The 72,089-nt window shown below is 36.7% G+C and overlaps 1 protein-coding gene across 2 annotated transcripts; it reads right to left on the bottom strand.

The window, feature by feature from the left end:
• Nucleotides 1–37,418: 37,418 nt before the first annotated feature.
• LOC149921092 (carbonic anhydrase 7-like) lies at nucleotides 37,419–65,310 on the bottom strand. Of its 2 annotated transcripts, none has more exons than XM_090162838.1 (8): nucleotides 65,186–65,310; nucleotides 57,469–57,534; nucleotides 51,522–51,596; nucleotides 50,981–51,148; nucleotides 43,025–43,167; nucleotides 40,612–40,704; nucleotides 39,002–39,244; nucleotides 37,419–37,550 (listed from the first exon to the last, which is right to left on the bottom strand). In XM_090162838.1, the coding sequence occupies exons 2-8, from the start codon at nucleotides 57,530–57,532 to the stop codon at nucleotides 37,446–37,448; spliced, it is 891 nt and encodes a 296-aa protein (XP_090018964.1). In that variant the 5' UTR covers nucleotides 57,533–57,534; nucleotides 65,186–65,310; the 3' UTR covers nucleotides 37,419–37,445. The 2 variants fall into 2 exon arrangements, with proteins under 2 accessions (XP_090018964.1, XP_090018965.1); XM_090162839.1 differs by having other exon boundaries at nucleotides 65,204–65,307.
• Between the last annotated feature and the right edge of the window lie 6,779 nt (nucleotides 65,311–72,089).

Below are 72,089 nucleotides of genomic sequence, written 5' to 3'. Positions count from 1 at the left end.
TTCTCTTGACTATTTTTACTCCTGCTTCTATAAACCCATTGCTTTAAGGGAACCTAGGACTTGAAGTCTTGTGGATGAAGTCCCACTCTAATGCAAATTTCGTGAACTCCGACGTTAATAGTGGACCAAAATGTGTCCCGTTATCACTGTAGACAAACTCCGGGGTCCCGTGTCGTGAAAATATGGACTTCAAATGAGTGATCACTTCAGTTTCTTTTAAACTTTTGAGTAACGCTATTTCTGGATATCTCGAGTAGTAATCTGTGACGAGGAGATACCAGCGATTTTCTAGATAGAACAAATCCATCGCTATCTTCTGCCATGGCCTTGTGGGGAATTCGGATGGCAGTAATGGCTCGTGATAGTTCTTTGTTTCCATTACGCATTTCTGACAAGATTTTATTAGATTTTCAATGTCCACTGACAATCCTGGCCACCATACAGCGTCGCGCGCTCGGGCTCTGCATTTAGTTATCCCTAGGTGTCCTTCGTGGATCTTGTTTACTATATCTTTGGTCATCGATGCGGGTATAACAATTCTTAGGCCAAACATAAGCAGTCCTTCACTGAGTGAAATATCGTTTCTATGTTGCCAGTAGTCCTTAAGATCATTAGGTAATTCTGCCATAGTAGGCCATTAATGACTGCTGAAGTAAATTAGCTTCGAGCAAACCCTGTCTACGGCATGCGCTTGAATTATTTCGCTTAGCCTTCGATTAGTCGCCGGTAAGTATTTTGTGACCATTTGAACGTATGACATGATGTTATCTTCCAAGTCATCATCCGTTTCCGAATCTTTCAACGGTCTACGAGATAACACGTCAGCCACTCCAAGTTCTTTCCCTGGTACATGCTTGATATCGTAGACGTATCTGGCTAGCCTCAGTCTCATACGTTGTAGCTTCGGTGTCAAGTCATCTAAATTCTTTGTTTTGAAAATTGACACCAACGTTTTATGGTCGGTTTCGAGTTGTACTTTAATTCCTGTTATGAAGTTTTTGAAACGCTCGCAGGCCCATACTAAAGCGTAACCTTCTTTTTCAATTTGCGCCCAGATTTTCTGGTACGACGTTAGCGTTTTAGAAGCATACGCAACCGGTAAATATGTCCCATCTTCTTGTTTCTGTTTTAGCGTGGACCCAACTCCGTATGACGATGAATCGGCTGTGATTACCGTTTCTTTATTCGGATCAAACCAAGCCAGTACGGGTCCTTTGACTAGTTCCTCTTTGAGACGATCAAACGCTTCTATTTGGGGCGACCCCCACGTAAACTCGTTTTTCTCGCTGAGCAGATCGTTAAGAGGGCGCGCTTTCGTTGCTAAATGCGGTATAAACCGTCCAAGGTAGTTGATCGTTCCCATTCGACTTCTCAACTCCGGTACGGCTTCTGGTTTATCCATTTCTTTAATTGCTCGGATTCGGTCCTCATCGATATGAACGCCTTGATGATCAATGACGTGTCCCAAATATTTTACTTTGGTGACTCCGAATTCTCATTTGGAATAATTCAGCGTAACTCCCGCGTCTTGTAAACGTTTGAAAACCTTACGCAATCGCGCGTCGTGTTCCTCTATGGTGTCCGCGTAGACGAGGAAATCATCCAAATTAATTTGAACTCCGTCGAGGCCTTCCAGTATTTGCGACATTCTCTTTTGGAAAAATTCTGGCGCGGCGTTTATCCCAAACGGAAGGCGTTTATCCCAAACGGAAGACGTTTGTATTTGTACCGTCCAAATGGAGTTATAAACGTTGTCAAAAGTTGCGACTCTTCGTCGAGTTCACACTGCCAAAATCCGTGGTTCGGGTCCATTTTTAAGAAATCTTTAGCTTTTCCAAGTCGTCCTAAAATGTTTTCTGTCGCCGGCATTGGATGAAACTCTCTAAGTATATAACCGTTTAAAATTACGTAATCAACACACATCCTAATCGTGCCGTTAGGTTTTGGGGCCGGTACAAGGCCCGCACTGCATTCCGTCGGTTCTTCCACGGGTTCGGTTACGCCCATTAAGACCATATTGTCTAAGTTAGCTTTAATTTCTTTAAGCATCGGTATGGGAATTCGTCGTGGAGCGTTTAGGGCAAATGGGATAGCGTCAGCTTTTAGTCGAATTTTATATGGAATTTTTACACGTCCCAAGCCTTCAAATAATTTTGGGTACGCTTCTTTCGGATCGAAAGACATTTTCTTCTCCGTTTCCTCCACAGCTTCAACATCCGTACGTTTTATGATTCCTAATGCTTCACTGGTGTTACCGTCGAGTAGCGAATGCCCAAGACCTTGAATTACGTAAACCTCCGTCATTTTAGATTTCCCTCGATAGTAGAATTTCTCCCAAAAATAACCAATCGCGTTCATTTCACTTTTGTTCGCGTTGATCAACTTTCGTTCTGGTTCTCGTAAACGTATTTCAGACAAATATTGTTTGTATGTATCTTCGGAAATGCACGATACATCGGCTCCAGTGTCAACCTTGAAGTTAAGTGTAGTTTTGTGAATACCGACTGCCGCTGACCAACACCCAGTGAATATAGGTGCAACGTTTGTGCGTATAGTCCCGATGTACGCATCGCCCGTTTCGTAAACTTCTCTAACCGTGGAGCTCTGATGTTCGCAACATTTAGCGTAATGTCCCATTTTGTTACAATGGTGACATTTACATTTCGCTGCCGGACAATCTTTAAACGCGTGAACTGTGCCACCGCATCGCCTACATTTCGCCTTGGTGTCATTGTTTCCATATTTTGGAAGTTGTCCTCTACCTGTACATTTTTGTTTCCAGAAGTCATTTTTCTTTTGCTTTCGTGTCTGAATACGGTCGATTTCTACCTTTGTGGGAGTTGCGACCTCCCGTAGTTGAGGATTTTGTCGTTTAACTTGGTCAGATTGTATAGCCATAGTCACCGCACGTTCCATGGTCAAATCGCTTTGAAGTTGAATGCGCTCGGATAATTTCCCATCGCGAATGCCAACCACTAGTCTATCTCTGATGAAGTCACTTTTTAACTGTCCAAAGTCGCAGTGCGTGTAAGGAAGTTATAAATTCCTCCATTGATTCGCCTTCTGTTTGGGTGCGCCGATTAAACATTGCTGGTTCATAAATAACATTACGCGGTACAATGAAGTGGTCTTCAAACGCCTGTAGCACCGCGTCATAATCGGTTAATTGTTCCGTAGTCAGTGTAAAAGAACGAAAAATATCTTCAGCTTGGTCTCCCATAGCGTAGATTAATGCGTCAATTTGCTTATCTTCGTCTACTTCAGCGACTGACCTGTATCTTTCAAACCTTCGCTTCCAACGAGGCCAATCCTCCGCTTTGCCAAAATCAAATTGCCCAGGAGGTGGAAAATTACTTTCAGCCATGATAACTATTATATTCTTTAGCTGGACGTTGTCTCAATTCTCCGTAAGGTGTCGTAGCCCCCGTTCGCGGAACCTCGCTTTTAGCGTTGTTTTCCTGAATTTAGTCGTTTGACCTTGAAGCGGCTTTGTTTACAAGTCCGGTATCATGCCTCGGCGGATGGAAAACTCGAACTTCATTTTAAAGAAGAATCCTGGTTCAAACCCTTGTAAATTGCTTCTAAAATGGTCTTCGAATGTTTATGAGTAATTCCGCTGCCACCATGTGTTATTATCTAACTGTTATTTATTTATTTTAATATTATAAATTACGAGGCATTGTAAACATGAAACGTTCTATTTAATGTCCAAAAAACGTCTGCCTTACTTCGGCAAGTGGCGCCGCTATTGAGCGCGTCATACATTGAAGCGCGCCAAATTCAAACTGATTATGAGAACCCATCAGTATATTACATAAATCAAATGCTGGTGACCGACGAGTGTTCCTTTGGGAGAGATGGGCCTTTCAACCATCAAAACGACCTCATGAAGTGTTATGAAAATCCTTACTAGGGTTTTCCTCACCATCATCAACAACAACTCCATCTGAATGTTTAGGCGGGTTTGCTCGGGGATCGAGTTATTGGCCCATTTTTCCTCCCAGCTCGTCTTAATGGGCAACGCTACTTGGCGCATTTGCAGAACGAAATAGCAGACACTTTAGAAGACATTCCTCTGGAAGCTTACAGACAGATGTGGTACCAACATGACGGCGCACCACGCCACGTACCTAGCTGTGTAGTGGAGCAGCTTAACAACGAGTTTCCTCGTCATTTAGTTGGCAGGAATGGTCACGTTCGATGGCCTGCGAGGTCTCTTGACCTAACTCCGATGGAATTATATGATCAGACGCTCGTTTCAAAACATGCTTCATCATGCCTAAACATGTATCGCGGCAAACGAAGGAATCGTAGAACCTCACTTGTAAAATTCTTATGTTTATTCGAATTAAATGTTCAATTAAATCTTTCAGACATTTCGTTCATTTACGTACAAAATGCGAAGGCTATTGGCCCCTATGGATAGCTGTTTTTTTTTCGTGAAAGTGTTCTTTTTGAATGAAACCAAGTTCTTTGAACATTTTCGACAGCACTCTACAACTTTCTCATTGAAACGTTTTTCCTAGCATCTACCGGTGAAAAAATATTTTATACAAAAACTTGAAATTATTTCCGTTTTTTCTGAAATTTAGGTATTAAAGCGATCCTACCCTGAAAATTTCGCAACTCTACCTCTTGCAGTTTCTGAAAAAAAATGCCCAGTCAGAGCAATTTAAAAACACCATGTATATAAGCCGTTTTAATTCTTACTTATTCTAAGTTTCTACGTAAAATATGTTGGAAGAATATAATTTGAAACCCTTAGTTATAGTTATTCTCCATACCGAAAATTCAAACACGTGCAACCAATTTTATTCTGTTTAAATACATAGCCAGTGAGTGCTGCCCTGAGTTACATTTTCATAGCTAGGGTGCATCTACGAATCAAACTTCCGGGCGGTTTTCGCTCTTCGGGAAAGTTGGGGTGGTGGTGGAAGCATAGCTTTCAAAGTGCTAAGTCCCCAAAACCCTCCTTAAATACGCCATGGTTTATTAATACTTAGTAAACAAAAGTCTTCGCAAAAAGAGTCACAAAAGGGGGCCCCAAAAAGAGTTTCGCGGGGGGCGAGGACCTTAGTTACGCCACTGTGGACAACAATAATATGACTTAACACAGAACTCAAATACCACTTGTAAAGATTAAATCGAACCCAGATAAAGTCCAATGTCGCTGCTTTGTGATTTAGTCATTTCTAGAAAAATATATTGAGAAACACAAGTACAAGTCAATTATTCAGGAAAAATAAACATTAAAGTCTACCTGCACTGTTTCCTATCTTCTCAGTACATCTCCTTATGGCACCTTTTATAGAAATTAATTCGCTTTTCAATAGTGCGCCTTACTTAATTTATAGCATAACTGAGGTCACAGATGCTAGTTAATTTAGCGGGATCGAATGTAAATAAGATTTAATGCGTGTCGCTCATTTACTCATTTAGACAACAGCAGCGCCAACCGTGAAATAATTATTCCCTGGTAGAAATGTTTCTTTCATACAGATGGGGTAAAGATAGTTTCATCCACTGGTATTTAAAATCATGATACAACGTGACATAACTTGTCCTGGAAATTTGTCTTTTTAATTTCTAAGGTATAGCCAAACGTTGCCATACGTAATCATGCTCTAGGCAATTTGGCGGTTTTAATAAAATATATTTGGTTTGGCTTCTTCTACGTCATACATTCAACTTATAAAATATTTAATTTTTATTATTAAATTTTGTTAGTGTTGACAACTATACATAATCTAATAAAATATTGAATTTTAATTTTTGGATGCAAGTAGACTTTAAAGGTTTCACCAACACACTCATTCTAACCCGTCCACTGGCAATTGACCCCACAAGTTGATTCTTTATGATAATTGCTTAGTTCTTTATTTGTTTATTTTTAATTTATTTATTATATGCTGGATTTTTCTAGGCTCCGACATTCGTTCTAAACGTCTAACTTTAAGATTAACTTTCTGTGGCTGGCTGATAGCTACTTCGATTCTGATGAAAGCTTATTCCGGAAATTTAAAAGGAACTCTTATCGTTGAAAAGGGGTCTTTCATAAACACAGTGGAAGACTTGGTCGCCAGAGAAGACTTGATTTTTCATCTAGTTAAAAATTTAGTAATAACTTATTATATTCAGGTAATACATTTTTGCAAATTCATGTTTAAATAACCTTATCCAATAAATACCATTATTGGGTCCATTAAGAAATGGCAAGTTTACCTAGAAAGGTTATTTAAAAAAATTTAATAACAGTGCATATCTGACCCCCTTGAGATAAATCCGAAATTTACCACCATTTTCCAGAAATCGTTTTTTTTTTTAAATATACAATACGAATAGCCAATTGATCTAATAAATTTTAATCCAATTTTCAATAAATTATCATCTTCAATAGTAATTACGGTGCGTCACTGTAAAAGTTAAGTTAAAGATGACCAACACCAAATGAAATTAATGTGGCTACGAGGAGAAATCCACCTTTCGCTGAGACTCATTCTGGCTTAGGATGATTAAGATCACACCCGAAGAGAGTTAGGATCCTTCCTCAAAAGAAGTACACCGAAATTTGAGTCTCTAGACATAAATATATGACTTAATACTACATTCTACTATAAGTCCGTGTTGCATTTAGTATTGTAAGTTTGGATATCAACAAGAACTGTTCATTCTTCATTAATTGGGAGCAGAAAAGTGGAGCAAAAGTGTGGGTCGAGCATTACGCTGACGCCAATAAAATCATTCGGAGTTGAAACACCCATATATTATTGTTTCTTTCCTAAATCTTCATATTTAATTTAGAATCTGGTATCGGCTGCTAGCGTTTAACCTAGGAAGTATTTTTTTTAAATGACCGTGATAGGTTGGCGTTATGATCATAAAGCTTGAAACGTAAGTAAAAAATCGCATATTTCGTGGTAGGGGTTGTATCTTAATAGAAATTGTTTTAATAAACTCTAGGGATGCAACGGTTCCACTTTTTTGGACTATCTTGGTTCCGGATCCGGTTCCGGTTCCTAAATTTTTGCTTTATCGGTTCCGGTTACGGTTACGGTTCTTAAAATTTTAATTTATCGGTTCCGGTTTCGGTTTCGGTTCCGGTTCTCAAAATTTAGAACCGATTGGTTCCGGTTCCTAAACGGTTCCTATACGGTTCCAGTGTGTTTAGTATTAATTAAAGTTAAATACGCAAGCAATTCAAATGAAGTTAAAGAGAATTAAAATCCACCACATTTATTTATTTAGAATATAAAATTTGTTTTTGATAAATTATATTTAAAAAAATAGTAGCTTTCTCAGTGACGTAGCTATGGGTTCGGGGTCCTCCCGAGAAACTGTTTTTGGGGTCCCTTATAATCATTAAGGCCGAGTCGCGATTATCGCCATCTAGAGTTAGGGCTAACATGTATCGCCTTCTACAATTAGATTTAACAAGTACTTGCATGTTAAATACATAACACGGTTAAAAATGGCTTTAAGCCCGAAGCGAAACGATTAAGATAAATTACGGCAATCAGCGTCTGGAGTATTAACAAGGGGGTCACGTGACCCAAATAATAGTCTTATACGAGCTTACTGTATCGAGTTTGTGAGTTAAACTAAGCCAAAAATAAATAAGCACGGCGATTTATTTGAGTGTACATATATTTATTAAACTACTATTCCCCAGCGCCAGTCTAAACGTAGTGACGATTCCCGCGTCCTCTCCCCAGCCATTTCGCGGTACAGCTCTACCCCAGCGCCAGTCTAGACGTAGTGACGATTCCCGCGTCCTCTCCCCAGCCATTTCGCAGTACAGCTCAACCCCAGCGCCAGTCTAGACGTAGTGACGATTCCCGCATCCTCTCCCCAGCCATTTCGCGGTACAGCTCTACCCCAGCGCCAGTCTAGACGTAGTGACGATTCCCGCGTCCTCTCCCCAGCCATTTCGCGGTACAGCTCAACCCCAGCGCCAGTCTAGACGTAGTGACGATTCCCGCATCCTCTCCCCAGCCATTTCGCGGTACAGCTCTACCCCAGCGCCAGTCTAGACGTAGTGACGATTCCCGCGTCCTCTCCCCAGCCATTTCGCGGTACAGCTCTACCCCATCGCCAGTCTAGACGTAGTGACGATTCCCACGTCCTCTCCCCAGCCATTTCGCGGTACAGCTCTACCCCAGCGCCAGTCTAGACGTAGTGACGATTCCCGCGTCCTCTCTTGTGTGTCACGTGACTCTCCCGTGTCTCTTTCTCTAAGAGTTGTAAGAAGATTCTTCTAGCTTTTGATTGTTACGTCTAGAGGCTGATTTCCTCGCGTGGCTGTTATTCGCAATCGCCTGCGAGGATTCTTCTAAGTTTAGTATGATTTCTACCGTGCCGTGTCATGCCTACGGCAGCTATGGCGGCGGCGGCGGACGCCGGACAACGGAGCGAGACCAGGAGTCTTACTAAGAGCCTATACGGCTCGTGTAAGACTAAATACAAATGTCCGACCCGAATCACGATCTAGATGACTAATGTAAAATAATAAAAAAAATATTATTTTACTATTCTCTTTGCAGGGAACTCATGTAAGCGCGTTATTTGTTTATTCAATAAAGTAGGGTAAAAACGAAATCTTCTGTTTGAAAATTCGCACGGTTTCTTCGTTTCAAGATGGACGATTGGGGGCGGAATGATGTACTTTCAAGTTATGGGGAGATATTGCCTTCCCTTCCGCTCCTCATTTCAGGGGTGTAGGAACGTTTCAGAAGTTGGAGGGGGCAAAGAGAAACGAAACGGGGGTCTAGGAGCTTAGCCCCCGATGAAGAGTGAGTAATCGGTCGCGAATGTCATTAAGGCATTAGCAGTAACAACAGTCTTTAGATTCGTTTATGAATTTAAGATACACAAATCCACAATAATAAAATGAGAATGGTTGTGTAGCTTCACCGAATGCATGTGTTACTATTTGACTACTATGTAAATTGGTGGAAAAGACACAGTTGAGTTTTTATAAGCTTTATATGCTTTTAAATTGAGAATTTGAGCTTTTGAAGATTTCAACTGACCAAAAGTTGAAGGGGCAATAACATTAGTTGCCCCTCCCAGCAAAACTCTAGGGAGGGACATTGCCCCCCTGGTTCCTACGCCCCTGCCTCATTTCGTTGAAAAATATAAAGACGGGATTTCTATTACTCGTTTTGATTTCAGTTGATTATATCGTTCTAAATGGAGTCCATATTTTTTCGTTCAATAAGCATTGTCATTTGTGAAATGTTAGCAAATGCATAAGTTGAAATTTTAGATTTTCTAGACAAAAACTACCCAGGCCAGCGATTATATTATGCAAACGAATTAGCCTTACCTTAAAAACTTTAAATTTAGAAACACAACTTAGTTATTAATTATCAAGGTTTAACGATCTGCTATAAAACACGTGTCTCGATACTTTTCAAAATCAGTATGTTAAGAGGCCTCGCGAGGTTGGACTGTACACAGTCCCATAGGCAATTTGGGGGCCCCTCGATGGAAGCCCCCCCCCCCCCACATTTCGGAGTCTGTCGGGGCGTTATTTACGCTACTGGCTTTTCTGCTGTTTCTCCTCTAAGTCGGTTGCGAAGGGGATCAAAAATTATGCTTGCCCATTGCCCCACTAAATAATTGCTCGGAAGGCATACTAGTAGCAGTAGATGACAAATATTTTTTGTGACTTTGGCGACATTTGTGAAATTGTGTCGAGTTTTCCGACTGAAGAAAATATAACTAAAACTATTGCGGATTTCCGGATTATGCCAGTTTTTAAAGCAAACATTTGGAGGACGAGCCCATTTTCAATTGAGAATACGTAAGGGTGTGTCAGTTGACAGTGACGTAGAAACCCACATAGAGTTATCTGAAATAGGATAATGATAAGCTTATATGAAAAACTAACTAATAGTAAATTAGGAAGTTTAATTGCAAAATTTTAACATGCGCTTAATGTTGGTAAATAAAGATATACAACCGTTTAAAAACCGTTTTAAGCATTGAAAAACTCGGTTCCGGTTCCGGTTTCGGTTGTCATTTTTTTTACAAATATCGGTTCCGGTTCCAGTTACGGTTATCAAATTTTTATATTATCGGTTCCGGTTTCGGTTCTGGTTCCGGTTACCCGTTGCATCCCTAATAAACTCCAATAGTTACATGCATAAGTGGATCATTATCTCTAAGTAGACAATTCGCTATGCTACCTATGGCTAGAGTCTTTGTCGGGGTCGGTCTGGCAGCCCTTTACAACCGCCCTTTACTGTGTATAACCTCAACTTCACTCTGAATTTATACTGCCGAATCTAACGTCTCTTATGGTACGTTTCACGTCTGAAACGTGTCTCGAGCACCCGAGAGAGGAATATTTTGGGGGTTGGCTAGTCGAATTCCCCCCCCAAAACCTATACCATATTTGTTCAAGGTCAGATTCAGATCCAAGGGTACAGTTTTGTTCAATAAACCCCCCTTTAGTTGCTGTCTTGACCACTCGGTGGCGCCTCCGCCGAAATATTTTCAAAAGTTTGATCTCTGGAGTTTGCTCTCTACACAAGCTTTGACGTCACGAAACCCAGATTAAGATACCCGACCGAGACCCGGAATTTGTCTACTTAGAGAGAATGATCCACTTATGTTACATGCTATATAAAAAGGCGCGCGCTGGTTCGATAGGAAAAATCTTATTGATTTTAAATGCAGATAGATAAAGTCCTTAACTTACGTGGCTAGATTATTTTATCAGAATGTAGAGTTGTAAGTCGGAAAACATTCCGGAAAAATACCGAGCTTTTTTATATCCGAAGTTTTATTTTCGTTTCAATCTCGTCTGGAAAAACCTGGATTAAGTTATGGTTTTCAAAATGGCCCATTATGGCTCAGTCTCAAATGAAGTTCAAGCTCTCAGTATGAGCCATAGAACGTTAAGCAGATTTGTTTACTTGTGACTTTATGTCGTTACTGCCCTTTTAAATGATAAAACTTTACTTAATTCGTATTATGGCCAAAATTGAACCTAAAGGGTTTATTCACCCAAACGCTCGGCAACTAAAGAAAGTTAAATAGGTTTTCACAGAAATTATTTCACTGCATTACGAATTTAAGCAGTATTTCACGTAAATCTGCATAGTAAACCTAACAATAAGCAAATCAATCAATGTTATAAATTTTAACTTATGGACGATTCAAGTGTTGGTTTTCGCGTCACGAAAACCATACACAGTAGAGAAGCAAACACGCAAACCAAACATAGAGTCCATAAATAACAATCGGTGGACGAAAAATTCAAGTTAAACGAATCTTTAATTAAACTTAAAGATTTTTCTTCGTAAGCTGTGAAATTTGAAGGAACTGTTAATCTACCTTTAAATAAAGTAGGTTAACTTAAGATCTAACTTTTTTGCTAAGTGTAATTGTTTGAAAAAATTGGAACGCAAATAAGTTCTGTCTTGATATACGTACACTGCTGTTGTAAGTAAAGCAAACATTCATTTAAGTAATAAAACTTTATCAAAATATTTTATTAGAAAAATACGGCGTATTGATGCGAAAATATCCTTAAACAGCCTAATTGCATATTCGATAAAAGTAGATAGCTGTGATTCGGCTATTATTTTGAATTTATTGAAAACATCCTCTTGCTTTAGAAAGTACATGTTTCGTTTGTAGGGTGTTTATTGCTGATGCTTTATAGATATCTTTAAAACATTAATTTAGACCAGCGAAGGATATTCCTATCGATTGGTTCGGAAAATTGGTAAAAATAGAATGGTCAGTCACTTTCATGAACATGATAAAGCAATGTTTAATTCCATCACGAGTGGTCGAGGAGCCCTCTTTCAATATTTACCGTACACGAATGGTTTTGCCGTCGATCTTGAAAAGTATTTGAAACAATACGGCACTTTGCTATACATTGGAAACACGGAGTACGCGTTGAGCTACAATTTTATGGGTTTCAACAAACGAATAGGAGATGAACTCTTGGAACGAGTTAATTACTTGTAAGTAAACCATTTTTTAACAGATTTATTTATTTTAATTCATTAAATGAATTTTCTTTTGACTTGGTGAAGGGTCGATTTCGGTTGAAATTCTCATTTAACGGGAATCGTTTCATTTAATTTGACAAAGTACATATGCATAATCACAGTGCATTGAGCACTATTTAATTGAAGAATTAATTTTTTAATAGCTTTTCTTATTTTAAAATAATAGAACTTAATGTTCCAAATCTTTTTGCAGAACCTCTCGTTTCTTTGAAACAGCTTACTATCAGCCCCAAAGGAACATCAACGATTGGAGAGCGCGGAACTTAGTGTTTTCGTCCAAAGAAGAAATCAGCTGTTTTGCTCCGATGACCTTCTTGTTTCTTCTCCCTGTTTTCAAAATCTGGTTATTTGGAATTGCTCTCTCAGTCTTTATTGCGTTCTTTGAGATTTGTTTCAATTGTTTTTTATGTTAGAAGAAGGACACACCGGATATCGTAATTAAAAAACTAATATACATGGTTTGGTGTGCGATTTCAACCATTTAATAAAGTTATTTCACATTAAACTAATCATCTTCAAACTCAACCGCGGTGGCTGGGCGATAAAAATGATCCCTATACCCCGAATCCCAGATTGAAATTGGGAAGACAATCTAGCTCACGTCTCACAGTGTTTCAAATAGCCTTATTTTACCAAAAATAAAAATGGTCGATAACAAATAATATACATAAATTTGTAAAAAGGAAATTATGAAGAGTGATGCATGTTCAATTTAATAGCGTGAAATAGCTTTGGGAGAGTTGATGTTATCTAGACTGAAACACTAAAATTAACTTTAGCACGTAAAAGTTCCGGGACCTAGCACGTAAGAGCTCGCTTATAGAAAAATAAACTGGAACGCACTTGATTTAAAATTTAACAATTAAAGTTTTATTATTATTGGCCACCACGTTATACATTTGGTCGGCGCACATTGCCTGACCGCACGATTTCAACAGTAAAACATTTCTGCCCTTTTTGGGCTCTATATGCGCGAGGAAGCCTCCGATGGGACTCGGTTTAATCCCTCCCGGAATGCTGGGAAATTTCCAAAGAGCGTGCAACGAAAAAGGACCAGCATTCTCGATGGAAAAAACCCAAACGTTTCACGGGCGAGCCCCGAAATGGCTCCGTACGGCCTCCACCACTAATGCTGATTGACAGCGAAAAGATACAATTATACAAAAAGGATTCTAAAAAGGAGTTTCACAATAATCATACACTTTGGAAATTTACATCAATAATACAAGCAAAGAAAAAATACATATATACAAAATTAAAATAAACGTGAAAGTCTTAAGTCAATTAACTATACAGTTACACAATTAATAAAAACAGATTTCGATTTTTAACAATGCAGCCTCAAAAGTGATAAACTGGGACCTCTATCGGTGAAGTTTTTTTCCGTGAAAGAATACCGGGTTTTCGTTTGCGTCATTCGAAAGACCGTTACTAATTTAGAACGCGGAAAAACAGTCATAAAGGAAATCAAGCAATAGTTACAACTAGTTTAAGGGTTGGAAAAAGCCATTTTTTAGCATATTAACACGTAATTTATTCCTAGAGGCGCATGTAGATAACTTAAAAATTTTCGAAGTTCATTAGTAAACGTTACAATTAGTCCACTGTAGAGTATTATAATTAGACAACTTTTACTTTATTAAGTGTCATTATCATAAATTATATATCCCGTGCAAAATCGAATGTTTAATAGTACCTATATTTATGTTATCGACCAATTTAAAAACCATCCAATAAATGCGAGGGGTACCTATAAGTTCCGCCTTTTGATTTAGATGTCAGCGACATCAATTAAAAAAAGAGTTACTTAACGTCAAGCCGTCACTGGCTTTAAAACCTTTCGAACGAAAACCAATATTTATCGACCATGATAAATTTATTACACTTAAGATAATGGAATTAAATGACAACATTGTATCTTCGCTCTCTTGAATAGGAAAAGTCTATCTTTAAAAAGATAAAATATGTTTGTTTAAAAATATTGGAACATTTCTTTTCGAGAATATTCTCCAAATTTAAAAACCCAATTATCTCCATAGGTTGAGACGGGAATCTTTAAAAAACAATATTGATTGGACTAACTGTAAAGTTTACTTATAAACGTTGGAAAAATTACAGTTATCCACATGCGTCTCTCGGATTAAGTCGCGAGTTTATATGTTCAAAAATAGCATTTTCCAACCTTTTAACTAGTTGTATTATTTTTAAAATAACGTACAACTGTGATTTTTTTACACATTCTAAATTCGCTTACATCTATCGAATTACACCAACGAAAACCCTGTTCTCCTCCAGGGAAAGAAATTTCGATAGGGGTCGAAGCTAATACCTTTTGTTGCTGTGTCAATCTTTATTATTTCCCTATTATGAAAATGTACATATTATTTGTAAATGACCATTTTTAATTGGTACCAAAATTGGGGCCTTTGAAACACTGTGCGTCTGATGAAGCTAAAATCACCACCTTTATCAAGATACGATACGTTCTTAAGATAATCTAAAATAAATCAAATAATAAAAATAATGTGAGCCACTTTTTTTAAACCCAAGCAAAAATGTAACTTTTTTAATACAGCAACTACAGCATAACAATAAATTTGAAATTGATGAAAGGTTGAAACATAATTTTATTAAGATTTAGAATTTAGCACAAATTGAGCACAAAACTACTTAAGTGAAGCTGACTGACTAAATTGACATTAATTTATCAATGAAAAAGCGTTCACCCATACCTTTTACAAAAACCGTTTTAATATAGTATTTAAAATCAAAAAATTAAATTGTAGGAATTATTAAATTGAAATGATATTTAAGAAACCCGAGTGTAAAAACAAACATTCCAGCTTCGATATCGATCTGACTGAGATGCTAAGGCTAGCTTTTAAGAAACATTTAAATAATAGAAATTTCGGTAACTGTTGCATAGATTGTTGTAACTGATAATAAATACCATCGTTAGGTCTATTGAACTCATATATTTTCCCTTGTTTTTTAATATAGTCAAACAAATGTTTTTAATTATATATATATAAAGGTACGTAATTTGTTGTCCACCACCTCTTTATCGACTTGCTCTGAATAAACTCATTTCGTTTATATTAATCTGGTGTGCTCCATCCACATATCGGCAGGTTCTGGGCCATAGCACGCTTCCACTGCACCTAGATTAGTAGCTTAAGTATTTGCATAGGGTTAGTTTTTGTCAGGAAAGAAGTGCGCGTCAAGAAGATCAATACAGAAGAACACAAGCTCCTGTTAAGTATCCAGCCATGGCAACGAGTCACAATGTAAGGATCGAGACGCTAAAGTAAAGACAATTACAACACCTGGAAAATGCAACTTGAAGCACTACTTGTTAAGAATGACGTATGGACCTACGTGGATGGGAGTAATCCAAGACCAATACTAGTGAACGGAACGAATGGAAATGCGGCGATCGTTGCAGAGTGGGACCGGATGATGTAGAAAGGCCAAATTTGATCTAGTTCTCACAATCAGCTTATCAGAACTGAAGCAGACAAAAACTGCACCATATCCCGAGACGTATGGTTAAAACTCGACTCGATTTACTAGTCACGAGGACCTGCCCGGAAAGCGACATTGCTGAAGAGACTCACGCTCAACAAAATGATGGAAGGCGATACGGACGACCGGCTGGAGGAATTGGAACTGAAAATCAACGATGACCCGCTGGTCATCATGCTTTTACACAGCCTGCAGATGCGCTAACGAGTCAGGGAACACTCTAGCTGAACCAGACGCAAAAAAATATTATTGAGAAAGCGGACGCAAGGAAGTCCAAAGAGAAGGACACGATTCAGAACACCATGATCGCCTACAAGAGAAAACCATGCAAGAAACCATACAAGCTTCACATTGACTTTTCGAAACCCAACAGTCAAACTGAGAAAGCCGTTTTCAAGTACAGGTGTCACCGATGAGGGAAACCTGGTCATGAAGCTGCGGATTGTAAGAGTAATCTTCTAGACAAAGCTGGAAAAGCTGAAGAAAAAGCTAACGTAGTAACCGAATGCGGAAGAAATCCTGAAGAGTTCGCCTTCTACACCGACCGAAATTAACAAGACGTCTGGTATTTGGACAGCAGAGCAACATCTCATATGACGTCGAAGGAAGAAAAGTTCGAAAGTATCAAAGAGGTCGACAAAACGCTTAATTTAGCCAACAATGACTCGACGAAGATCAAAGGAATCGGCACTGTCAAAATCGAAGCGTCAAACGGCGAAACGGGAAGAATCCGGAAATTAAAGAAACCCTTCTTGTTCCGGACCTGAGAACGAACCTGATGTCTATATCCAAGGTCGCAGATAGAGGTTACAAAATAATCTTTAAGACGTCGAAGGCCATCATCCTTAAACGGCAGGTCTGTGCTGTGTGGCTATTTCAAATTAAGGTAATCATCATTATTTCAATTTTAAAATACATATTTTATATTATAATATATTAATTTAACTTAAATTTAGGAAGGCTATACAACTAATAAAGTGTTCTCAGGACACTGGTAACTGATAGAACAGATATCGTGGACTCCAGTGGACTCGTGGTTCGTGGTAAGTAATTTTATCTAAGGGACTTGGCAGTGCTACGTCACAGTTTTTTTTAATAGTTTTTACAATTGAGTTGGGAATAAATAGAGGTACAACTAAATTTGGCTGGCGCGGGACCAATTTCGTTCCATAAGGAGACTATATCAACTTTATCGTTCTACCGTGGCGGCATCTGTCTCTAGTGGTGGCAACTATATTGCAATTGAATTTTTTCGCGAATCTGATGCGAAATGGACGCTTCAATAAAAGATACTCGGTTTTTACTCCCCTCTCCAAATTTATCTGGGAAGGAACTATTTCCGGTCGGTCGCTTAAATGGTTAGAATGGCTAGCCAAAAAGTCATATTTAAGCCAATTGGAGACGCGTTTTTGCCCTCATGAGAATTTTATGTCAGATAAGAAATGCGTCGACTAATGTTAATTTTCGATAATATATTTTAAGGTAAAATATACTAGGACGTCTCAAAACCCGGAGCCGGCATTCTCGACAAAGACTTGAGCGGAGCGTGGGCGCTACGATAATCGTGAATTACGGAGTTGTCGAAGAGTTGTATAACTTAAGTTATGTCGTATTTATGTTAATTGAACATTAATACCAAAAGAAAACTAAACGAATTGTATTAAGCTACAAACAGTTGATTAGTACAAATAGTACAATTACAACATTAGTAATTTAAGTCTTTCTAGTTATTTTTTTTGGCGGAAAAACAAAGCAGTTTATTAGTCCAATCTTTTTTATAATTTATAATAAGTCCACTCTTTATTTTTCGCTCCCCCCTCTCTTTTTCAGTCCCCCCCCCTCTCTCGCGGTGAAGGTCTCCCTATCCTAAATAATATTTTATTAGTCCAATCTTTTTTATAACTTGTAATAAGTCCACTTTTTTCGCTTAAATTATATCCTGAACGGCAGTGCCTTGTCCCCCCTCTCTTTTCTTGCCCCCCCCCTCTCTCGCGGTGAAGGTCTCCCTATCCTAAATAATATTTTATTAGTCCAATCTTTTTTATAACTTGTAATAAGTCCACTTTTTTCGCTTAAATTATATCCTGAACGGCACTGCCTTGTCCCCCCTCTCTTTTCTTGCCCCCCCCCTCTCTCGCGGTGAAGGTCTCCCTCTCTTCCGGACATTACCGCGAATTTCCCTCTCTCTTCTCCGTCTCGTTCAGAGTCCCTTTCTCTTCTCCCCAAGTGCGACCATAGAAACTACAAGAGGAATAGAAAGAGTCGATGAAAAAAGTTACGGGCTCGGTACGGGCAAAAGGTTATCCCTTCATTTCCGCTTGAATCTAATTGGCCGTCATTTCCAAAGCTTTTTTTTTATTGGACCAGACATAACCGGAAATGAAGGGAGAACCTTTTGCCCGTGTCATCTTAGTAAAGCACGCACAATGGCAGGGCCTTCTATTCCTGTGGTAGTTTCTATGGTGCGACACACACACATACCCACACACAGCCAACTATCCCATTGAAGTAACCAAAGTGAGAGCTCCACTTACTCGCTTCGCTCAATAATGTTACTAAAACTAAATATAAGAAGATAATATTATTATTATTATCATCCTCTTATGGTATAAATAATTAAAATTATACGGAATATTTTTATATTACAGGGCAAATTTTAAGGCTTCTCATTGAGGCAGAGTTAATTAATTTCGTATAAAATTATCTTTCGGAAAAATATGAAAACTAATTCCTTTAGAACTAAACGTATTACTTTTGCAGTACGCTATGCAACAAGTGTTTCCTTTTAATCAGGTAACTTTTTTGGCATGTTAAGACTTAGAAAAAACCGATGTTATGTTCGAGAAAGGTTTCCAGCTTTCTAATATTTCAACAAGCACTATATAAAAGTTACTTAGGAGTCCTGGCTGTCGGAAATATTACTTCTGGGCCATTTCTGGGAAGATGTTTTATTTAAGCGCCTATTGAAATGTATGATTTATCGTAAAAAACAAACTTTTGAAATTGTTTAAAAATAATTTTATTTTGTCAACACGATCCTTTTTAACTCAAGTTACGGTGAGTTAGCTAATAATTATTTATTTTTAGCCATATAACTTTACAAAATATAGATGGCGCTACCACCTAATTATAAAGATTAATTTTGTACAGTCATATCAGAACAGGTCCATCGCAACCGAAATCGTAATTGTAATTCTAGCAGTATTATTCCCAATTCAATGGTTTTTATCGTGGGGAGAAAAATATGACCACAATGGCAGCCATATGCCGGGAGTAGTGGCTCACTCCTGTAATCCCAGGCGTCCGGGAGGCAGAGTTTGTGGATGGCCGTGTGAGGACGACCACCAATTCCCCAACGAGTGGTCGGAATATTTCCGCCACGGGTGTCCCCACCCCTGTCCCCACGTGTCCACCCGTTGGCGTGGCCGTTATAGATATCTCGCCCTGATTAATCAGTTATTGTGTGCTGGTTTCTAAGGCCTTGGGTCGACACCGATGTGTGGATGTCAAAAAAAACAAAAAAAAACCAATAAACGAGCATGCGCAGCGTTTATTTTCGATTTTTGCTGGCGCCTAGCACCTTTTTTACGAACATACTATTAACCCAACGTATGTATGTGTGTGTAGAATTGTTTCTCTTTTGCTCGTCCTAATTATTCTTTCGAGCGCCAACTAATCATCTATCAGTGGCGTACCCGGGAGGGCGGATCTATATTGTTTTTAGCACGCATCTTTCAAGTTTGAACGCCCAAATTGAAGCGGGAAATTATGTTTGTAAGGAATCGGGTTGTACGATTTTAATTAATTATATTTTTTCCTTTTTCGCGCCTGGGGTAATGAAAGACTTTCCCCCATAAATTATAAAAAAAGTTATACTCCCTTTTTGGGGGGAACCCTTTGAATGTTTAGTACCGAATAAAAGCACTAGATGGCAACAGCGTTTCAATTTTGAAATTAATTCCCTTAGCTTCACGTTGTATTGACTGATACTGCACTGACGAAATGTTTTGTAAGCTTAAGTGAAATATTCTTTTTTCACTCCAAACATAAATTAAGTAAATGGTTGCCTTAGAAGAGCTGAAAGCCTAACACGCGATACGAAAGGGAATTTTAAAGCGATTCTAGTATGCGAAACATTAACCAAATTCCTCAATTATGATTCTCATTAACTTAAAAATATTAAAGGAATAAATTAAAAAAATAATTACTTTGAAACTTGGTCTCAAACCTATTTATCAATAAAACACACACCGCAGTCTTCTATCTTATTCCGTTTTTTTCCAAAAGTTGAGCGTAAAATTGGCAAAAATATCGTTTTTGAACGCTGCGTTTTTGAGTTTTTTTTTTAATTACTATTAGTCCAGTCAACGAATGCTCAAAAAATGGTATAGAGGGAAATGTTGGGAACACAATTTTTGACTTGGTAACTTAGTTAAGACTAGTTAGGAGGTGAACATATCAAAAGTCCCCGCCCGTAGCCCTTGAGCCGGGGGGGAGGAGAGGTTTGAATGTCCCATTTTTCGGTTTTTCGCTTAAATCTCGGAAACTATGCGTCCTAGCGACATAGTCAATCTATACACAATGACAGCTGATTAAATTGTCTACAGGTTTTATTCAGTCACGTGTTTTGATATCTTGCATAGGTTTCGAGATATCCGCTCTTGAAAGTCTGTAATTTTGGAAAAAACATTTTTGCCTCACATTTTTTGCTCTTTTTGACCGGATAACCCTTCAACGATGCACCCAAAAAATAAATGCCGGCCATAGGGTTGTAGAGCATTAAATTCACTTCATAACATATATTACTTTACTTTTTTATCTATTTTGCTTCCAATGTTAAAGCAATTTCAGTGTTGAGCGTGAAATCTGAAGTTTTGCGACAACTGTCGACTAATGGATCTTTCAATTTCTCACCATTCCCAGTCAACGTATTGGCCGAAATATGCACCATTATGTACACATAGTGAGTACTGGACGTCTAAATAGCACAGATACTCATTTTAGAATATATACTTGTGGGCCCGCTGACCAGGTTCCTCACACTTAATTAAAGAAGACCTAGACCATTTTAATGGGAAAATATGTTGCTATGACCATGTTTGTGCATATATGAGTGTCTATAAGGCATTGGGATAGTGACGAGAAGTGAAGTCACATTGGCTAGTTGGCTGATTTTTCCGTCACCCCTCTCTTTACTGGCATTTTAAAGGGAAACTATCCCTTTTTCACCCACTTTAGAAACATCAGGACTCGATGCAGTCCCTTCCTCATCACATACAACACACTTGCTGGTCATTTTGACGTCACAACACTCACGACATCGTATAATGCGACACCAAAAGTCAAAACATCCCACTGAAACAAACAAAACCAACTATGACAAAAACAAACAAATGAGTGCCCAATTAGGTTATAACTAGCAGTAAAGCACAAAAACTATTTATTTTTGTGTAAAAATAACATAACCATGTCACAAAATGCTAGCCGAAACGCTAAAACTATGAGACGCATTATCGTAGCGATCGCCGTCTATTATTTATGTTAGATACCATAAATCTTCAATAAAACAGATAAAAATAACTTAAATTAATTAAAAATTAGATTATTTAGCTTCCAATGATGTATTATTTTATTATTTACTAGCTTTAATACCCGGCCTCGCCCGGGGTCTTAGTTTTATTGAATTAGATCTGATTTGTACGTAAGAAAGGTAAATGCTGTCTTGAGATTGCTAACCTTCGTAGTTTGTGACCGCAAGACATAAACCCCTGACCTTGCGCTGTCCAGAGACGCGGGTATTAAGAGACACGGGAGTCTATCTCTCTGGCTCTAATTGACTCACTTAGCTGCTGCATGGCACGACCTTCGACCATGGACACTATACTGTGTTAATGCTTCGACCCTTTTTGCTGGCGTTAGTTCTCTTCTCACAGCCCCCTCCCCCCTCCCTCTCTATCTGTGTCACGCAGGCACCTTTGCCCGGGCCGTATTCATTCCACGCATACCCATAATACCAAACGATATGCCATTTGATTTTAAACGCCTGCAATTTCTAATCAATCTTAGCTTCGCAATAACAATTAATAAAGCTCAAGGTGCGGGAATTAATTTAGAAAACCCATGCTTTTCCCATAGTCAGCTTTATGTGGCGTGCTCCAGAGTTGAAACTAAACTGCACATACTTACTCCGTACGGAGAAACTACAAATATTGTGTACAAAAACGCTTTATCATAATTACATCTTATACAAATCAAAGAAATATATGTTAATAATACAAGATATGAAATTTTGCACAATTAACCGTTTGCAATTTAAAAAAATTACTATTTAATATTTTTAAAGAATTTAAAGTGCGTGTTGTTTCGGTTTTCTAAACCCCAATTTTTGAACTAGGTGAAAGCCCGGTCGGAGGCCGGGCTTCTCAGCCAGTAAATAAATAAATAAATAAAAGGACAAACTTTAAGACTTATAGTTATAGATTATATGGCGTCGAAACAACAAAAAAAGATTGTGATTTTCCAGTCCTACCAATGGTGAGAAATTGAAAGATCCATTAGTTGACAGTTGTCGCAAAACTTCAGATTTCACGCTCAACACTGAAATTGCTTTAACATTGGAAGCAAAATAGATAAAATAGTAAAGTAATATATATTATGGAGTTAATTTAATGCTCTACAACCCTATGGCCGGCATTTATTTTTTGGGTGCATCGTTGAAGGGTTATCCGGTCAAAAAGAGCAAAAAATGTGAGGCAAAAATGTTTTGTTTCCAAAATTACAGACTTTCAAGAGCGGATATCTCGAAACCTATGCAAGATATCAAAAAACGTGACTGAATAAAACCTGTCGACAATTCAATCAGTGACTATGTCGCTAGGACGCATTGTTTCCGAGATATAAGCAAAAAACCGAAAAATGGGACCTTCAAACCCCCTCCTCCTCCCGGCTCAAGGGCTACGGGCGGGGACTTTTGATATGTTCACCTCGTAACTAGTCCAAACCAGTGGCGTAGCTGATGGTCCGCAGGGCGCGCGGTGCGGGGGGCCTCGAGCTTCGGGGAGGGCCTCGAGCTTCGGAGGGGGGCCCCGCTAACCATAAAAAACTTAAAAAAGGGGGCCTGATAGATATTTTGGCGGGGTACCTCTGAGTTCTCAGCTACGCCACTGGTCCAAACAAAGTTACCAAGTAAAAAATTGTGTTCCCAACATTTCCCTCTATACCTTTTCGTTGCCTGGAATATATAGGGTTAATCAAAAATCAGTTAAGGCCCATATTTTAGTTCGTGTTTCAGAAAACAAAACTACTCAACTCTATTTCAAACGCCTAAAAATTGTATTATAAATTGACAAAATAAACCGTTTTCGGAGCTGGTTTCTGATTAAGAGAAAACCCCGCCCAGAATTTTGGCTTTTAGGACCATAGTCATAAGATTAATTTCTCCACCTAGCTAGTAATGTCAGATTTACATACAGGGTGTTCTAGGTAAGAGTGTCAAAAATTAAGGGCGTATCCTATGGGTCCTAATGAATAGAAAATACCAAATGAGGTTTTTCAATGTCAACTTGACTATATAGTGGAAAATTTGTGTATTATTATTCGATTTTTCTTCGCCTAGAAGCATACGTGCCGAAGTACCGCGCTATTTCTGATTAAAAACGGTCTTCCTTTACCTAATTACCTTTTGTTTGTTTAGTTTTAATTTTTCATTTTAATTTTATTTTCTACGGATTTATTTCCTTAAGCAAATAAGTTTAGCAAAGTTTTAGACCTGTAATTAAATTATTTTAATATATTTTTCAATTTTAGGTTATTTTCGATTTTAAACTTTTAAAATCGTTTCTGTCGATTATTAAGGTGTCTAATAAAATTATGACAAAGAAAATTTACGTTTCATGTATACAACTTGTGCTGAATACAAATATGACGGCCAAATTGTGCTAGCAAAAAATCAAAATAAAACAATTAACTACTTCGGGCCGCAAAGACTCCCAAATTTCGACCTTCAAACTTTTTGAAAATGTCATATTTTTGTCCGAACACGTTAGCTATTCTAAATTATAAATGGGATCAATGATAAATTATTTTAAAGCCCCCTTCCTCTACAGGTGCGCCACTGATTAAATAGCGCGAATCGCTTACTTACGGGCATGAGACAAACGTAGAAAAATTTAGAGTTAATTTTTAAATTTAATAACGGTAAAATTCCATATAACCATTTTTGTTTAATTTAAATGTAAAATTGTTGCATTAAAGGTGATTTACAGTAGATATGCAGTTTGATTTGTTTAATACCAAATAGAATATGGATCATATTTTGCAATCAGTCGAGAAAACGTTAAAAATAAATTACGAAGTAATGACGACCCAGTTAAAAATCAGACCAACATAAGTGTAAGCGCACGATGTATACAACTCGATAAAAATATACGACTAAAAAACGAAATAAAATACAAATAAAACGAAAGATATTTAAAATTAAAAAAACTAATCCTAATAAAACGTGAAAATACCCTCCACGTCACGCACATTCGAAATACGCAGAAGTTACGTTATACTATATCCAGTTTAAAATATTGGAGTATCAAAAAATAAAAATAACGAATAGAAAAATACACAATAACAACCCAATCAATCAGACTTCAGAAACAAAACTCATAGAAAAATATTATAACGCAGTCAAGCAATAAATTAGCTCAAATACTTAGAAATCAAGCAATAGACAATATAATATCAATAAGCGCAACACCTTACCATTCACAAATACGCATTTTCACGTTATTATAATGAAACCGGATAAGCTTTTGGGCATGACTTACGCCCTTAAAGGTTCCTCTAAGACTGGACGATTTTGCGGGAAAAAGGAAATAAACTTAAAAAATAGTAGATACAAATATAAGACAGAAAAAACCAACTATACCAAAGATTAGACAAAAAAGAACGTAATCTCGACCAGTTAAAAAACACAACAAACAAGATTAAATAAACATAATTTCATTCGTAAAAAAAACAGATATAGCCTTCATAAATTCATTCAATAAAAAATTCAAGACTTTATTACCTATTATGCTTACAATGAGTATCTTATTTTCAGTGAAGCTAGGCAGCTATCGCTGGATCTGTGATAGAGCGCTCGACTGCCAAGCCGAATGGCCTGGGTTCGAAACCTGGGTGGCGCATTTTTTTAATCAATAGAGAAAACGCTAAATTAGAATTTCTTCGATGCAATAATTTCAATTTCAATTCTATTTCAATTAAACCAAAATTTCGTACTCTATTAAATACGCTTCCGATAAAGCTGAAGGTCTAATTTTCAATGAAGTGTAAACAGTGTCGGTGGTTCTTTGGTAGAACGTCCGCCTGTCAAGCAGGAGGTCTCGGGTTCAAAGCACGCCCGATGCGATCGCAAATTGATACTAAGACGAATACCGCAAACAATTGGTGGAAACCCTGCCATTGGAAGTTGAGAGGTTGCCATAACACTCAGCTCTCGGTCCGTCCCAAAAGTCAATAAGAAGGAGTTGGAGAGTACGCACCCATAACAAACGTAGCGACGGTGGGCGTTAACGGAAAAAAAAACTCAACGTAATCGCAAATTTATCCGTTAACGCTTACCGTCACACGGTGGTTTTGCCAACCTTTAAACTGCTAAAACGGTTGTTCGACTGCCCCGAAAATGCGAATGCGTTCGCAAGCCACACAATAACATTTTTCTTTTTAAAGTACGGGGTCAACCTTAAAAAAATGAAAAATGTTTTTTTTTTAATTTTAGTTCATCGTTTTTGACCCGATATATTTATTGTTAGTTAAATTCCAAAAATGTTTAAAATTAAAATTTTGACTTTTAAAATTATATTTTTCCGCCAAAATGTAGGTAAATAACTTTGCATTGCATTGATAGAACCTTGAATTTGTAAGGAAATAAATATTCAGTATACTAATCACGCTTTAGTAAAAAAGTAATAAAGCCCAGATTTTAAATGACTAATTTTTTGATCGTCGTGTATCCTGGTTTACGTAGAGAAAGTTAAGTCTATTGACGAGTTTGCATTTTTACGACTGTTAGTGCTACTTCATTGCTTCTAAACCAGTGATACGGGAACGATTAGGAACTGAAACCTTCGTAAAGCGATAATGCTCTAAAATTGGTTGATAATTTATGACTTAATGATTTTAATTTTAATTTATTCCACGTAGTTCAAACGATTATTTGGTACAATTTTACTTTATGTTATCCGCACCAACGACGAACGGAATAAAATGTTTGAACTGCGCTGCCTAGAATTCGAAATTTCGAATACTTAATGCGTAAAGCATGGTGCTGTCCTCTAGGTTGCGTTATAGATGGCCCATAGCTATTTTTAGGATGGGGCTGGGGGCGTCACGCGCCCCCAGCGCTCGAACGATGTGAGTGCGCCGTCAGGCGCCAAAACTTAATTTACTACATGATGTGTTATTTCCTTGGATTCCGTTACGAATGCTAAGATTTGGTTCAACCTTTTTCTTTTTCGTCATAAGTCCTCCGTTATCCAAAAAGTGCACCAGTAGTTTAGCGGATACCATTAAAGGGGAACGGCCAAGCTTTTCCTAATATTGCCTTATTTCCGTATCAAAATATTAACAAGACGTTCAATAAACTAACATGTACCTTTTTTTGTCTTGAAAAAATAGCTTTTGGCCCAAAAAGTTGAAACGAAAAATAACGCCGGGTGTTTGGGTTTGAATTTTCGCCGCCAGCGCCCCTAACCCCGTATGAGCGATTTGCGAACTATCCTAACTTTTAAAATCGCGCAATTTAGGCTTAGGTCTCTTACAACTGGAACGCGCCGCGCGTGCAAAACAAATTTTTTGCGTCTTCAGCAGCGCGCGCTTTTACGATGTTTTTCTGTCTCACCAGGTATCGCGGCGGACGCGCTCTTTTTGATTTCCCGAAATTTCTTTATTTTATTAAAAATTAACCACTCAATAGTTTTTGATGCGGTTTTCGCCATTAATTTTAGTTTTTAATGGGTTATAGGGCTATCTAACTGGTTAAAGCTTGACCGTTCCCCTTTAAGTAAAATCCTACCGATTATCTTAAAAACTCATAATTCCGCTGATCTAGAGATAAAACTACTCATCGAAGAAAAATTCTGAAACCACCATCGGATTCCTGACACTTTAACCCTTCCACCTTTCCTACATTTCAAGTCAATTAAAGTTAGTTTTATTTAGTAAATGATTAAATACAAATTAAGTTAATAATTTTTCGGCTCTTAAAGCTAACCCCCGGATAGTTAGGATACGGGGGAATGTCGCCGACGGTGGGGTAAGAAAACGTGGCGGGAAGAACGCTTGAGGGAATTACATGAGAGATACAGGGAGCCGCGAGGGGGACAGAGGTCGTTATGGGCCAAAGTTGGGATTTTCGGGAAACGGAAAATAAAACTAATTATACAAAAACCAGTTCTACGAACTGAAAAAACAGTGTTTATTCTTGTAAGTGTAACGGCTAAGAAGGGTCAGACATTAAAATAAATTTTGAATTCATGTTTTTACGAAACATCATAACAAAAAAATGTAAGCAAAGTTATTATATACAAAATTAAAAAGTGGAAAAATAATTATGATGTGAGATTTGAAAATCGCTCTTGTCTACGTCACTCCGTAGTCGAAGTCGACCAAAAAGAATGGTTTCGAATCGCACACCATAATTTTCTTCAAAAACGTTGATTTTGTGGGAAATTCCATGTCTGCGGGTATTTAACCTAGGTTTTTTTTTAAATTGGTCTCAAAATTATCTAGAGCTGTGTATTTTCGAGAATCTTAGGATTTTAGAAATAATATAAAGGAGGCGCCTCCTAATGATTGAATCAAACAATGTACAGGCTTAACAACCAAATTGTTTAAAAATTGTAATTTCAATATCATTTAATTTTAAATGTTTTCCGTTGGTTTTTTGGGGGCGATGCTTAATAGGGGTTTGAGAATTAATGGGAAATTTACATTCCGGCAACGGGAATTTAAACTTTCGAAAATTGGCAACACTGAATTTAGTATCTCGTATTAACGTGTATTTCATGTAAGCGAAGTAGCCGTACGTGGTAGGCCTAATATCCACTATCAAATAGGCTAGACTTAGAGATCGCATATACGACCAAAAATCATTTCAACGATGGCACTACTTTGTCAATGGAAATTAAATAAAAAACAGCGTTGGGAATTTAGTTAGGATAGAATAGAGCTAAATATGCATTGGGATTTTGGGACCAATGCATCTGGAGGAGCGACACGTCATTAAACTTAAATTTATATTATATCGTTTTAAATATATTAATATAATATATCCATTATACCATTTCGTATAATACACCGTTCGATAGGCAATGACTCGCTCTATACATTTACTAAGATCAGAACAGTTTCAGACTTAAAGTTACATCTTTAATAGTGAAAAACCCTGAAACAATAAGATGGCGGTCACTTTTAAAGGGGTCTGGCCATTTGCTAGATTGGCTTTAATTAAATTAAGATTCCTCGCCCTAAATTACCTTAAATCAGTTTAAAAACTAAAGTTGGCCCTGACTATATCGCCAAATTGATATTTTCACCTTTCGGAACTCTAACGGTTTAACGCTGATTTTACAAGTCGACACAACCGAAATATTAGTTCCACATCGACCAAAATTATGGGCCCCAAAGGCACCAATGGACATCGCTATCGATATAAAATTTCATACCTCATGAATCGACGTATCTTTTATATTTGTGGCATCAGCGGTTGCCAAGAAATCAAGGGCCCAAAGTTTCGGGCCCCCGATGACCCAAACGGATATCGCAATTCTGAGAGGTTTTCATACCTAGCGCCTCCAACCCGGAAAGAGGTGCAGTCATTTATTGTTAAAGGTGAGAAAGGTGAATTTAACTATGGCAATGTTACTGTTTCAAGTTATACGACCGCAGCCAAAACCATCACCAGAAACAAAAATTTAGTTAACATTTTTTCGGCCAATTAATAATAAATCAGCTAGGCTAATACCCAATGCACCACCTTAGGTCTAAGTCATTTATTTATAACGCAGGGTAAATACCTTGGGTACTTACCCGGGTAAATACCCAAAATACATAAATACCCAGGTGTTTATAAACACCTTTAATTTCTTTGTTAAATATTTTTTAATTTATTCAATTAAGAATATGGTAATTGAAAAACCCACAAACACATCAAGTTATTCTCATATTAAATATTAATTATGGTTTTTTTACTTTTTTTGCAAATTTTACATAGTAACATTACATATGAGATAACTATTAAATATTATTTATTCATTATCTGAATGATCACTTGAAAGTTCAGTCTCTGCTGCCCCTGGCTCTCCTCAGACTCCTCATCATGACTATTTTATTACCAGTCTTAACACTAACAGTAACATGAGCAATTAAGGATTTTATTCATTTCATGTGGGCCATTAAAACATTTCCTGATATACTTTGTCATTTTGTTGACATTAGAATGTTTGTATTCCTTACAGCAATACATATGAAAGCAACACCTTTATTTTTATCTTTGAATAACTCCCAGGCTAGAAATAAAATTGACTAATATAAAACTGCTTTTAAAAATGTAGTTTGCCCAAATTTCCCTACCTAATAAGCCCAAACCAAGCAGAAGATGTAGACAAGGAGGATAACAGATAGCTCCACTCGACCCGATACTAACTAACGCCCTAATCATAAAAACCCTAGTTTTGGGTATTTACCCGTGCATGGGGTAAATACCCGGGTAAATACCTATTTAAAAATACCCTACCCACTGGGTATTTACCCGACTTACATCACTAAGGGTGGTGGCAAGCCCTGCATGCCACGCAAGCCAACAGCTCCCTAAACTAACTATTACCGGGGAGTTATTCACGGAGACTGCGTAAAATCTGAAGGAGGGTTAAAATCTATTTATGAATGGATTTCAAACGAAAAAAGGCGAATAAATTATAAATTTACAGAGATGTATCTAACCTATGTCTAATTTCATCGTTAAATCTAACCATTGAAATTACCAGTCTATTTTTAGTCGACCATAATACCAGGAAACATGACTAGGAGTTGACAGCGGTTGCCGCGGTGAATGGAACCCGGCGTCGTGAACACAAAAACCCGTTTTTCCCAATAATTCCCGCTTTCTACCCACCCCTCGAATTTTCTCTCTGGCGTTTTCTTTTTTTCTCGGCCGTCGCGAGAGATACTATACTATCAACATTGCGCCCTCTGGGAGAAAAAAGCCCTTCTCGCAGGCTCACGCTGAGGCGGCTCTACAACCCAGTCAGAACTAGTTTTTTCTACAGCGGTAGTTCCCACAATCCTCGCTAGAGAGCGTCACTAAAATATTTCATCTCGGGTCCGTCTCCGAGACTAGAGATACCACGGTTTTCTGGGGTAAAAGTTTGAGAAGGGAAAGACACGTTTTTCGTTAACAGCGCGTGTTGGGAAAAGCGCCCGGCTGTGAACTCCTAGTCATGTCTTCGGATAATACCTTATTAGCTCGCTTTTAAATTTTAACTGATAGATATCTCGAACTTAATTTTAGACCCGTTTCGGACACAGCCTAGTAAAACTCGGGCTACAATATTTATCTTTCCGCTTCTGGCCCTTCTCCCATCAATATAGACCAATCCGGCAACCCAGAAATAGTTAATCGTAATGGATTATTTTCCCAGTTTATTCGTCAGCCCTATGAAAAGCGCGGCCCGGGGCAGACTGCCCCCTCTTGCTACGCCAGTGTGGCTAATCCCTAGATTTATTGTTGAGTGAAAGGTAAACAGTCCTGGCCCAATAATGCACCATCTACAGCCTAGGGTTTTGTAGCGCTGATAATTTGCCAAACTCGGGAGACAAAACACTCGTCTGCTTGATAATGACTCGGAATCGCATCTCCAGAGGGGGGTAGTGTCATTACGAAATTTCGTCTACTATGACAGGAATTGCGTTATACGAGGATAAATCTTTAAAAATTCCTTTTAATTAGTTTAAAATAAAATTAAAAATATCAAGGAAGCCTTTTCCAAGGCATTAGTTAACGACACAAACTATGTGCTATGTTTATAAAAATACACTGAACAACCCGTGTTACAAGACATTCCAGACTAGTCGCTTGAAAAAGTAAGATATGAAATTGTCTTTAGTGAACTACGTCATAAAACTCACCGAACTAGAATTTGATAAGAAGGTCTGGATTCTTTCAGACTGCCTCGTTATTGTCCATATTCCAGCTCTTCTCGTTTGACGACTGCCGTGATCGATACTGCATCCACGTAGTCCCAAATGGGCTCTTTTTTGACAGAGTTGACATCGTCTTCTTCGTATTCGAAGCTGAAATCCATTTCCCTCTTAATGCTTAGGTACTCAGTGGTATCCGTGTCAGTTTCAATAGGTTCGGGTTTTACGGTCAAAGATTTAATTTGAGCAATCGTCATGCGTTGTAGTTGCACCGAACTAGATTTAACTACCGTCTGACGACGAATGTTGTCAAATAAGTGTGGTTGTGACGGTGTTTGGTATACTTGTTCTCGGTTATCAGTTGTGGAAGAGCCACTTTGGTTTCGGGGAATACTGTGAATTAGAAGGTGAGCTTGGGGGTTTTGTTTCGAAACGAAAATCTTGTCGAATTTATGGGCCTTTGCCCCCTGAGCGTGACGTGCTTTTTCGTGCTTAATTAAATTGGTTTTATATTTGGATTGGAAACGGCACTGATTACATTGAAATCGTTTTTCCCCCGAATGCGATCTCTGGTGCCTTAGCAAATCATCCTTCCTTGCAGATGAGTAACTACACTGATTACATTTAAAAGGTTTTTCCCCCGAATGCATTTTTTGGTGCCTCAACAAATTACCTTTCTGTGCGCATGCGTAACTACACTGATTACATTTAAAAGGTTTTTCCCCCAAATGCGTTTTTTGGTGCATCAACAAATTACCCTTACGTGTGCTAGCGTAACTACACTGATTACATTTAAAAGGTTTTTCCCCCGAATGCGATTTTTGGTGCATCAACAAATTACCCTTACGTGTGCTAGCGTAACTACAGTGATTACATTTAAAAGGTTTTTCCCCCGAATGCGTTTTTTGGTGCATCAACAAATAATAATTCCGTGCGCATGCGTAACTACACTGATAACATTTTAAGGGTTTTTCCCCCGAATGCGATTTTTGGTGCATCAACAAATTATCCTTACGTGTGCTAGCGTAACTACACTGATTACATTTAAAAGGTTTTTCCCCCGAATGCATTTTTTGGTGCCTCAACAAATTACCCTTACGTGCGCATGCGTAACTACACTGATTACATTTTAAAGGTTTTCCCGCCGAATGCGTTTTTTGGTGCATCAACAAAAAATCATTCCGTGCACATGTGAAACTACATTGATCACATTTAAAGGGTTTATCGCCGGTGTGTCTTCTACTGTGGCGAATTAAACTACTTTTCTTGTTGGTGGCGTAATGGCATTCTGTGCACATGTTCTTCTTCTCTTCTCGGCTACTCATTTTGGCAGTTTCACCCTTTAAAGAATCGGTTCAAAGGCTCTTTTGGACTTACAGATCTGACTCGCAAAAAGAAATAACTTCTAGAAAGGTCTATAAGGAAAATTTCAATATTAGCAAATAGCAGAATTTTTTTTAAAAAAGTTTGGTCATTCAAGGCTTTTGTGCGTCAAAATTCTAAGAATTCTTACGTTAATTGTGAGGTTTCTCACTTCTCAAAATTTTGACGGCCCTTTTCACAGGAAGTGACGTAATATTTTCCCACGAGCTCTCTTGAGAAGAATGAAAATGCCTCCGAGCATTCTCACTTGGTACAAATGGGGTGGTAATTTTAAATAAAAATGGCAGCTAATATTAAAGTCAGTTCCCTTGATGCTGAAGAAAATAACCTGTATGATATTTTTGTGAACGAAAATGAATTTCAGAGAATACAGAATGGTAAGCTAATTTTCGATGAAATCTTCATTATAAATTATAAATAAAATGTTTTGTACCGTTACATATTGTAGTGAAATTGGGTAAAAATATTATTTATTGAAAAATTCTCAAGAACAACTCTTCTAAAGATAAGAATTCCTTCTTGGAATTTTGACGCACCCCTTGGCAAAGTAGTTATTGAGAACATTTTCCATTTGACTACTCGATTCGAGCGCTTTAAACGCGAGCTGAAGAGGAGCGAGAACCATTTATGGCCTATTCACGCGGGTGAACATTTTTACCAAGCATGGTTGACCAAAACGAGTTTCTCGGCGCATAGTCGTACGTACATGATAAAACACAACAATATTTATTTTATCAATTAACAGAGCATGGTCTAGAGCGACCGCGAGCGGGTGCGAACATTGGGAAAAGCCTGAGGAAGGTGATGCAATTTTGGTGGGAAAAAAAACCTAAGAAAATTCGCCAGTAAAAGCAGACCATTAGGGAAGCAGATACATTTTCGACAGAGCAGACGATTCTTTGATTTTCTTGCCAAATTAGGTGGATACTTTTCTCTCGTTCGGGAATTTCGGAGTAGGGTAAGAGAAGTAGCAATATGACGTCATTTAGTTTTCCCTTAATGACTGCCAGTAGATAAATTCTGGATAAACAGACGGTTTTATCAGTTTACTCTCACTACACCTTTTTTTCCGCTGTAGTGTATCCCCAGTACTTTGATCTTGACGAGTAGTGCACCAGAACAAACGAATAGTATTATTTGGCGTCAAAGGTGCACTCCTTTTATTCCAGAACATGTTAAGAATATCCACCTAATAACATCATTAAGGAGTTTCCCCTGTATTCGCGCCGTTTGGAGATACAGATGACTATGACCCGAGCAAATTGAGACAAAAATTCTACAATGTGTTGGGCATAAGCAGGCTTTTGTTAGCGAGGTATTAAAGAACTTCCTTTTTCATGAACGAGGCTTAGTTAAAAATTATTAAATCTAATAATTTTCGTACATATCCTGTGTAATGAACTAATATAACTTGATAAAGTTAATCTTACCTATCTTTACTGATGGAAATTCACATAATTTGTAGTTGTGGAGGCATATATTAAATAATAACTAGTAACTTTCTTCGCCAATTTACGCATGAGTTGAAATCTAGGTATTTTTCGTTGAGTCACTTGAGTGTGTCGAAATTGTTTTTGAAAGAGAAAGTTCTTCTATAAGGTGACAATAGACTCGCGCCGAAAAGAAATATAAAGTACGTTTTAGACTAAACGCAATTTGGTTATGAATATTAAGTTTCAAATCGTTGCCCATCAAAACCTCATTAGAGTTGCAACTCGCAGGGCCGTCTTTAGCTTTTAGGTGCCCCACGGCTAATAACATTAGGGGCCTTTTCATATGGCTTGGTCTCTATTGAATACTTTACAATTAAATAGGCTTCGAGCTAAGGAAATATAGCGCCATCTGCGTTAATATCCGTCAACTTAATTCCCATTGTTTTTCGGCTGAAAATTTCAGCTGTTGTGCAGAGATAATTTTGAACAAGCAGACAGCTTTCTTCCATTTAAGACTCGGCCAGAAGCAACGGGGGCGCATCTCTGATACTCGTTTTTGGAGAGAAAGTCGAAACGTAGAGAGAGAGAGGTAGCGAGGCATCTGACCAGTGTCGTCACTGGCTAGATTTTCAAGAGAGCGATTTATAGGGTGGCTACGTTTGTCTCTATCTTCGTCTGTCTCTTAAGTCGCGTTTCATTCAGGTATGCGAAGTATTATTAATTTTGTAGATATTTAGAAAATCGATATAATTTGTGGAGTTAAAAAATTTATTTTAAAGTTGGAAAGAACTTTACAGAGATAAAATAGTTTCTTTTGGATATTTTTATATACATAATTTTTAGTATATTTTACCAACATTCTAAGTAATAAATCTTATGAATTGAGCTAGTTTAAGAATACGGCCTAATATACAGCATTGATATGAAAATATATTACTTTTGAAAAAAAATTAAAGATTTCCGTAGTGTAATCAAAATTAATTGTAAATTAAAACATTACTTACAAAATACACAATTTTAACAGGAAACGAGGCCACGTGTTTGGTAGATAATCATAAAGGAAACGAAAAGATCTATCTCGGATAATAACCTAGAACCAGGCCCTATGCCTTTTATAATAAATACCGCCAAAGAAAATTAAATAAATTAAAATAAAAGTTTCGCTCTACTACCTTAAATTAATCTGTTTAAAAATACAGAATGATATAGGCATTTTTCGAAAATACGAACAACGAACAAAATAGTGCTGTTAAATACAACGTGTTATAACGTAAATAAAAATTCAATGTTTTGTTGTATATAGCAAAATTGGGCTACTATAACGATAAGTTGAAAGACCTGTAGCTGGTATTTTCCGTTTTTTACTTTGGCGCCTGCGCAGTGTTGCTATAACCAATATCATTTCCCGCGGAGTCTTGTTTCGTTTCATTCTAACCAACGACGTCACCAGACTAGGAGAAACTCACCCTCCCGCGCGGTTGCCGAAAACTAGTTTCCCGCCACTTTTATATGCGCCAACCTTATAGTGCCGCTTGTAAGAACCTTGGGTCAGAAGGCGGCGATACTTGTACCCAAAACTTTACCTACGCATATATACTGTAGCCTATTATAAAAAATAAAGGATCAGACGCCGCCCTTCCAGAGAGTGCGGTGTCCTAGGACTTAGCCCTACATAACCCAATGGTAGAGTTGGGCCTTATCATTAGGTGAATGTGATTCGCTTACACCAGGTCGAAAAGTTTATACTTTTTACTGAGTTTTTAGGTTTTTCGAAATTATTCACATTTTAACATTAAGTACACAACACCATATCCTATACAATTCCACAGAAATAATAAAAAAATCTTATTATTTAATTGAGATTGCTGCTTTGTAAAGTACGTCTCGCATAATAATTTTAATATCTGTCCTTCGATAGCAGCACTATTTTCATTTCGTGAACCAAGAACAAAATAAATGTATTATCTTGATTTATTAGCACCACATGACCATTTTGCTTACTTTGTATTTGGTAAGTTGGATAAAATCATTAAAATGTAATGAAGGCCCATCTCAAATTGGTGACACTGAATAGGAATGTTTCTTTATTGAAAATAGCTAGCGTAATTTTGTTCGGTCTGGACACGGCCCACTTAGATCTGTTCTCGCTGCACTCGCACAAGAAGGCCCGAGGGTTTATCATTAACGGAATCTAACTACGAGGTAACTAATATATTACGTAAACGATTTGGTAACAATGAAACCCAAATTAGTAATAGATTAAACAGGTTTTTGGCAATGCAAGCGAGAAAAAGTTCCGATGAGGTAGACGCCCTTAGAAATTAACACGACACCTGTTAAATAGAGGTGCGTAGTCTCGAGTCCATTGATCGTTTAAAGGGAAATTATGGTGAATTCTTAGCCCATGGCATATTATCGGCGGGCTTGCAAACCTTTAATAGGGGTAAAAAGGAGAGCGAATTATGGGATATTAACGAAATTTTGTCATTTACAAATATGGAAGTACAGTGTCGCGAGAGGGCCATCGCCGTACACAGAGGTGCGCCGCAGCAAAGGCAAAAATCCATTATTGGTAGTGCAACTGCTAATAATCAGATTCAAATTAGATCTCGATTTAATAATAATCGTAATAATTTCTCTCCGAAACCACCAAGTTTATCTTCGGCTGCAGCTCTGATTACAGGGATAGTTCCTAGAAGTAATATTTATCCGTGTATATTTTGTAACAGCTCCGAACATCCATTTTATCATTGCGAGGTAAAAAGTGTCAATGAAAAGAGAGGTATCGCGTTGCCAAAGCAATTATGCTTCCTATTTTTAAGAAATAACCATAAATCGGATAGATGTCAGGGTAAATTCAGCAGTGTAGAATTTGTAAACGTAAACATCATCAAATATTATGCGAATCGGCAGATGCTAGAAGAAATAGTGCTAGAGAAGGAAAAGGATATTAGCGGTGAAAGGTCAAATCAGAGGGGCATTGCGGTAAATACAATGGCGCACAATTCCGGTTCGAAAGTGGTTTTATTGCCATCAGCGGCGGCAAACGTAGAAGATTCAAAAGGGTCGAAATTTAGAGTGCGAGTTTTGTTAAACACGGGGGAGGGAAGAAGGAGAACTACAATGAACATAAATATTAGTTACATATAAGTGAATTAAGTAACGGTCATACCGAGACATAAGTAATAATAGTTTACATTTTTAAATGGTGCATTGGAGTTTAAAGATCTCGCTAAATTTACAAGAAAAAATGTCTAGGCTGCCGCAAACTTTGTTGCACGTGTCTTGCATTCTGAGAAGTGGAGTAATAATTCTTCTGGAAGAAAATGGCTGACATTGACGAGTGTGCAGATCAGGAACGTGGAAATTGATAGAAAGAATCAGTTCTGGTATTTTATAAATACGAATAGTTTTCCAGAGGAATATTAACTCACGCTTATTGTTAAATAGACGCATCGTGTCCATATTAAGGTTATTTAAAAGGAATCGGTAATAATAAGGTTTTTTGAATAGAAAAAAAGAATGAGCAAGCTCCACAAAATTGTAGACCTTAAACATTGTCCAGTAAGTAGTCTGCACAACCCCCCCCAAGACAGCATGTCATAGGTAAGCTTTGATCTAATCAGTTCAGTTGTTAATACACCCTATGGCAAATTCTTCCGAGGAGACGTACATTTTGGCAAGCTTGCCAACTTGTTTAGATATAATTTAGGGGATACCTCAAAATTGTAACGGCCATAAATCATTTACAATGAAATAAAAATATATTTGTAGGAGAGTAATTATCATTGTCTAACCTTCAAATGAGCACAAAAATGGTGTGAAAGTAAACCAAATCATCAATACTTTTCAGAAATTCTATATGTATAACAGTTTATTTTATTTACTGGACAAATGCTACAGTTCTCCCGTTGAGTGGTTGAACTGGCCGAACATTTCCGGAAATTGGCTGTTTGCACTTGTTCAAAAGTTTAAGGAACGTGTTGAACTAAAATACAAAGTATATGTATATATTTATATACACATTTATTAATATAAATGTAAATTAAATATCCATAAAGATATATATATATATATAATATATATTCATATTCATATATTGAATACATATATTTATAAAAAACACTCATACATATACAGGGTGTTTCAAAACTATTAGTCTTATAATTTTGAAATCTTAAAATTTGAGAAAAATAGGAATTCTTACAACATTGAATATTTGACAAAGTTTTGGGTCATACTCTAAAATCTACAAATAAACGTATTTCTGCCGTGAAAGGAAAATTTTTATGCTATGAAAAACAAGTCGGTACTACCTAAAATCAGCTTTCACAAAGCTTCGAAAAAAGCATTTTGGAAATTGGTGTTATTCTTCATTAGAAAAATTCTTAAATATGGTTTAATTGAGAATAAAACACTTCAGAAAATTGGTTCAGTAATTTTTCTGCTTCTACGATGCAGGTCTCGGAACCGAAAAAAAACAACAATGTTAAATGACCACTAGATCATATCACAAGATACGTGAAGGAATGCTACAATTATTCTTTGGCGCAAGTAATCAAGATCGGTGGCCAGCGTCCGAAGTTATACCTAGAGTTAAAAGTCAAGCGAGTTCAGGTTTGTCTGGCAATAATGAAATGGGTCGTTTCGGCCAATGCAACGCCGACGGAATTCTGCGTTTACATGTTCCACAACACCACGCTGTTTAGGTGCTAGAGCACGGCTCGACGCGAATAAAAGGCGTCTGAAATCGGGAAATGGAATGTTTGCCACTTGTTCGCAAACTCTTTTTGTAGGACGGCCAAGTAGTTCTGCCCATTAAGACGAATTGGAAAAAACAATGAGACCAAAACACCATCTCAGAGCAAATCTGTCCAGACGTTTAATTAGCTTGGTGGTAATGAGGAAATCTCCGTTTAAGATGAACTTAAATCCACGTGTGTTAGCTTTGATGGTTCAATTGGACATCTCTCACAAAAAAACCTTCATCAGACACTAGGAGTTGATGGAGAAAATCCAGATATTCGTGAGACAAGTCAATGAGACAACTACAAAAGTCATCTCTTTGCGCCATATCCTCATTATGAAGTGTTTGATAGATTTTGTCTTGGTAAGGGTGTAAGTGGTGATGACTAAGAAGTCTCCATATAGAGCCTCTTGACAAACCCATGTTGTTTGTGGTTCTGACACTAGATCGCAACCAAGTAGATAAGATCGGTATCTTTATGTTGATATTATGATTAACTAGTCCAAAATACCTAAGATTTTGAGGGTTTTTTTTACATTTACTGGACTGATATTCAAACGGTTAACTTTAGGACCATTGTTTTTTTAGTCGTTTTAGTATCAGTTTCACTCAAAAAACGGTATTTTTAATTTCGGGCAGACTTATCCAAAACACCCTGTATACACATAAGTTTCAATTACGAAGTTTTTAACCTGTTGATTGCTGATTGAAATTGGCCTCGCTAAAACCACCCAAGTGACTACTTCCTGGCACAGCGGGGTCGTGAGAGATCCGGCATAGGTGTAGTACGCCTCACGCCCGCCTTTCCCCGGAAGCAACTGCGAAAGATTTATTGGGCCCTGAACTTCAATGGAATCTTTAACATTGGGATCCGCTATTTGGTGAAGATTATCTGTTAGAAATTTCAGACCTTGCAAATCGTAATATCCTCGAACCTAAAATCAGGAAGAAAACATTAAATACATAATTGGCAATCGCACTAGCGAATTAACCAACGAGCTGAGTAGACTTAAGACTAGGGGTCCGGACTTAGCAAAAAGTTTGGGGCCCCGAGATGAGGCAGAAGAAAAAAGATTACTTACGCTCAAGCCTGTGGGAGCAGGTGGTGGTTAATCTGCCCCTTATGAATCAATATAAGTTAGTATGAGTCCACGCGCCTACCGCATTATCGTGTGAGCACCGCAAACTTTGTTCTCTCTGTGTGGGTGTTTTTTAACGAAAAACCCCGTAGTCTGTTTTTAACTCTGAAGACATAATACATGTAAAACTTTCGAGGGGCTAATCACTTCGAAAAATGATTTACACTATATTTTTGATTTCCATATAGTTTCTTTCTTTTATTCAATTTTTGTTCATATTTCTTTTGGATTCTTCCTATTTTGTACACCAGATTTCTCAAGTGTTTAGCCACTCGAAAACTTTCGCTTAATAAATCATTTTCTTTTGTGTGTTATTTCCAGTACTTAATTTTATTAGGAAACGCTCAGTTGCTCCACACCGTTATTGAAAGAATATTAGTCTAAATTCTATTAGTATATGGATTAAAGAAATATCTGAATAATAAGTACATCTAAGAATGAAACGTAAAAAATTTGTAGTTTGAAACGAGACCTTAACCACTTCTTATTTTCCTCTACACTGATTACGTCACATCGAAGTATGCGAGTCCAGTTATGATTATGGAGATAACGCAGCGAGTGCGGAGATTATGAATCGATTACAGAACGTTTACAGCGATTAAAGGCCGATACTTGCGATTACAAACAGTTACTTTTACCAAGTGTGTACATCACGTACAGCAAAAACAGAGCTTTTTTAAAACGTTAACGGAATAATTTTGCTGTTTAAAGAGATTACAAAGCGAGTACAGCTAATACACTGATTACAGAGCTTTTATAAAATGATTACGAAATAGCTAATTTCGGCGAACACAGTTTGATAACAGCTATTACAAATGATAATGGTGATTATAATTGAGTACACTAACAAATATTAATACCGGACGATAACCGTTATAATTTTAGTGTGTACACCGATTACGGGAAGTGTAGCTATCGTTTATAGATTTCAACCCAAGAATCGACGTAAAACCAGTACTGTAGTTACTTGAAATGTCAAAACAAAATTTATCGCAATACTCAAAAGCGATATTTTTAATTATGTTAAATATTCCGATAATTTTGGACAATTGAAATTTTTACAAGTATAAAAATACACTTCATGCGAAAACCTATCATTTCGTCATCCCTTTCTGGGGCGAAATCTGAATTTAGATAGTTCCATTTAAAACAACAGCACTTACGACAACGAAGACGCCTATTACGAGGAGTCCATCAGCGTGTTCCACTGCTTCTTCAATACTTTGATATTTAGAGTTGAAATGAACGAAATGAATCTACAAAAACAGTTTAATTTCAATTATTTGGTCGACTCATCTGAATTATTCATACAGTATCGTTTAATTCTTTTTCGTGATGAGCTAGGACATTCGGCTCGTCGCGTATATTCGACGAACAGGTCAATTCCTAAAGTCAGTGACTTCCATCATCGTTTCCTTATCATGTAAAGACTCACTTCAAATAGGGGGAGAGTGGTGCAGAATGTTCTATACGATATGTTAAGTTCAAAGGAACCAGCTAAGGACTACATTGTAAATTTTTTAAATTTCTTAAAATTGGTTTAGGGTTTAGCTTTTTTATCCCTTTTCATAATGGACTAATCTACTTATTCGATATTTTTATCATCCTTTGCAATGTAATCCATAGGTGGTTCATTTTAACAGAAAAAAATATTGAACTAAAAATTATCTAAAAAAAGACAAAATTGATTTTGAGAGCAGTGGCGTAATTAAGGCAGGATGCACACGTTTGCGTTACCCGCGGGTGTCCTGATAGCTAGGGAATTTGAATATATTCGACAAAAACGGTGCTATACAATTACTAATTAATATTTGTTTCGCCCCTTTAGTATGTCTCCATCACACGTTAACAAGAATTCGACTTTATTATTCTTAGAAATTCTTTTATAGTTAGCTTCAGCCGTTTCCTAGAGACGGCACTGGCCAATGTCACGAAGGGCCCCGTGTGAAACTATTTTTAGCCGTTCTTTTCCTCCTTGAAGAGAACGCGCGTTCGCCTTGTGTGTAGACGAGCGGTCATCGGGAGGGGGTGTCCAAGGTGACCTTGTGTCAACAGGTAGTCTTGTTCCCCCTTCGTTATTTGTATCTCTCTCTTTGGGATAAGTGGGCCCCATCTTGTTTGAACAATCCGCTGCGAGAAACAAACCCCTTTCCCTCTGACCCCACTTTCTTTCAACTAGTCCGAATTGAGGGTTGCCATTGCTCAGATTCAAAGTTCATCATTTACGTTTAATAAAGGAAAGTAAAACAAAACAAACAAATACAATTAATAGATCAGGTTAAACGAATAATAAAACCAAAAACAAAACAATTCTAAAAATGTGTGAGAGCCGTAGCCACTCTCATAAATAACTAAATACTTCTATGATCGTTCCGTGTGGGATTTCCATACTTATCGGCGTCCTTAACCGCACATTTTGCTATCACTTGATACGAGCACATTCGCGCCAGCTTCACCGTAAGAAGTTCGACTAAATTAACCAGGATCTTGCCATTCCAACCGAGAACTTCTCTAGCCCCGCGAGACCGTTTACTTTTTCCGCACTTAGCGGTCGAGATTTGTCATTACTAAATCTTTTAGTTTCGGAACTTCTGGTCTTCCGGAATTGGTTATCCTCGACTTTGGAGACCAGGGGTGACGCAGTCGCAATCTGCGCAAGGAAATATGAACTCCCTGGTTTTGTTCCTGACCTGATCACGTGGTTCGTGATGTGGGTCACGTTTCATCCAATCGGTGATCCAGTTTCCAAAACCACTGGATGGACCCCTCCAATAATGGTCCAGACGCTCATTTCTATAATTTCGTTCCCACCGTTGGCGAAACAGAAAGTATCAGCCGTAGCATCACTCATAAATCTTGGGTTATAATAATGTCAAACTTGGCGCCACCAAGACTCCAGGCATACATCATGCCATAAAGTCAACATTTCTAGAAATACTTAACAAAACAGAATTTTCCGAACTGGCGGTAATTGGCAACCCTCAATTTAGTAACTAAGCAAACATTGTCGCCTTGACAACCTTTTCAAACTCGCCAACCTCGAAGGTCACGCGGGAGGGAGGACCATTTTAATTGTTGTAGTCTGGGTCGCAGGGTCACCTATAGGCTAGGAGGGCAGCTTAAGGATTAGCAGAAAAACCCTTACATCCAATTATTTTTTGTATCAACTAATAACTTATGTATAATAATTACTTAAAAAACAGTACTCAGGCGACAGGAAGCTCTTTGCTTTACATTTTTAAGCATAACGAAGGTTAATCTTAAGGGGAACGAAAGGCAATACCTATATAGAATTAAAACACCCATAGTAGTACCATGGGGGGTGCACGGGTGAAATGGGAATGGTTTCACTCGTGCACGACGTATATTTCAGGGTAACTATTTCTGGATTACTAACTGAACTAAATAGACAAAATCAGCTGACCAGCCGAGAGATGCACAGACTATAGACTGATATTTAATTTTAAATAAGAAGTGGTTCCTTGAATAACCTTGCAAAGGGCACATTTCAACGGAATTGAAATTCTTCTTGATCATTCACTGGGCCCAAGCAATTTTTCTCAATGTAATACTTGCCTCCATCGGAAATCCCCCGTTGTTAATGAGATGTTCCGAGCCCTCATTTTTCCCGAAATGAAAGTGGAACGAATCCATTTTGAATACATTTTCACGAGCGACACCGCCAGTTATAGAAATTTCTTTTGCCAGTACAATTTTCACTAGAATTAAAATTAAATTAAATAATTACTACTCAATGGTGTGCCCCACATGAACCAAAACTGTTACCACTGTCAGTCTGCTATTCTGTATATCTGATGATAATTTTAAATGAAAATATTTTATATGATTTAAAATATCTTATATGATTTAAAATATCTTATATGATTTAAAATATCTTATATGATTTAAAATATCTTATATGATTTAAAATATCTTATATGATTTAAAATATCTTATATGATTTAAAATATCTTATATGATTTAAAATATCTTATATGATTTAAAATATCTTATATGATTTAAAATATCTTATATGATTTAAAATATCTTATATGATTTAAATAATGATTTTATCTATTGTTTGAACCTTTGTTACAGTACTTGGACTGTGCATCGAGAAATAAACCTCAGAAGGAGTTGTAAGGCAAGCGTACAAATTTTGGCCCGTTTTCGTCTAGCTAATCGAACAGCGCGCCATCTAGCGCTCTTCTCGGGAGTTGTAAATTCACCATAAATATGGCCTTGTCCAAAAAAGTAAGCGAGGTTTCATTGATAAATGGTAAATACATTTTATTATATTATTATTATTATATTATATTAGAAAAAAATGTTAGCATACATACTTATTTATTAAGTAAGATGGTTAAAAATTAAATGTAACTTCATTGATAAGTTTTTAAAGTTTAAGTAAAAGTTTTTAACTTTTAAGCCTTTGCTGAAGTTATTTATAATTTGCAGATATTTTTGAAACCCAATTTCAAAGAATAATTATTAAATCTATTGAGAAGATAAATGACATTTCAAGCAGACCTTCAGATACTAAAACATAAGAAGTTATAAGTTTAAAAACATCCGCAGGATTTTTTGCTGAATATAGTAATGTCAAATTAACCCGACGTCGGTAAGCAGCCATATTGTCCTACATTTTCATTTCCGCTAAATATCGGAAGGTAGCGCTACGTTAGTTGCGCGTGACAGTTTTAAGGGAAATTCTCTATACGAACTTTTGCTTGCCTTACTAGTCCTTCTGGGGGTTATTTGCCATGGACTGTGTAACTAGAGATAAACCAAAAAATATATAAATGTACTATATATAATTTAACTATTCTTTCTTTTGGATTTTGTGTTTCCTTTACCCTCATTTTCTATAATTAACCTTTTAAATTTACAATTAATGGACTGAAATGAACGAAGCTCTTTTCTCTTTTGAACCACATGCCAGTGACGTTTTCCTGCTCCCTCCCGAGACAAGGGGTCTACTACCAGGGTTTTAAAAACTCGTTTTTTTAAACACAGACCCATAGTTTACAATTTTAATTAACCTTAACTTTTATTAATCCTTTGTCTCAGACTAACTGAATTTTCTTGCAAATAATAAAATGCCTTTGAGTAGTGGCAGAAAACTTGCTTTTGAGTGGCAAGAAGTGCGCAAAATAGATGATTGCCCTTCTATAAGGTGAAATGTAATCATTGCGATGAACAGGTAAGTTCAAAAATTTAAAGAATCAAGACACATCTTAAGAAATGCAAACGTCGTGTTTCAAATACTAATACTGAAAATTGAAAACACAGATTTACTAAATGATTCAATTAATTATACCACCGAGCTACGACCTCTTACTGACAATGATAACTCACTGTGCTCAGTCATCTAATCTTTCAAGACCATCAAGCTCTGCTAGCAATAGTACAATTGTGTGTACTATCAAATTCCGACAGATAGAAAGCGACCGTAAACAGCTCAAACTTCAAGAATGAATTTACCTCCAAAACGTCGGAGGATGAGAAAAATTAAATTAATAAAGCAGAAACTTTTTTTAATGCGAATAACATTGCATTAAATGTTGCAGAAAGTAAAGACTACAGAGCTAGGATGAATTCCTAATTCATCGCAATTGGTGGAAGTTTGTTGGATGCTACAGTAAATATAATCGAAGATAAATTGAAAGAAGACCTTGAATCTTCCATTTAAATTTTTGTACAAGATGGCTGGTCAAATGTTCGAAATTACCCTATTCTTGCTTCAAGTGTTCATACAGGGACGAAATCATTTCTGTTAGATGCACATGCCACTGGGAAAACTTTGGAAAAAGGGTATTTGCTTTATGTAAGATGAAGAAAATGAGACAGATTTTAAAAGAAACAAATTGGCAAGCCAAAATATAAATCTCCTCGGAAGAATTGTCCCTAGTGGTATTAATTTCTCGAGATGACCCTCAAAGTTATGTCTCCCCAATTCAGAGTTATTTACTAATAACGTAATCCCGGTCCAATCCCGCCCGGTATAAAATTTTAATTTGAATTAAAATAATTGAGACGAAACAACCGAGATTAATTTATTCAGAATATTATAAATTAAGTAGTTACAACAGTGAGTTAGACGAACTAGAACAACGCACAATTGAATTTAACCCTATTTACAGAAAATTTTTATCAGTTAAATGTAATACGAAGCAAACTTTAATAAAAGAAATATCTAAGGAGGGTATTTGTATTTTTATCGCTTACGATATAACAACACAGAAAACCTTCTTTAAACCACTTCACACGAAAAATTGATAATTAAAGCCAACAATACCGCCCAAAAGCTCAACACAATCAAAATTAAAATACAACTAGCGGTATTAATTTCTCGAGATGACCCTCAAAGTTATATCTCCCCAATTCAGAGTTATTTACTAATAACGTAATCCCGGTTCAATCCCGCCCGGTATAAAATTTTAATTTGAATTAAAATAATTGAGACGAAACAACCGAGATTAATTTATTCAGAATATTATAAATTAAGTAGTTACAACAGTGAGTTAGACGTACTAAAACAACGCACAATTGACTTTAACCCTATTTACGGTACAAGTTTAGCAGTTAAATATAATACGAAGCCAATTTTAATGAAAGAAATATCTACAGAGGGTATTTGTATTTTTGTCGCTTACGAAATACTTGCCGCATAGTTAACGCTCATTTTATTTCAACGTTCGCCCGATCAAGATACCGTAGATATCTGGTAGTGGACGACTTGTAGACTGTCGGAACCATCCTGTTGACGTTGGGACACATACCGCATGAAAAAGACCAAAACCGTCCAATTTCCAATATCATATAATGACTCGCACACCCAGGATATCAATGACTGCATTAGGAATCGTAGATATCCAAATATCCACACCACCAAAAAACTTATTAACAAGAAGCGAAAAACTTACCATTCACAAAGCACAGAAAGCCACTTGACTAAACGTATATCAATAAATGACCGTAGAGGGAATAGTTAGGGTTCTTTATAAATAAACACAAACGAACCCAATTGATGAACTGCATTAAACATCTTAATCAGCCGAGAAAACGTTTAAAATAAATTACGACCGAGTTGAAAACCAGACCAACTCGATATGTTGTTAATAAATGAATTATTAAGCTTGAAAACCAATACGCTAAACCTAATAGATAAGAATATACGACTGAAAAAACTAAATAAATTACAAAAAACTAACGGGTTCTACCCTTTATCTTATCTGCTGACTGCGCTAAAACAAGATTTGACCATTAAATTTTTTGAAAATGCGACGTATACACTTTGAAGGTTCCGTCAAAAATTATCCTTTCCCAAACGTAAAGGTTCTCAAAACATTAATACACAAAAAATAAGTAAAAAGGTTCCTCCAAAAAATGAACCATTTTGCGGAAGAAGTAAATAATTTTAAAAGAATAAAAGATAAAACAAATATACAACCACAAAAATAAAACGTCAAATAATAGAAGAAAAAAATCTTTAACACCATTCATTAAAAAAACACTAAACAAAAGTATCAAATTGAAATAAAGCAACTTATTATATTAAACAAGATTAAGTCTTTATAATTTTTTCGTAAAAAAACCACATTAGGCCTTCACAATTTCATTCGTAAAAAAATTCAAGACTTTGTTAACTATTATGCTTACAATGAGTGTCTTATTTGCAGTATAGCTTGAAGTTATCGTTGGTTCTGTGGTAGAGCGCTCGACTGCCTAACTGAACGGCCCGGGTTCGAAACCTGGGTGACGCATTTGTTTTTCATCAAATGAGAAATCGCTAAATTAGAATTTCTTCGATGCAATAATTTAAATCTTTCACGAAATTTTGCTCTATTTCAATTAAACCAAAATTTCGTGCTCTATTAAATACGCTTTCGATAAAGCTGAAGGTCTAATTTTCAATGAAACGTAATAAGTGTCGGTGGTTCTGTGGTAGAACGTCCGCCTGTCAAACAGGCGGTCTCGGGTTCGAAACCCGCCTGATGCGATCGCAAATTGATACTAAGACGAATACCGTGAACAATTGGTGGAAACCCTGCCATTGGATGTTGAGAGGTAGCATTACACTCAGCACTCGGTCCGTCCCAAAAGTCAATAAGAAAGAGTTGGAGAGTTACCACCCGTACATACACACCACAAACTCAACACCCACAAACGTCATAACAATAACACAACATTACCACCCTACACATAAACATTACAATAGCGAAATATCCAAACTACTGAATTAAACCTGTCGTGACGGCGAGCGTTGACGAAAAAAAAACCACCAAACCAACCCCGACTGCAATTTAATCCGTTAACGCTCACCGTCCCACGGTGGTTTTGCAAACACGGTTTTTCGACTTTGTTCCCTAATTACTAGCAACTGCGAACGCAGAGATCTCGAGAAACTGCGTACGCAGTGATTACACTTTGCACCGAAAATGCGAACGCGTTCGCAGGCCTGACAGACCGACAGACCCACCCACAGACAGACACGGTCGTTGTATAACCCCTCCTAGGGGACTTTGTCCCCTCGGAGAGGTAAAAATCCATAACTTATTACTTATGGGTGTTCGACCCATTTAATGAACCTGGTTAAAAAAGAAGTTTCAGCAAAATCCATTCTCAAACATTTCGTAGAAATACAGAAATATTTCCGAAATGTCCAAATGGCTCATGGGTGGCTACGTGAAAAGCAGGGCTGCATGCCTCAAATCCCAAATGATACAAGATGGAACTCCCAAATAGATTTCATTCGAACATACATAGCCAATTACCATATATATGTAGAAATTAGGACAGAAAAGCATGTTCTTTTGATAGAAATATATCACTGCTTTTGGATAATGCCAAAATCTATAGAGAAGCTATCCATCTTATAAAGCAATTGAATGCCGTTCGTAAAGCTCTAGACCAACTCCATGGTGATCCAGTCACGCCCCCCCCCCCTCCTTGACTGTTTTCTGTATTCGCCATTGAGGTGATCAAACCACTATTTCAGATGCCGTTGAAATTTGGTTCGACGTTTTAGGAAACGAAGATCTGCAGTCATACAAAGAATGTTTTGAACGAAGATTTAAGCAAGCAGTTACCCCTTGAGATATCTTGGCGAATAGTATGGATCCAAAATACAAAGGACGGATAATAAATTCCGAACAACAGAGACAAGCAGAACAGTGTACAGAAGAAACTCATCCAAACTTTCTAACAGGTATTATCGCATTCCAAGTTAACGACGAAGAATTTTCCCCAACATCCATGATTAACGAAAATGTTATAAAAAGCTTCCCTTCGTCAAAATGGTGGATACCAATGATGAAGAAAACCGAAAACAATTCAAAACTTGAAAATGGTTTTTGTGAATTTTTTTGGGCGTTGCATTGCTGTACCGGAAGCTCTCCCTCAATTAACCGATTAAGAGCTGAAAAAGCTCAGAAATTAGTGAAAATTTACAGGTTTTGTCGAGCAAAACCAAAGCACTGGAAAAATCAGTTAAAATAGTGAAAGTGTCTTTATTTATACTAGGGCTTTGCCTTTGACTGTTGCTTTTTTATTTTAACCTTTTGAAGTCTAAAAAGGTTGAACTGAGTCGTTCTTAGATAAAAAAAAAAACACTTTTTTTAAATATGGGTTTTATAGTGGGTTTTTTTTTCGAACCCTGAGTACTACAAGGACAGGATGAATACTCTGGTATCGTCTCACCATTATCAATATCTCGAAGAATAAGACAAGTTCGCCAAGATGGCGATAATATTATTTCATTGCGCCATTCAAAGTGTTCTTTCACACTTTGCATAAACGAAAACAAAAAAGTGGCAAAGACACAAACATATTGGTACAAGCGTAAGTAACATAATAACTATAAGTATAACAATTCAATCTAATCTAATTACCGGAAGCACCAATATGGCACCGATAGCAAAATTGTTTCCTCAACAAAACTCTTTAAAAAAATTAAATCAAGTAATCCTTATAGCTTAATAATTGAAAAACTAGTCTTTATAATCTAAACAAAACTTTAGCATTATAACTTGTTTTAAGGGGTGATTAGGGATACGAAACGTTACTAATTAACGTCATATGATTGTAACGGACTCAATTATTATTTAACACTAATATATGGTAGACCTAATTTGATGAAATTTGCATACCAATATGTGAGTCAGTAAAATATCTTTCGCACGTTCTGTAACTTATAAATAGAATGACCGCGAGTTTGTAAACATAAGATTGCCCAAAATTGGTTATTTTTATTAAATATTGATTAAAATACTTTTATGACAATAAATAGTCCAAACACGAATTTGGCAGGCTATCTAGTAACCATGTAACACGCCTGAGTCAGAGTGAAAAGGTATAAGTGACGTCCGGCAGCCCAAACGGAAATTAACCAGCCCCAAAAGCGCCCACTGTTACAAATATTTTTTCGAAAAATATCCGAAATTCTATCCCATTTCATAAAAACATTTTCACGAAATAAAGTGGAAATTTTTATAAAAGCAATAATTTTCGATCAATAACTATACATAAACAATATCAAAACAAAACAAAAACAAGTGTAATATTTGTTTTTGGTAGAATTTTGGTCTAATATTAGGGTAGTCACGCGTAATCTGTACCCCTAGGACTTCTGCGATGCCGTTATCCATCCGTTTTACACATTTGACAGTATAAATATTCCCTGCACCGCCCAATATTCTGCGGCGCACGGAAAGTCAGTCCAACCGAGGCGTGCCTTTTGTTATTAAGATGTTTAACTTTAATTATTTTAATTTATATGAAATATTTCGCTTGTCTAAATAAAATCAGTACGGTTTTTATATTTTAAATATTTATTTTCAATAAATGGTATTTAACATTTCATTATTTAAAATAATATTTGCTCTTTACCAATATTTTCCTTTATTTAGTATTATTTTACAAAATACTGTTATTTTGCATTATTTACCAAAATACCTTTATTTTCCAAAATACCTTTATTTTAAACCAAACTGAATTGATCAAGAGAGTTAGTTTATCAAGATAAGAGTTTTCAACTGCCGTCTCATTGTAGACGACCCCAAGCAGACACCCTATGATTTCTAAATTGAAGCTTAATAAGCACCATCTGTCGCAATTCCCGATAAGCTTAAATTTAAATAAAAGGCAACTTTTGCCATGGCACTTCCAATTCTGAAAAATATAAACTAAATGAGTGTGAGGAAAACTTATGCCAGGCAGTGAAACTTCAGATTTATCTTTCATCAATTGGTCAGTGCCGTTTCAACTTTACCTACAGCCCAAGGTGACAGAATCGAAACAATTTTGAGTCACCGAAAGGGGGCGATGACGTGTCGAGTCGGTGCATACGCGTCTCCTAAGGTGGTACCTTGGGTATTAGCCTAGCTGAATATAATCCGTGGGAAGTTGAGTAGTCTGATCTTGATGAATATTCTTTTTCCTACGAACAATATCTGGCAATTTGCAATCTCCTTTTGCGGTAATTTTAATAAGAAAAAAATATAAAAGAAAATATATAAAAAATTGCACAACCTGTGTGACCATTATTCGTTATTTTGGCACCATCTTGCGTCTTAGCGTAATCCGATAATTTTAAACTTGTTGGGAACCTCCACAATCGAGCCCAGCGTGTGTTGATGTTTATCGGAGATTGACGACGACCATTGCACGTTGGGTACAGCTTTGGCCAGTAGTAACGCTCTGTTGAAAAAAATATATCTCGTTTGTTAACTTACACCAAAAACCCATCACGCTGAATTTGAAGTCATATCGGCCACTTTTTGGTTTTAACTAGTTTGTAGGAGAGCGTTTAGACTGAAAATTTTTAATTGTTGGTTGTGATATCTAGGGTTATTTCTAATTTTAGTTTTATCTATATTTTAAATGATAAAATATTATGGTTCTTCATTTGACCATATCCGATGCATGATGAATTCAATAAATTTACAACAAAACTTTAAAATGATAAACAAAGAAAACGTTTAGAGGTAAAAAAAAATAATATTTTTTTATTTATATAACTAACTATAAAGCATTCCGTGTAGTCATATCATATTTGGTTTTATCCACTTACGCGAATAAGAAAATTCTTCTTTTGAGATTTTGACGTCGCATTCAGGGCCGATCGAATTATCCTTCCATTTATAATCTGCTCAGAACAAATATTATATTTAGTACCATTATGTATAATAAAAATACTCGGGTACTACAAATATGTAAGTTTTTAATATTATATAAAATATATTTATAAAAAAACACTGAACATTGAAGCTACACACTGGATTAACCAAATATCTCGAAAAAATTTTACCCAAAAACATTTGAAAATTATATTTGGAGACGTTTTACTGTAAAAAAAAAATTATGCAGGTGTATTTTCAAAATTTTTGAGTGATTCCAGCGTCCGCTTCTTAAGAATTGCAACAGCTACTGACGTAAACAAAGATGAAAAACAAAGAGAAACATTTTAGGGACATATCTCACTGTTGGGCGGAGAATTGAAAGTGAGTCAAACTTGTGGTTGTAACCAACTTCTTTATTTCTATGACGTTCGTTTGCCAAAACAAATGAAAACGTTACCGATAAATCGTTTAGAGTACAGCCACTCTATTTATTTCATTTAACATTTCAATTTTTATTTGCGGCCATGTTTTTTTGTGCACAAATAGTTTTACCTTTGCGTGATATGTAGATTCACGCTACAGTTTTGATGATAAAGTATAAGGGGACTTGGGCCCGTTTAAAGCGAATACGTACCTAGCTTTAATGACTTTCGTTAAAATTAAATACTCGATTTAATAGTGTTGTTGGACGAAATTTATTATTGACTGACATCTTTCAAATCCCGAATACATCTGCCTATTTTCAAAAGCCCTCGTGCTCCACGCTCTTGTTGCTCCTTTTTTAAAAAGCTGTTAATTCACGCGCTTTTTATATATTACAATTATGTAGTATATGAATATACATGTAAATAAACAGATATACGATAACATTCCTCCCTTTGCAAGAGCTAAAAAGTAAAATTAGAATAGAATAAGGTAAATCGTTAAATGGAGACAAATTAGTGCAATCTCCTATGGTATAAGACGAACTGGTGGCTTGATATTATTCCTGGGTCGTAACGCAATTTCGCTGTTCGTGTTTGTTGTATTTCAGGTGTACGGTTTCTTTGTTGGCTTCCAGCACCTGAATTTTCTCCTTGAATTGGTTGGATTCGTGGTCTTTGTAGACTTTATAGAGGAGTTTGGTTTGGCCTACTAGTTGTATCATATTGGTTTTGATATATGTCAGATGGTGAAGGTTTCTTTTGAGTGTGGTTATTTGGCAGTAGAGGTTTCAGAAATGAGCAGTTTCGAACTAGTCGTTCCTCTGATTCTCAATTGCGATGCTTGACCCCCATAATTTCGACGATTTCCCATGGTTGGATATCGTGAAATGGATCAAATTTGTTTCGTTGAATGAGTTTGGGGAGAACTCTATCACCGAGGTGAAACGTATGTGACGTAGACCCTCGAATTTTGTCAGCCCTTTCTTTCATTCGAACCTTATTATTTCCATCGGTGTCTCTAGCAGCACGGTTTAGAGTTGGTGATGACTTTATTATACCAGGTAATTTCGTATTTATGTTCCGATTAAAAAAAGGGTAGCGGGTGGTTTTCCAGTTGTTGGATGCGTCGTTGCCCTAAAATGCATGAGAAAATCTGGAAGAATATCGTGCCAGTTGGTATGGTCAATGATGGCAGTTCGAATTACTTTATCCAGCATGGGCATCTATCGTTCGATTATCCCATTTGCATGAGGCCATCGCGGGGTTATTTTGTGGTGAATTAATCGCAATTATTTCGAAAAGCGTGTGAATTCATCCCCATTGAACGGAGGACCATTGTCTGTTTTCACATTCTTTGGTATTCGAAACATCGATAAGACATTTGTAAGCGATTTCACTGCGGGTGCGTGTGATGTACTGGATACGTTTACCGTTATAGGGTATCTACTATATTCATTGGCGATGACTTAAATGTAATCCCCTCTTGCAGTGGGTCCGAAATAATCGATGGCCACCGAATGCCACGGATGGTCTGGTTGTGGGGTCATAACTGTGGGCTGGTGTTCCTGATGGCGAACGGTGGCTTGACATGCTCTACGAGAATCGATACGTTTTTTTTACCTTATCATTTAGATAGGGAAACCAGACTTTATCACGAAGTGATTGCTTAGTTCGTACCAGACCTGGGTGACCTTCGTGAGCTATGATCCTAGCTTCATTTATCAAGTTACAAGGTAAAACAATTCGTGGTAGTTGGGTGACGTGACAAGAAGTCTGCAGGGATGGTTTTTCCAGGTTGGTGTTCTGTGACAAATTGATTGTGCTGAAGTCTGAGAATCCATCTTTGTATTCGGGAAGAAGTAAGAGTGCGTGGGTTGTTGAAGATTGTGACAAGTGGGTTGTTGTCTGTGAGAATTCAGTAAACTGAACCATTGAGGTATAAGTAGAAATGTTCGCATCCAAAGACAATGGCGAGCCCTTCTCGCTCTATTTGAAAGTATCGGTTTTCGGTGACAGTGAGGGAACGGCTTGCAAATGCTACAATGTATTCTTTTCCAATGCGATCGTGTTGTGTTAAAATTGCCCCTAAGCCCACCGGGCTGAAATCCACCAAAATTGTGATAGATTTTAATGGGTCGAAAAATTGGAGAGAAGTGCTTTTCCTTAAGCTCTCCTTGATATTCTCCATAGTGTCTTAATGGTTTGAGGTCCATATCCAGTGGCTATCTTTTTTTAGAAGATCTCCTGTTAACGTGGCAAAATGTGGGACAAATCTGGCACAGGAGTTTGCAAGCCCTAAATAGCTTCGCAGTTCACTGACGTTGCGGGGCGTGGGAAGATAAGCTAATGAATCAATCTTCTTTGGGTCTGTTTAATCTCGTCGCATCCAAATACATGACCGTAAAATACTAATAGTCGTTGTAGGGCTTGTTGAGTAGGACGTTATGATCAATCTTGTCTTTGCCCTCAATTAGAATGTCGTCACTTGTATTTATGGTGTTCTCAATACCTGTGATCACGTTTTCAATGGCCTTTTGAAAAATTTCTTCTTTTCTTGTTTCATGCTTTCCTTTTCTATCAAAGATTTTATTAACTTCCACAAGATAAGGCCCACACAAAATATACCAGGAAATATGAAAACCCAGTTGCTGAATGTGTGTTTTAATAATATCGATGTTTATTTTCATTATTAATCAGTTAATTTAAAATCTATTGAAAGAAAAGGAAAGCAAGTAACAAGAAGAGAAGAAATTGAAAATGCAGAGAAAAGACGTGAAGAAGAAGAATTAACATATCGCTCAGCTCTAGGCCAGGGGAAAAATTATGGTGAAAATAAATGAACTGTGAAATATCACTGGGTATGTAGGGAATAGAGCCCTTGACTAAAATAGCATTTGTTAAGATAGCGTTTTCAAAAGCGCGTTTTTCAAAACAGCATTTTGTTGCAACGGCGCTTTGTTAAAACAGCGGTTGTTGAAAAAGCGTTTCTCAATACCGCGGTTTGTCGAAAGAGCGTTTTGTTTAGTCAGCTTTTTTTGGTTAAGCGTTTCTCAGTAGAGCGGTTTGTCAAAACAGCTTTTTCCATAAACAGTGTTTCTGAATATAGCGTTTCTCAAATTAGCGATTTTGAAACAGCGGTTTTGGTCAAGACAGCGGTTTCTTAAAATTTATATGAATTGACGATGGAAAATGTATAACATACATATGAACTTCAGAGATTGGTTAGTTTAGGTTAAGTTAGGTTAGGTTAGGTTAGGTTAGGTTAGGTGAGTTTGCAATACTAACTATCGGTAGAAACCATTAGGTAATGAAATTTGCCGAAATTCCAGAAAAATATGTATTACAATAGGCCTTTATTATTAGTGCTATAGAAAGCAGCGCCGTTTTGGGAAACGCTGTTCGACAAAATACGGTTTTGAGAACCGCCGCTATGACAAAGCGCCCTTTGAACAATTTGTTGTTTTGGGAAACGCTGTATAAAGAAACGCTGTTATGACAAAGCGCCGTTTCAACAATTTGTTGTTTTGGGAAACGCTGTATAAAGAAACGCTGTTATGACAAAGCGCTATTTTGACAAAACGCTGATTTGAAAAACGCTGTTTTGGAAAATGCTGATTAAACAAATGCTGTTTAGGAAAGCGCTGTAGTCCCTACAAATCATATCACTGCCAAGTTAAAGACTGGTTAAGGGGAAAATGGATATCAAGGTCCAATGATATTCACAGAAGCGCCTGTGTCAATAAGTACTTCCATGTGGGCTCCGCGGATATTGAATATTTGAACAAGTGGAGATTTTCTTGGGAGTGTGTTACTTTGTAGCTGATGCGTTGTTAATGTATGTAGAGTTCCTTCAGTAGTGATGTTTTCTGGGTATCGCACCAATTGAATGTCATCTTCATGCTCTTCCAAATTGAGGGTAGCAGCGGTATGGTGGTTAGGCTGAACGTTGTTTTACAAAAAGTTTCAAAATCTCCGCGAATTCCACACCAGCTACAGTTCACGTTGATAGCAGGGCAACTGAATCTTGCTCGTATATGTAAATATGACCCTCCACAGTTGAAGCACGATAAAGATTGAAATTGTGCAACTCGAAATGAGGGTAGTCTTACGTTAGAGGAAGATTGAAAGTGTTGTCTTGGAGCTGCAGAAAGCGGGAACTGAGTTCTTGGTGTCCAAGTTGTAGGTGGTGGGGGTAAATAGCTGTTGGGAAGAAGTTTGTCGACAGGGTTGACTGGATATGAATGAAGGTTTCAGAGTGTTTACATATCCTGGACTTCGTCACCGGCGTAGTGCAAAAGCATTGACTTATTCCGAAAGGGATCGTTGATTCCAAAAGCGTCGAAAAATGTGGTAAAACGTCGAAGCCATTTTTCCGAGCGTGTCGCTACGTTATCCCGATTTTTTTGGATAGAGAATGCCATATTCCGCTAAGCTGATAGTTGGTAAAAATGTGTTTTGAACTTTTAGTGCAGGATGCAGTTGAAGTACGATGAAGTCCGATGAAGATAGGGTTATCTGATAGTCTGTAAAAGTAGTTCGTCCAGAAAAGTTTAATCCTCGTTTGTTGGAAGAATGTCCGTTTGTGTGGTGAATGTCCGGTTGTGTGTAGAATATTCGTTGATTTGATGAGTGTCCGGTTGTGTGAAGAATGTACGTTGATTTTATGAATGTCCGTTAGTTTACGGTGTCGAAGACATCTCCGTCGCCAATTTAATGTCTTTCGTTAAAAGTAAATACTCGATTTATTAGTTTTGTTGAACGAAATTTATTATTGACTGCCATCTTTCAAATCCCGAATATAACTGACTTTTTTTAAAAGCCCGCGTGCTCCTCGCTCTTTTTGCTATTTTTTAAAGAGCTGTTAATTCACGCGCTTTTTAAATATTATAATTTTGTGGTATATGAATATAAATTTAAATAAACAGATAGATCATAACATTCCTCCTTTTGCGAGAGCCACGAATTCCTGGCAACACCTCAACAATTGGGTATAAAACATTTCTGCTTAGGGATGAATAGTCAAGAATGTTATCCCACCGGTAAATATTCATATCAATAGATACAATTTCGGAAAGCAATTAATATTTGTCTTGTTCCCAGTACTTTAAAATCATTATCAATACTTGTTTGTAATAAGTTTTGAATTAATATTAATTGAACCGCCTTTTTGGCAAGTTATTCAATAATATCCAAAACACGAACGTTATTATACTTTTAGTTAATTTAAGTTACGAAACGCGCAAAAAGTTGGACTGTGACCCCTGCCAGTAGCATTTTGAGGAAGGGTAACTCTAACACTGCTTTTCCTGGTTCCTACGTCTCTGAAAAAAAATAATAATAATCTTGTCTATTAATGTAAATCTGTATATTTTTTTGGTATTTGTCCTGTTACACTTTTTAAAGACTTAACCGCAATTCCTCACAAAAACAGTCGCTATTACTAAAAGAATGGTTTTACAGGACAGTAACGTACTTCGGTTCCAATGGCCATGAACCAGGAAAGGCAGAATCACACCAATGTGGACGAATAACTTCATTTCTACGAAAACCCAATTAGAAAATTAAAATAAATTGCTTTAATTTGTGATATCGGCAAAGTTGACTGCAATTCACAGAAATCTGACGTGAATATTACTTGGAAAAAATCAAAACGCCAACGCATGTCCGATTTTTTTTTATACTCTAGACAATACTGAACATTTCTGTGACAAAATTATTTTGCAGAAATGGAAATTCGCGGAGATATTAATTTTGTAAAATTAACGTTTTTTAGCGTCCTTTTCCTTTAATATGCGCCGCTGAAATGTTGTAGGTGAAGTAGGCTACGCGATAGGCTTAAAAGAAATAAATATGTAATAAAAGAAAAGCACTGTCCAATTTTTACTTAAAGTTAAATGTTAGTTACATGGTCAATTTTCCCCTTGACCTTTCGCGCGACCGCGGAACATTACTTCGGCCAAATACCCCGGGATTAAACGTTTCTGTCGACCGGAAGGAGGAAGAGCCCTTTTAGCGTGAGTCCAAAGTCCTTCAATGTGGTTCGTGTGGACCCCGGTTTGAGGATCTTTGAGATGAAGGGACTATTGGAGTCCAGCGTAACTTTTCCAACAGTCAGTGTAAATTATCGACCCAGGTTTCAATCAAAGGGATTAAAGTGGCAGGGACCATGAAAAACGCTTTTGTGTCCCTTGCCACTCCGCCAAAGACCCATTGTCCTTCCACTCGTCGTCCTCGAAGAGATTTTCGTTTCCCGAATTTCGACTCGTCTAAATCGACGATTACTCCTTCACCACCAATCCTCTCACTAGTCATAACCGAAGCGTCGAAAGAATTTCCCTGCTAACGCGATACCACGCACACACTGTGCTTTTTGAAAGATGGAGTTTTGGCTTGCAAAAGGTTTGGGGGATGTTATAGATGAAGAAGTATATAACCATAAGTATGTCACGCAGTAAAAGCGGAGTTTTCAAAAACCAAGAGTTCTTTCGAATGGAGCACTGGGTGTTGCACCGAGGTATTTTCCGTTTGTCCACAACTGCATTGGATCGGTTGCACCTCCACATGAAGCCGTCGGTTACTCCTCGGTGCGGATAAACCTGCATTGGTTTCCGACACTTTGGGCTATTACAGAAATAATTTCAGTTCGGTCCTTGTATAAACGGTCTATTTCCAATAAGTCAAACACTTCCCCTTCAGCAATGCAGCTGCTAGCATCGGATAATTCATCATTTACATTTGATTCATCATTCACATCTTCATAATTCACATCGGATTCATCATTCACATCTTCATCATTTACATTTGATTCATCATTCACATCTTCATCATTCACATCTCCATAATTCACATTGGATTCATCATTCACATCTTCATAATTCACATCGGTTTCATTATCCACATCTGATTCTTGATGTTCAGAAGAAGACATGGTAAAACTATAGTGGTGCTCCTCTGCAAAATTGTGTTACTCTGCCCGCTTCCCCTCTGCAAATTTCGGTTAAGCACCTATCTCCGAACACAAGACGAGCGTACCAATGTGTCGTGGACAAATTGGCGACGGACGGGCCCCCTCGGGTCAAGGAATGTAACCAGGGACACGGCCTTCGGAATTAACACAATACCAAAACAACGTGTTGGCGCCTGACGACGCCACCCCAACCCCATTCTTGCTATCACGATGGGTCGTCTAGCATCGCGAGCTAGAGGACATATTACCAAGAAAAAAATAGGATATACTTTTTCTAAGCCCAATATTCCTGAAACGGAAAATTTCGTGTAACCTACTAAACCACAAACACAAAAGTAACGCTAGAAAACGTTAATTTTCAATAGAAAAAGTTCATTTTCAAAAAAAAAACGCCGCGAATTTCTATTTCCGCAAAATGATTGGGTCACTGAAATGTTCAGTATCGTCTAGTGTATAAAAAAAAATAAAAAAATCGGACATGCGTTGGTGTGTTGATATTCACTGCCTATTACTTCAATGGTTTTTTTACTAAATTAACTTTCGATTTACTCATACCATAGAGAAAGAAGGAAGGGGAGAGATGGTGAAGGGGAATTTCAATGTATTTCCCCTTTACACGAAGTGGCTCTTCGCGTCATATGGCTACCATGGTTACCGACTTAATCTTGTACAATAACGCGCAAGGCTAAGGCTTACTAAAGTTAGGTAGAATCGGTAATAAATTCAATATAGAACTAAAAATAAGTTATAATTATAGGACTATAGTTTCTAATTTAAGTGCAATAAAAATGGTGGCGACTAAGAACTGTTGTTATCGTGGCTGTCGATATGACTCTAGAAGTTTGGATACAATTAGTGTTGTGAAAGGTGCAAATTTTTACCTATTTCCTAAGAAAAAGACCAAATTAGAAAAATATAAGTGATTTAATTAACTCACGTGGATCAGCATCACAATGTTTGTAATGGTATTAATTGAATCCCTTGAGGCTATTTTTAAGAATAGCACCTTTTTTTTTGGTTTTTGTTTATTTTTTAGGTGTATTATTTGTCAAGGATTACAGTAATGAAAAACGTTTTAACCACAATTTAGTATGTAGAAAGATATGATAAATATAAAACTGTTACTTGCCATCAATTTTTACCTCGTAAAATACGATATATTTCGAAATTTGTGTAAGTGTTGGATGAGGTAGGACTGATGACGAATTAGATTTAACTTAAAAATTCCTTTTCTTGACTAGTGTTGCTATTGCAATTTTTATAGCAGCACTTTTTGTAGTAAACCATTTTAATTTAAAACTCACTACCTATAGGCACGTGGCAGAACCACAGTTGTCTCTTCACTGTGGGAAAGTTTCAAATTCCCAAATATTATGACGTCACGCAGTCTCATGCGCAACGGCGATGCGCGTTAGTGTACGAGCTTCTCTCTGCCGTCGAGCTTACGTCGCCCCATTTCTAAATATCTCTCCCCTTCCTTCCTTCTCTATGCTCATACTGGCTCTGTCCAATAAATTTGCGTGAGTCTTATATGTTGTCAGAAATTATAGCCCGGTGTACCGGTAAAGAGAACCACACCACCGGAGGCCTATCATCAGAATGCCCTACGCCAGCGTCCACAAGCCCGGACAGGTGACAAAACCAGCATGGGTAGCAGAACCCCACTACTGATGGTCGCACCCTCGACGCAAGCCGCTCAACCCAGCAGAAGGTGCAACAATGGGACGACCAGCCCGCCACTTCGCACACAGCAGTGGGATAGAGAACGGATGCTCTAGCAACTCCGGCCGACACCCCACCTACAAAGGCAGGGAGCCAAGCCCTTTGGAGAGAGCTCCTAAAGGGGAACGGCGGGCACACAGCAGCCCGCATAACCCGGCACAGCTGGCACCGGAGATCCCGGTGGGAGCCCAAAAGGCCGGGAGATGGGTCCGCCGTGCCCTCATACGGAGGCCCGCAGCCCCACAGCAGGCTACTCAATCCGCCGAGGCGGCCAGTTTGCCCGGCCCCGCTCCATTAGCCTGGGCCGAAGCCCAGTATCCAGCCCACACCTGACCGAAGTCGGAGGTCGGAGATAGGACCCTTTGGACGGAGCTAACATCTCCCAGTGCGCCACCGCCCGTACGGGTTACAAGAGCCGGACCCCGACTCCCCGGTAAAGCCACCAGTTATTGCACACTCCGACCCCTGCGTGAGTCTTATATGGAGTTAATTATTTCAATGTATAATTAAAGATGCTGAGCTTAATAAATTTAATTCATTCATTTAATGAACCATATTATTTTATACGCTAATGAAGTAAATTAAATTAATTATTTAAGTTCATTTGTTTATTTTATTAATATAATTTAGTTTATTAATATAATTTAGTTTATTAATATAATTTAGTTTAATCATTTAGTTTAATAATTTAGTTTAATAATTTAGTTTAACAATTTAGTTTAACAATTTAGTTTAATAATTTAGTTTAATAATTTAGTTTAACCATTTAGTTTAATAATTCAGTTTTATATTTTAGTTTAATAATTTAGTTTCAAAATTTAGTTTCAAAATTTAGTTTAACAATTTAGTTTCAAAATTTAGTTTAACAATTTAGTTTAATAATTCAGTTTCACAATTTAGTTTCACAATTTACTTTAATAATTCAGTTTCACAATTTAGTTTAGCAATTTAGTTTAATAATTCAGTTTCACAATTTAGTTTCACAATTTAGTTTATTAATTCAGTTTCACAATTTAGTTTAACAATTTAGTTTAATAATTTAGTTTAATAATTTAGCGGTTAATTAAAGAAGACATACTCTTAAGAGGTGACTTTAATGTCCCTGGTATTGATTGGGACATACCATCCAATCGACCTATTACGCTACTTTGCGTCTTCGCAAAAATTTTCGATTCGTTGATGCACGACATACCATACAACTGGTTCAAGCCTAACTTAGCTGAGACGCAACATGGGTTCATCAGATTAATTAATTAATTGGTTTATTATATTATATTATATTAATTAATTAAATTAATTAATTGGTTTATTATATTATATTATATTAATTAATTAAATTAATTAATTAAATTAATTAATTGGTTTAATACATTATATTAATTAACTAAATTAATTAATTGGTTTATTATATTATATTATATTAATTAATTATATTAATTAATTATATTAATTAATTATATTAATTAATTATATTAATTAATTATATTAATTAATTATATTAATTAATTATATTAATTAATTATATTAATTAATTATATTAATTAATTTGTTTATTATATTATATTAATTAATTAAATTAATTAAATTATTAATTGGTTTATTGTATTATATTAATTAATTAAATAGTGAAACCGATGTAGATATATGTGTTGACACGCTGACCAGCGTTGTGATCACTACCATGGACACCTCAATCCCTAAATTTGTACACAAAGGCTGTAAAAAATTCCCCTATTGGTATTCCGCGGAATTATTAGCGGCTCTAAGGCGCAAAAAATATTATCATCAAAAATACAAACGGACTAGAAATCCCCGCGACTTTGATCTTTTTCGGCACTTTCGTTCGTGTTCCAAAAATTTGTTACAGAGAGACAGCGAGGAAAATACGGAAACCATCTGCAATATGGCTCTTCAACACCCAAAAATGTTTTGGAGCTATATAAATAATAACATTAAAGGGAAACCCATGGACATTCGGCTCAAAAAAGACTCTAATTTGATGACTTACCCTACCGATCTCGCGAATGAGTTTCTTAGTGTTTTCTCTAAAATCTCTGTTGACAACATTCCGGCCAACCAAATTTTCGACTACGATACAACTGTTTTACATTCAGATGCCTTTAATTACGTTCAAATTTCGTCATTGGATATTAAAGAGGCCATATTGGGCCTTAAATTAACTTTCTCGACTGGCATTGATAATATTCCAGCATTTATAATTAAAGGTTGCGGGGACCTATTTCTACCGCTTTTAGAATACTTATTTAACCTCTCCATTAAATTTAACAAATTCCCCACTTTATGGAAGACGTCTATCGTTAGCCCAATTTTCAAAGGTGGTTTTGCCGGAAATCCAATAAACTACAGGCCTATTTCACTCCTCTGCGTATTCGCGAAACTTTTTGACCGAATTATGCGCAAATATATATCTAACTGGTTTAATAATTTTCCAAATTCTACCCAACACGGTTTCTTAAAGGGCAAAAGCGTGGAGACAAACCACGTAAATTTCTTAAATCAAGTATCTGACGCTGTTGAAAATCAAAAACAAATTGACGTAATCTTTCTAGACCTAGCAAAAGCTTTTGATCGCGTGTCCCATCCACTTCTCTTGAAAAAAAAATAGAATGTCTCGGTGTCCATGGTAATCTACTACGCTGGTTAAGCGACTATCTATCTACTCGTGCAAATCTCTTAAAATGTAACGGTGTTGTCACTGATGTAAGTTACGATACGAACTGCGGGGTACCCCAGGGTAGTTCCCTGGGACCCCTTTAATTTAACATTTACATCTACGACCTACAATTTTAATTAAAAATTACACTCTCTATCAATTTGCAGACGATAACAAGCTATGCAAAACTATTAACAACGTGACCGACTCTTTAAATTTACAAGATGATCTCAACAAAATTTCTATATGGTGTTCTAAAAACAATTTACCCGTTAACCCCTCCAAATCCACTGTAATATCTTTCAGTAGAAAAACTGAATTAATTCGATCCGTCTTCAAAATTAACGGTGATACAGTCCCGCGCAAAGACTCGACCAAAGACCTCGGAATATACCTTGATAAAGGGTTATACTTCCGAGATCACGTCCATCATATTGTTAATAGCTGCAGAAGGCTATTAGGTGTTATCTTAAAACTTGCCAAAAAATCAATTCCAAATTTCACTTTATTCTTCTGTATAAAAGCTTAATTCGGTCTAAACTCATGTGCGGTTCGTTGGCGTGGGGAGGCTGTAGCGCTTATCTACTTTTAATTATTGAATCAGAACAAAAGAAATTTATCAAATATTTACATACTAACTTTATTAAAAGTCATAGATATAATTATATTACATTACTAGGAGATTTGCAAATTGATAAATTATCTGTAACCCGGGAAAAATCCGAACTAATATTTTTGTATAAATTGTTAAAAAATCAGATTCCTAGCGAGGACTTACTTTCCAATATAAACTTTTTAACCCCATTAACCGAATTTTAAGAACTGCAAACAAATATACTGAAGTAGTCGATTTATTTAGCTGTAAATTATCTGAACTTAAAACTTTACCGGCTCTTAATACGTAGGAGCCATGAAAACTGTTGTCAATTAAAATTATATTATGCTTTTAACCTTTCGGTCATTTTTAAACACTTTGTACATATAATTTTTTATGCAATGTGTGTCAACTAGCTGACGCTGTAATAGTGTTGTTTTGATACACAATAAACAAGTTTCCATTTCCATTTCCATTGTATTATATTATATTATATTATATTATATTATATTATATTATATTATATTATATTATATTATATTATATTATATTATATTATATTATATTATATTATATTATATTATATTATATTATATTATATTATATTATATTATATTATATTATATTATATTATATTATATTATATTATATTATATTATATTATATTATATTAATTTAATTAATTAATTAATTGGTTTATTATATTATTTAATTTAATTAATTAATTGATTTATTATATTAATTAATTTAATTATTTAATTGGTTTATTATAGTAATTAATTTAATTATTTAATTGGTTTATTATATATATTAATTAATTTATTTAATTGGTTTATTAAATTAATTAATTAAATTAATTAATTGGTTTATTATATTTCTTAATTTAAGTCATAAATGGATTTATTATATTAATTTAAGTCATAAATGGATTTATTATATTAATTTAATTCATAAATTGGATTATTACATTAATTTAATTCATAAATTGGATTATTACATTAATTTAATTCATAAATTAGATTATTATATTAATTTAATTTGAAAAAGGAAAAAATTTCAAAGTTCATCATAACGAAAATGATTAAATAGCGAAAAAAGGTGGAAGTACCAAAAATAATCGCAAATTTTTCGTCTTTTGGTTTCAGTAAAAACGAAATCCTAGTTTTTTTAAAAGATTTTTGTCAACTTTAATACACCGGGTAGAATTAGGATAATAGTTATTTTAAACTTACTTTTAAAAATTAACGTACATTGATATATGATGAATTTTTGATCTTACGAAAATTAGCAAATGTTCTTGAAACGCAAATCAAACTGAAGTGCTGCTCAAATCGCGAGCCGAGTATACGGTGCCACGTCGTTTGGGATGTTGCAAATTATCGACATAAAAAAATCTAATTAAATTTACGGCAATATGACGCGCGTCTAACGCACTACTCGTTATTAAACATGCAAGAGTCTATAGACCTGTACTTCATAAGTACTACAACATCGTTCAACAGCTTTGAAGATTTACTCTCGTGACAAAAACTTCCCAGCTGGGTTAGTTCGTCATATATTATCCTCTAACTCTAGCCATAGACAATGCATCGTTACAGCACTTGACTCCCTTTCTAGTGATATAAACTTAGTTCAATAGTATAATTTTACATCGGTGAAGCATTGTTTTTAGTAAAAAATTATTCTGTAATTTTTAAAATGTCGGAGATTTTCCTTTAGTATCTGATACTCAGACCGAAACATAGAAAGAAGAGTAACTCGGATAACGAGTTTTAAGTCGTACGCATTCGAACGTCTTTAACTCGTTTTCAGCCATTAAACAATCCATCAGTTGAAATGATGGAAGGGCGGGATCCAGTCTCTTAGAGATGTGCTAGACTTCGAGCCCTTTAACGTTAGTTTAAATTTACCATTAAGCTTAGAGTCATTCGGTTTTTTCTGCCCTTTACTACCACGCTCTTGTAAAGAAGGCGATTGCGGGCGTTTAGTCGAGTCCCGGGTTTGTGGTGTAATTGAGGCCTCACCGGCTCTACTTCTAGTAGAAGGTGCCGTCTGAAAGGCTACGCCAGCGTATGACTTGTGTTTAGACGTGGACGCTCGTGGTGGTGAGGTTGACCTAGTCCGGTAAGCTATTGGGTGGGTGTCTGACTTATTGTTGATTAATGTCCGTCTGAGGAGAACGTTTTCCTTTTGGAGTTCCCCAATTGCAGACTGCATAGATGAGAGCTTATATCTAGTGATGTCACTTCCCAACTGGTTTTCATAAATACATTAGCGAGAAAGTAAAATTATTTTTCGGATTATTTTAACATTAAGGTTAACGTAATTAATTTAATCTTATTCGTAATACAAAATTAGTGAAGCTTCGTATCTCGTCATGGCCGTTAATGCGATAAGCGTTTCCTGATTTGATTGAAATTTTCAAAACAACTACATCTAGCTCTATCTTTCAGCCCGAATTTTAAAATTCTAATACGTTTTAAGATATTTAAGATAACAGGATACGCTGATTAAGACCACGGCTAAGTAAATGATGACTGTTACTAACGGGAATGATGACCGAGGATCTTCTATCCTAAAGAAGTAGTAATAGATAAACATGACCATGATTTAAACCTGACATTATTTTACTCCGATTGTTATCTATTAATATACGTATGAGGCAACGGGGGCGCATTCGCCGGATCGCGACGTTAGTCTCTCTCATTTTGGTCGTGAGAGAAAAACCCTGCGCGCGCAGGAGCGTACTACGTCACAAATTCCCCAGTCTTCTGAGGAGCTAGTAATTCGGGAGGGCTAAGATGATATTTACGGTTTCTCATTGTCTGTCTGCCGCAGATTATTTTTGAACAACCATGATAAAACAAACCTAAATTTTTAACTGTATTATTTTTTTATTACAATTTATATTTACTTTTATATTACAATTTATATTTACTTTTATATTACAATTTATATTTACTTTTATATTACAATTTATATTTATTTTTATTCTTTTACTTATCATTCTATTTAATTTCATTAGATAACTACATAAAATGTGTAAGACTTATTTAAAATTCATAAGAAATAAATTATTAATTAATTTGTACTTATTTTATTTCAAATGGTTTAAAAACATACATATTTTTTGTTAAAAACTATTACAAATGATATCATAGCCAAAGCCACTTCTAAACAACCTTATTATTTTACAATTTTTAATTACTCGTATGTTTTAAATTTTAACATTTTCTTATCCGCCCTTCGTTGAGCGTCGCTCTCTTTATTGAAATGTCTTGAACACTCTAGCATTTAATTAAAATTTAAATAGCTCAAACTATTCCATATTTATCCTGAAAAATAATTATAAAAATCATTAACGCTAAGCCTAGAGATTCATATAGCTAAGAATTGTTTTCGACTTGTTAAAAAAAGGTATTATCTGGGATTAATATAAGGAATTATATACCTTTACAGTTCTCAAACAATTACATATTTTAAACTGAGGAATAATTAGCAATAAATATTTATTTCTGTACTATATATTCTATTTATTATTTATTTAACGTACCTTTTATCTTCCAGAGTTCCAAAAGTTTATTTCATATCGTGCTGCGGCTTTGTTTGCATGGAGTCCCATGGACGCAAAAATATTAGGCCTAACGGGGTGATCTTGTTTCTTCTCTCTCGGAATTTGTGACGTCAAAAGCTCGAGGCGAGCCTCTTCTTCCCGCCCCAAAGGTTTTCCCCCCACAACCAGCGCCCAGCGCGTCCGCGTGAGCCAACCTTATAGTGCGGCTAGCATTTTTACGAACCTTGCGTATGAGGTATAAACTTAAAGTATTACAGGCAAGTACTATTGCTAACTTAGCTACGTGTAATGAATAGCGGTTGGTATTAGGATGATTTAATGAACGTACACCACGCACCGTGACCATATAGTCCGAACTAAAACATAAGCATATTTTCACCATGATAAGTAATGGGTAGGCTCTGCTCGTAAACGATTGCATTCAGATTGCCAGCTAAATTTCACGCGATTAAAGGCCTTTTCACACGAGCCCACTTTTTGACCCAACTAGATGAGTCAACTTGAGTTTAATCAACTAGTTGTTTCGTGTTTATAAAAGTTCGATAAGTTGACCCACCAAAAAAGGACGCGAGAAATAAATGGACCACTGATCCATTTTTGCTGACTCAGCAGTTTGATTTGAAAAGTTGGCTCGTGTGAAAAGGTCTTAAGACGAGATGAATTGATCAAATTCCATATAGAATTGTTGATGACTCTGATGAGCGAGATGATCAGGATTATAAAGTTTTCAATAGGCTACTTGAATAAAGCGAGGAGTCATTTGCTGCTTGCAAATGCCATTAATTGGAAGTACATTTTTTAATAGTTTATTGTTTGAAATAAATTCGATAATAATGAAGTATTTATTTATTCCGCTGTAGAAATTCCAATTCAATACAAATTAAACCTCAAGTAGAAATTAGATATTCGAGCTGAACTAGCCGAAAGGTCTATCACCCTTTGCGCCCTAACCTCGACAACCTGTTTCAGCGGCCTTATTTAGAACAAGGCTCTCTTCTGTCGTTTAAAGCCCCGAGACAACATCAGCTTGCGCTACACAGTCTTATTTTGTAAGTTTCGCACAAACACGTTCTGTTTATATTAATTATTAAAGTAATACTGCAATATAAAATAATCGATTTAAAACTGTAGAATTATTTTAACTCTTAGTTAAGTTATTTTAAACGCAAAAAATAGTCCGATTGGTTTCAGAAAGGGTACTTCCAGTGATTTCGTATTGTGGTTGAGTTTTTACAAAAGAAGGTAGCAATGCTAACCTAATAAAATTTCTCCAGTTTACAAATTTCAATTGCCGATTATTTTTTAATAATAAGTTTCAAAGCATTTTTTAACTAATAAACTAATATAACTTTATTATATTTATGGTGTTTCGAATAATATTTTTTTCATGTGCCACTTGGTGCAACACGATGTTAACTGGTTAAGACAGAATGAATACTGAACAAGTACTTAGAAGACAATTCAGTTAAACCCGCGTCGCAGTATAGCTTCTGACAGGGTCTGTCGTGTACGCACCTACTCCTGAACTCGTTCCATGAATGGTCGATCACACTTGATGAACGTAACCCGCCCGACATTCACGCGGTTTCGTTCGACTGGGCAAAGGCCATAAGGGGCTGATATTTAAACTAAAAATAGCTGGTATCGGTGGAGCGCTTTTGGAGTGGATTCAAGATTTTTAACTCAACCGTTTCCAACGCGTTGCGTATCACGGTGAATTCAGCTCATACAGACCGGTCCGTTCTGGGGGGCCTCAGGGCTCGATACTTGGACCGTTACTTTTCAACGTATTCGTCTCCGATCTACCATCAGCTCTTACTCGTAACTGCTCGCTTTATCAATACGCTGATGACAGCTTCATTACCCTCGCGAATCGTTCTGAAGCTGACCGTTTGTCCTTGCAAGATAATGTCTCTCATGTCTTTCAATGGGGAGTGGCCAACGCCATTTCCCTTAAGATCAAGAATTGTCACTTCATGGTTATTACCAGAAGACATTCTCACGTGGACGTCTCCTACGAGATAAATGGCGTACCTATTACTCGCGTATATACCATGAAGATCCTCGGCGTTTTCGTGTCGAGGGACCTTAAATGGACGTCTCACGTCAACGACGCTTGTAATCATGCCCGTCGTTTGAGTGGACTAATTCGTCGTACCACGGGTTTTACCCGCGCGTCCGTCACGCTCTTTCGTTCGATGTGTCTACCCCTCTCCGGTTTGGAATCCTTATTTCAAAAAGGACATTGCTACTTTGGAACATCTTCAGCGGGGTTTCACCCGATTTTACCCGAAGTCTCCGCGTGCTAACTCACCCGGCCATGTCTCGTACGATCAACGACTAGCCAATCTTCGTCTTTTACCGCTTTCCGTTCGTAGGGACGTTTGCGACTTCGTTACGCGGCTGAAATTTACCAGATCAACGACATTCAATCTCAGCGACTTTATGACCTATAGTACTCGGCAGTCTTGCCTGACGTACTACCTAAAGTTTGCCAAATGATTGGCTTTGGATAATTCCTTTTTCTTTCGGTGTGCTAGGACCTTGAACTCGTTGCCCACCGACATCAGAGAGAAGGCCACTCAGCTTTCTATTCCTCAATTTCGCAATTTAGTATCAGAATTTCTGCTTTGCTTTTGGCTCTCTCAAAATTCTTAATTTGTTATGTATTATATTTCGTGATAATTTTTTGTGGCGTTTTCTAATCATAATTGTACTTTTATATGTTTGTATTGTCTTGGTAACCACCACGTATAGGCTTTTCCTCAGGGGATGCCAGCAAAGTCGATTTTCAAAATAAATATTATTATTATTAATATTATTATTATTATTATTAGGTTTTAAGGTAAAATAAATGGATTATGTTATGATGAGTACTCGCTATATTGAGACATTTCAGATTCATTATTTCGATCTTGGATAATACAGGTAATACGGATAAGAGTACGGAAACTTTAACATTGTATGCTCGATGTCCCTACGAGTTTAAATGTCAAACAAACCATCAAATTTACGAGCTCTCAAAAATCGGCATATAAAACATCGAAATCAACGTAAATGTGAAATCTGTATGCTTCCTTGACCCCAATTGTTTTCATAAATTTATCGGTGGTTTTTTAGTGATAAAGTGATCAACAAATTGTCGAATATCAAAAGATCATTAAGAGATCGTTCAGAAGTATGCACCGCCAGATTTTGAACCTACTAAATTTAAGCTGGAAAGAGGAACTAATTCTTAAATCTTTCAAGTTAATGATAACATCGGCTAAACCCTAGTAGTGAGTGATAAGGAAAAACCCAGGACACATAATGAAATTGTTATCTCTTTTAATAAATTCAAAAAAAAACATTATTTACAACATTTCAAAACGCCCACCTTGGGCTCTAATACACAAACAACAAATGATTGTAGAACGTTTACTAAGATTTCTGGTGTATTATGAATAGTCTCACACCTATCAGTTATGTGCTGCTGCAAGTCGTCGACATTTCGAACTTTAGTTTTGTTAAATAAATCTTCGAGATGTCCCCAAAGATAAAAAATGTACGGGTTAAAATCGGGAGATCGTGTCTGCCATGGAAAGGCTCCTCCTCGTCCTACCCACCTCAAATTGAAGGTTGCATCAAGATGAAAACTTACGGCACGGCTGGAATGTGGTGGCGCTCCGTCGTGAAAGAACCACATTCGCTGTCTAGTCACCAACGTTACGTCCTCCATTACCTATCTACGTATCCTAAGGTGTATTGCGTTTATAAAACGGATAGCCCTAAACCTTTAGAATTATCCGTTTGCATGAATTATTCGAAACGTATAACCGTTTAATCGCTTATTCGGCTTTCTATTCAATCGATTACTCGGAACATTTACCCGTGTCGTACCTGATAATGTAGTTGTGTAACTCATAACTTTATCTTGCCTACTTGATATGAGTTAAGGAATTTCTTCTCACAACTGGGCAGGACAAATTAATAGGTGTGAGTTACTGGGTGTAAATCCAATTGAACGCTCAGATCTAAATCCGATTCTGAGAATTGGGTGCTGGATCCCAATGTTGGATACAATGGGTCCGACTGTTAACGAATTAAATGACAACTTGGGTAGAGTTGTATTAGCGAGTCGGCTCTTAAAATTGCCTCTTATCGTAGAAACTTGGAGCTTTTTTTACCACCTATCTACTCTAGACTTTCTTTACAAACAAGCATGGCACAAGATATGTTAAGTAAAGCAATATATTTCTCAAATATAACCGAGTAAGGAATACACAATTTTTACAAAAATCACCACCAATGACATTTCGTGGCCTCTTACATGTATAACAACCTATTATGTAACAAAAATACCAGAATATTTACATTATCTGGACTTAAACAACTTGTTTTGGAGGTAACAATATTACCAGCTGTGGAGAATGTGTGCTCTGACCTCGCTGACGTGGCAGGAATATATAAATATTTGTTTGCAAGTGAGGCTAGTGTGGAGTATTTTTGAGTGCGCGCTTTCCACCACTCTAAGTGGTTCAGATCAAACCTAAGTTGGGGCTCTGATAGGTATCCTTCAAACT

The sequence above is a fragment of the Leiobunum rupestre genome, chromosome 11 (assembly GCF_980474605.1).
Source record: "Leiobunum rupestre chromosome 11, qqLeiRupe1.1.hap1, whole genome shotgun sequence".
Taxonomy (NCBI): Eukaryota; Metazoa; Arthropoda; class Arachnida; order Opiliones; family Sclerosomatidae; genus Leiobunum; species Leiobunum rupestre.
The sequence above is the reverse complement of the archived record's forward strand: the minus strand, read 5'-3'. Positions and strand labels throughout refer to the sequence as shown.

Bases quoted from the DNA above. Each gene is read 5' to 3' on its own strand.
- LOC149921092 (XM_090162838.1), bottom strand. From the start codon at position 57,532: ATGAAGTTATTCGTCCACATTGGTGTGATTCTGCCTTTCCTGGTTCAT. The intron at 40,705-43,024 runs GCAAGTATTACA...CTGTTTTTGTAG, and splicing joins ACGGGGGATTTCCGATGGAG to ATTCATTTCGTTCATTTCAA. The intron at 39,245-40,611 runs GTAAGTGCTGTT...TCCTGATTTTAG, and splicing joins TAATAGGCGTCTTCGTTGTC to GTTCGAGGATATTACGATTT.